We start from the raw sequence: 60,252 nt of genomic DNA on the forward strand, positions 1-60,252 counted from the left end.
GAGAGTTGAGCGCAGCAGACGGAGAACCGCGGATATTTAGGTAGCAAGAACATGCCTGTGAAGCAATGCTTCGCGGCCGTTCCGCAGGCAATCCACGCTACCTAAACAATACCCCAACTATAACCTAAGCTAATGTATAACTAAGCATAAATAAACTGAATTCAAAAAAAAAAACAAACACATACACATACACATACACATACACATACACATACACATACACATACACATACACATACACATACACATACACTTACACATACACATACACATACACATACACATACACATACACATACACATACACATACACATACACATACACATACACATGATATACAGGAGTGAAAGTGAAAGTGAGTGGACGCGTCTCGATCGTCGCTCCTGCTGTCCTTTGTCGTGGGCCGCTGCGCCGGCAGGGAAAGCAAGGCGATGATGTGCAATCCATTGGCGAAGTGGTTGTGCACACGTGGACACCCATGTTCACCCACGCGCTGCGCAAGCGGCGGATGCCAGGGTGCGCTAAGCCAGAGACGACAACATGAGCACACTGAAAGACGCAGGTGGCACGACTGGTGGTGCACCTGCAAGACCGGGATGGTGAACACGAGAACGGACCGAGCCCGGGCACTCACCTGGATGACGGGGTGACGGCGCGGACCAACTGATCGTATATATCCAATCCTAAGCCTCGTTCAAGTAAGTTGAGCACTTTTTTTGGCGGATTTAGCATGGCGACACTGTTTATGCTCAAGCACATGAGCAAGACAAAAGTTCTGGACAGCTGGTTGGTTGTACAGAGCTGCCAACTTGAACCGAAGTACAAGCGCCAACATAAAAAGCAAACACGCGCGAAAGTATGCCACGCAGTTGGAGTCCACAGGAAGCCAAAGAAAGATATTGCATGCTTTTAGGCTTTCCCGTGCTTCTCGCATTGCAGCTGCAGATTTGAGGCATGAAATGGTACAGAAGGTCACGGATCCGACCAAGCCAACCTCTGCCGCATAGCGGTGTACCAAAAAGGGGCGCTGGCGGCCGAGTTGGAGCGGTTAAACTCCCATCGGTCAAAAGCCAGTGGGAAACCATTGGCCACCGTTGGAGCCACAAATCAGCCGCGACTAGCGCCACAATTGGCAGCAACTGCAACTGCAAACAATCAAAACCCCACCCCCCACACTGAGCCCAGTAAAGTGTGGAAGCGACCCACTGGACCCCCCTTACGTAACTGGAGACATGGGCTGACGAGTCGGGCATTCTAGGACCTTAATAAGCAAGCCGACACCTTGTCGAAACGGCTCCTAGGCTAATGTTCGCCTCGCCCCCGTCCCGCTAAAACCTTGGCAGGCCTCGTAGAACGCTTGTCGTATGTCGCCATTCAGTTGGCCGTGCAGGCTCAGTTGATATTCCCTGACCAGCACTGATCTGGCTCTGAACTCCGACTCCCATAAGGACCGGAGTCAACCCTCGCGTGGACCTCACTCCATGGAAAGGCAACCACGGGATCGCGAAGGTGACTGCACAATACATACGACAACAACGGCTTCGAGTTGGGACCCAATTAACAATGATGACCCAAAATAACCCAAACACCACCCCACTGGGTGGACAAGAGGAAGAAGGAGTACGCCAGGCCGACCCGTTCGCTAGACGATCACGCCTGGTGAGCACGCCCCCGGCTACGCCAGCTATGGCGCCTCAGCTCACTGCACCATGCAGGGAAATTGAAGAGATGGAGACCCCGAAAAGGCTTAGGGACCCGGCCAGCCCCACGAACAAGCCACGGAGCACACCGCCCAAGAAGAGCAAGGCAAATACACAGGAGATCGAAGAGATCGGTTCGATACTGGACGAGCTGCTGTACATGTACCATGGCAAGCAGCCAGCGATGAGGCACATAAACTTGGCCACCAAGAGCATGCTAGCGAGGCTAAAAGAGCTGCAAGAAGTAGTCAAAACGCAGCTCACAGAAAATCAGTGCAAGCGATGTACCGAAGAGGCCCATAATCAGCCGAGCCATGCTGAAGCAAGCAGCGGAAGCATTCCAAAATGCGACACGGCAACGCAGACGGAACAAAACGGTGCAGGTACTAAGCCACCGACACTGGCGCAAAAATCGAGGATTGAAGATAAGGCAAAAAATCGGGTTTTGGCCCCAAGCAAAGTCAAGCAGGCAACAACTCGCATGCAGCAACGCCTACAGCCGGCAGAGGGCAAAGCACCAACACAGCCGCGGGATGAAAAAACACCGGATAAAAAGAAATGGACTGAGGTGAAAGGCAAGCACACCAGGCGAAAACAGCCCAACCGTCAGGATGCAATCCTGGTCAAGTGCACAGAGAGTATGCCATACGCGGATGTGCTCAAAATTGTGAAAACAGCTCCCTCACTGCAGGCGCTGAAAAACAATGTGCAGGGCATCCGCAAATCAGCAGCAGGAGAACTAATCATCAGGCTCTAGAAGCCATCGGACCCAGCTACCGACCAGCTGCATGTGGCAATCAGCAGCGTACTGTCCGGAAAAGCTGCAGTTAGAACCATGCAGGAAACGGTGCAAATGGAGGTTCTAGATATCGACGAGTCCACGACAGCAGATGAGGTCCTCACAGCTCTTTTTGCCTCGGTGGAAGGAGACATACCAGTCGAAGCGACGCCCACTATGAGAACGGCCTACGGAGGAACACAAATCGCAACGCTGGCCCTGCAACCGAGTCTAGCCATGAAATTGCTCGAAACCGGCAAGGTCCGCATAGGATGGGTGATATGCCGAATACGTCGAAAGATAGAGCCAAAGAGATGCTACCGATGTATGGGTTTCGGCCACACATCCACCAGGTGCAAGAGCCAGCATCCGGTTGGAAAAGAGATGTGTTTTAAATGCGCAGGTACTGGGCACAAGTCTGGACAGTGCACCCATGAGGCAAAGTGCATCCTCTGCACAAGAATGGGCGCGGGCACTAGGCAAGCCGCGCACTCAACTCTGAGCAGGAACTGCCCAGAGTATAAGAAGGCCTACAAAGCGCTTAAAGATGAGTTAATTCCTCACTTAACCTAAACACTGCAGAGCAGCCCAGGATCTGCTCGCACAAACGGTCCGGGAGAAGAGAATCGATGTAGCCATCATCAGCGAGCCGTATACACCCAAACATATCGAAGTGTGGCACGAAAGCTCGGACGCTGGAGCAGCACTATGGAGCTGCGGACAGGCACCATACCAGCTCACACAACGGATTGCTCGCAAAGGGTTTGCTAGGGCAAAATGTGGCCGCATATACGTTTATAGCTGCTACATACCACCAAGCATCCCCCTGGCAGAGTACGCAGCCGTCGTTGAAGACATCGCACAGGACGCGCACGGCAAATCTCCTGTGATAATCGCCGGAGACTTCAATGCGTGGGCTACAGAATGGGGCAGCAGCAGAACGACACCAAGGGGAACCATTCTGCTGGACACATTTGCCTCGCTGAATGTCTGCCTGCTGAACATCGGCACAAGAAGCACCTACAGCAAAGCGGGTCGTGAGTCGACCATAGACCTGACGTTTGCCAGCCCAGACATTGCCCGAGACGCCCAATGGCATGTATCGGATGTATACACCCACAGCGATCACTTTGCGGTGATAACGGACACCTCTCAATCTGGAAACAGAGGCGTCAGTAGAAGGCTCCAACACACTGGATACAAGATGGACACCATGGACCTGGAAAGAATCCTCCCTATGGTAGAAGGTCTTGGCATAAGAGGCGATGCCAACAGCTCCGCTGACGCGATAGCAGGGACTATCACCAACGCATGTGATGCCATACTGACCAAAGTTCGTAAAGGTGGAAACTCACATAGACCGGTAGCTTGGTGGAACGAGGACATAGCCAAAGCGCGCAAAGAGTGCTTCGCAGCTAGGCGAAAGAGCCAACGGTCGAGATCGTCGCCCAATTTCTAGCACCATCTGCAGAACTTCAGAGCCAAGTGGAAAGTACTCAAGGAAGCTATCAGGCGCAGCAAAACCCGATACTTCCAAGAGCTTTGCGACGCCGCGGACGCGGAGCCTTTTGGAATGGCTTACAAACTAGTCATGGGAAGGCTATGCAGGCAACCAATGCCAACAAACCCGCATCAGCTGAAACAAATGGTCCAAACGCTCTTTCCCCGGCAGCCATCTGGATTTTCACCACAACTCCCAGCAAGTGAAATAATCGACTGCGCAACCACCGACGACAATGAGGTACTGTGCATTGCTGCGAAGCTAAAGGCCGACAAATCCCCTGGACCAGACGGCATACCTAACGGGGTAATCAAAGCTGTCATCGCTGCACACCCCACAAGCTTCGTGGAGCTGTACAACCAATGTATAGCTGAATGCACAGTACCACGTAGATGGAAGCTCCAGGGACTTGTGCTCATCCCGAAGCCCGGCAAGGAGCTGGATGATGCAAGCTTGCTGAAGTTCATGTCTGTCAGGGCTGTCTGAACGTCAATTTGGTTTCAGGAAACACAGGAGCACCACGGATGCCATCAGGGCCGTGACTGAAATAGCAGAAGGCGCAATCCAAGGAACAAGATGGGCAGGTGGCACCAAACAGTACTGCCTAGTCTGTACTTTGGATGTCAAAAACGCGTTCAACTCAGCGAATTGGACGAGAATCCTAGAAGCACTAATAGCCAGACACATCCCGAGCCAGCTAATACAGCTAGTGATTAGCTACTTCCAGGACAGAGTGCTAATTTACGACACTGAAGACGGTCAGCGACAGTACACGGTAACTGGAGGCGTTCCCCAGGGCTCTGTCCTCGGGCCGCTACTGTGGAACGTCATGTACGATGGAGTACTGCGCCTTTGCCTACCAGAGGGCAACACAATCATTGGGTTCGCCGATGACATCGCTGTAGTGACTGTGGCGAAGAAACTCGATGAGGTCACTCTTAGGAGCAGCGCGGCTATCGACAGGATAATTGAGTGGCTATCCCAGAACGGACTCGCGCTAGCGGAGCAGAAGTCGGAGGCAGTTTTAATAAGTAGCAGAAAGATAGTTGAGACGGCCTCGTTGCGCGTTGGCAGTGCTATTATTAAGTCCAAGCCCGCCATAAAATACCTGGGCGTCATGATAGACCACAGACTGTCGTACAAACAGCACTTGGAGTATATTAGCCACAAAGCGGCCAGAGTTACAACAGCCATAAGCCGAATGATGGCGAACACCAAAGGCCCAAGGCAGAGGAGCAGAAGGCTAATCGCTGGTGTAGTGACGTCCACAATCCTCTACGGATCTAAAATATGGGCCCCCGCAATGGAGGTTGCATCTTACAGCCGAGGATGCAAGGCCGCATATCGTCGATGTGCATTGCGTGTAGCCACCTGCTTCCGCACAGTATCGGAAGACGCGGCCTTAGTGCTGGCAGGCATGATCCCACTCGGCCTGATGGCGGCCGAAAGGCAAAGCGGGGCAACCACCAACAGGCAACTGAGGGACAACACCATCGAACAATGGCAAAACAAATGGGATGGGAGCTCAAATGGTAGATGGACCCACAGATTGATCCCAAACCTGAAGCCTTGGCTACAGCGGCGACACGGCGAGGTAGACCACTACCTTGCCCAAATATTGACTGGGCATGGCTGTTTTAAGGCGTACCTGCACAGGTTTAAACATGAGGACGACCCCTTTTGCGAGCACTGCGGGCACGGTGTGGTTGAGGACGCGGAGCACGCATTGTTCTACTGCCCACTCCATAGACGCGAACGAAACAAAGCGACGGCGGGCAGAAACGATTTGTCCCCGGAGAATCTCGTGGCGCGGATGACGGCCACTGAAAATGGATGGACAGCCGTTGCTACCATGGCATCGGCTATAATGAAGGAGCTGCGACGACGGGAGAGGATCCGACGCGGCATCGACTGATGAGCGGCCGATATACAGCTGTACCCCGCCCTGCGAAGTAGTACTTTGCGGTTGTCCCGCAGGAGCGGGACTCTTTCTTTCTACTCTCCATAAACTATCCTGTCTTTCTCTGATTGCCCTATTTTCCTCTCTTGTATACATCAAAAAATGTAAAACATGTTTTTCTTTTCACAATAAAAAAAAAAAAAAAAAAACACATACACATACACATACACATACACATACACATACACATACACATACACATACACATACACATACACATACACATACACATACACATACACATACACATACACATATCCTAGTACTTTAAATGAGCAGCTTGCGGGCGATGCTTGAGGTCACACCTAAAAGTCGTATTACAACTCTAGAGGGCGTTCCCCTCTGTAGATTCTCGCATCTCTGGATTTAACGATGCCAAGTTAAGGTAACTTGCATATTTTAAGCTGTACTGGCTGCTTATCGATCGTAGATTAAGATTGCATAAGACCGTTGTTCAATCGGGGTACGCCAAGGATATAGTAGAGCAGAGTAGAACACATCTGGTCAAGACACGTGTTGGTGGAACGACCGCATTTATAATGTCAGTCAGGCGTGCCTACATGTCATAAGACATCACCAACAGACAACTGCATTATCAGCAAATCAGCGTAGAGCAAAAAGTTACGACTCTGCCATGTACGGGCAAAGCTTATAGGATAATCAAAAACATCTCTCTACATACTTTCAGAAGTGCAATTAGGTAAGACACACACAGACACACATGTGCACACATGCATATCCACAAAAGACACTTTGGCAGCTATTTTTTCTGCTCAGTGTTCGTACAAAAACATGTACGAAAAAAATCGACAAAAAGTGTCTTTGCTTGTGCCTAGGGTCTGCTGCGCAGAAACATCACTTTGTGTGTTTTCTTTCTCCCTTATTCATACCGTCAGACTAAAACCGAAAGTGTTGACTGTTATTTGCGACCTCTGCTTATTTTTGGTGATCAAGTTTTGTTTTTGGCGAAGTTTATACGTAAGCGAACGGTTCTAAATGATGTAATATATTTATATTAACTCCAACGGTGTTGTTTAATGATGCGGTGTTAGACTTAACTGTAGAAATAGTTGTATTCTAAATATTCATATAAATGTAATTGACATTCTTCCCACAATAACAGTAAGATTGAAATAAAGCAAACAAAATTTCCGCAGAAAATTTAATACCCTTGCAGAGCTAACCTTTTCATAAACCTCATAGTGCTTTGCCCGTATCTAAGGAGCACAGGAAAAGTAGTTTATGCCGAGTAAGGTCCGCTATAAATAATATTTTGCTTAAATGGAGGAAGCATAGTAAAACTAATAAATTCCGAGTTTGGTCAAAATTTCTTGAAAAACAAAACAATTTTCCATGCAACAACTTAATCTTCGAGCGGTCGTTCCTATGGCAGCTATATGATATAGTGGTCCGATCCAGCTGGTTTCGACGTATGTACTGCGTGCAACAGAAAGACGCACTTCTGCAAAGTTTCATAAAGATAACTTTAAAACTGAGAGACTAGTTCGCATAGAAACAGACAGATGGACAGACGGACATGGCTATATCGACTCGGCTGTTGATACTGATCATGAATATACATATATACTTTATGGGGTCGGAGATGCGTTACACATTTCACGACAAAAACATAATACCCTCTGCAAGGGTATAAAAAGGATGCATCCAGTGTAAAGTATGTCGACCTGTGGACCCCAAAAATGTTGCACATTAAGGCACTTGAGTACAGAGTGCCTTTCGGCACAAGCAAAATATTATTTAGGTACACTTAAGTACATTGGTCATAAAGAGGACAGGCGGACTGTGTTGATGAACACACTGTGGTTTTTAAAGGTAGTGCATATTTAACACAATATAACAATTAAATTCAAATATCAAAAAAGTAAATAAAACTTAAATTAATCTTAATTTTGTAATAATTAACTAAATGCAATGCCTCAACAATTATAGAATACCGTCAGGTTCTAGCTTCAACAGACGACGACTTTTGGATCCATTATACAGTTAATTACCAAACACTTATTATATACTAATCATCGCAGTTTGGGTTTCGTTTTCCGTACAGGACGCCAAATTAAGACGGATTATTTAGCGAACCCCCATCCGTACTGTTGTTTAGTTAAATATCATCTGGTTGTATTATTGGTTAAGATCCAATATTAAAATACAATTTGAGACAACATATGCATATATACAATAGAGCCAATTAATTCGTCGTTTTGGCAACATTTTATAATTTCGAAGTATTTTCTTTAATGCAAGCGCAATTTTATCAGTATCCACATTTTTCGGTTACTCTTAACTTAAGCGGCTTATGCAGAATTCCTTATTGGTAGACGAAACACAATCACAATACAAACTGGAATAAAAATTGTAGAAAGAAAGGAAAAAAGTTTATATGTATTTGTAAACGTTATATGAGTTAGAAAAATTATTAACTACAGTTAAGATATGCGGCACTTATAGGATACAAATAAAAAATAAATTAATAAGCAAGTGGTGTTCACTTCATGAATAAGTAGACATTCAAACTGTCGGAACAAGAAAGAACAACTATTTTCTTCACGCCGCAAATTAAATACCCTAAATAAATTGACGTTGGTCCGATTTTGATAGGCTTATATGGAAGGAACCAATTAATGCTCAGTTTCCTCAACTTATCTTTATAAGTAAGAAAGTTAATCTTTATTAATTTTCGACCGATCGCCCTATGACAACTATAGGATATAGTGGTTCGATGTTGATCATTTTTAGCTCATATGCAAGGACCATGTGAAACTACCAAATGCCGGGTGATCTGATCCTGCCGTTTGCATAGAAACAGCTAAACGGACAGCCTGACAGACGCACATGGTTATATTGACTCGGCTGTTGATAGTGATCATGAATTTATATACTTAATGGGGTCGGAGATGTCTCCTTCTATACATTACATATTTCACGACAAAAATATAATACCCTCTGTAAGGGAATAAAAAGGATGTATCCTGAGTAAAGTATGTCGACCTGTGGGCTCTAAATTTTCAGTCACACCGTAGCAGCGGCTATTAGAGCTTGTAATAAAAACAGGCAATTGCAACGAAGCAGTCCCGAAGTGACTGACGCAACCGCTACTTTTGTTGAAAAAGTTATTGACTACTTTGATTGCCTGAATAGCAGAGTTTTAAATGACAACAACCCCAAGAAATGTGCACTGCAAAAAGAAAATATAGTTTGGAAAAAATTAAAAGAAATGCAGGTATACTTAGGAAATATAAGGTATCAGGGCAATTTGACATTTTGTATTGATGGCTTACTCCCAATTACTGAGGCTTTTTTCGGACTTGTCGAAGACCTTTTTAAAGCAAATCCTGCGAATTTTTCCCTTTTTAACAATCAACCAAGATCCACTTGAAAATATATTTGCTTCTGTTCGAGCCAAAGGTGGAAACTGCAGAAATTCATAAGTTAATGAATTCAACATCAATTTAGCAAAGTTTATTTCGCTATACATTTTTCATTTTACCAAAAAATCGAATTGCGAGTCCGATGATGATGTTATGCTGCCTGTTGAATTCGATTCAATAATATAAGACCCTTGCGAAAATAATGAGGTAAGGTAATTCAAGAAGAATTTTTAAAGTCATTGCCACAAATTGTGAAAGGTAATGAAACCTATTCTGACGAACATAAGGACAATATGTTGTACAATGCTATACCAATTGAGTTGACATTAAGTAGATATTTTGTAGGCTATATTGTAAAGGGATCAAATTGCGATAAATGCGAAACGTACCTTTTTATAAATAGTGAATTTTTAACATCTCCTTCAGAATATTTTATATCAGAAAAAAATTACTCAAACGACACGTCTTTTGGAAAAATTAAAAGCACCATGTTTTATATTTTCTAATGTGAGCAAAATTCACATAATGGTTTTTGAAAATATATTTACTACTAATAAGAAGAATGCAAATCAGCATTATAAAATGTATTATAGTGCAATTTATAAAGTTTACTAAAGAAAGTGTTTATGCATCATTGTTTGATAGAAATGATGCATGTTACGCCCATAAAACAGTTCTTTTAGACAAACTTAATAAGGTTTTCCTTTTTAAACATTGTAATGGACATTGATAAAGAAGGCAAAACTTAATACACTTTCACATAAGTGAACATGTTCAACAAGTGAGAGGTTCTAGTCGGGAACTTCCGACTAGGAGATACCCTGAACCCTCTTATTCCGACACCAACGCGCTCGTCCGCTTTAGTACTAATAAAGATAAATTAAAAAAAAAAATAGTTACCCCGGTAGGTTTCGTACTCACCACAGGCCGCACTTCTTGCAGCCGCCTTTACCCAAAAGCCACACCAATAATTGAGTCTTAATGAGTAAAAACCGAATTAAAATAACAGCACAGAAAACAATACAATCGCAATTGAAATGCTGTTGATAGTTTTCAAAGCATACGCGCATGAATGTTTGTGTGTACATGTATACAGAAATTCTTGGAATTTGCGCTTGCTGCCGCTGATAGGAGAAGAGTCAAAACACGGTTTCTTTAATCATATTTGTGTTTCTTAACCGATCTTTTGTATCTCGTTTGTATTGTAGTTGTGTATTCTCAAAAAGTGAATTGCATTTAATTGTGGCTTATATTGGCGGACAGCATAAATTGGTGTTTTTACTTGATTTAAAGCTATGAGATAGTAGCGGGGAGGTGGGGGTTAAATATAAAATGTATAAGCAAGAGGTTCTAGTCGGGACCTCCCGACTAGGGGATACCCTGAACCCTCTTCTTCCAACACCAAATGCAGCTCGCGCTTAGCGGTCGTTTGCTTAAGTAGTAACAAAGAAATATTACAAAAAAAAAATTGTTCCCTTAGCAGCAGGGTTCGAACTCGCAACTAACCGCACCACTTGCCGCCGCCTCTACTCAAGAGCCACACCAATAATTGAGTCTCATTGAGAAAAAAACCAATCTTAATAGCAGCACAGAAAACAATACAATCGCAATTGCAATGCTGTTGATAGAATTCAAAGCAGACGCGCATGAATATGTGTATGTGTACATGTATACAGAAATTCTTGAAACTTGCGCTTATTGCCGATGATAAGAGAAAAGTCAAAAGACGTTTACTTTAATCATATTTGTGTTTCTTAACCGATCTTGATGAAATTTTCGACAGTACATCTTATTGTACTATAGAATATTCGTGTATTATCAAAAGCATAATGAGAAGAATCTGATCTATTTTTAGTTGATAAAAACTTAAATGACCTAAATAAAATATTTATATTTTAATTTTTATACCCTGAACCCTTTAAAAAAGGGTAAAAAGGTTATAAGGTATTTGTGCAAATGTATGTAACAGGCAGAAGGATGCTTCTCCGACCCCATAAAGTATATATATTCTGGCCCCGAGTCGATCTAGCCATTTCCGTCTGTCCGTCCGTCCGTCCGTCCGTCCGTCTGTACGTATGTATGAACGCAAGGATCTCAGAACCGACAAATCGTGCCAAACTTTCAGTTTGAAGCAGCATCTCGTTCAGCGCACAACGTCGCTGCGGCTGATGCTATTTCTTAATATATGTACATATGTTCTCTCTGCATAGCTTCTCAAAAACCCCGATATCTTCAAGCATACATATGTTTGTATTGTGTGGATAAAAACAATAGTGTTTATATTGTCTTTGGTGTAGATGTGCGCACAAGTAGATCACGGCGATTGTCACGAGCCAGAGATTTTTTCTTCAATTGTGTGCCTTTAGTGCCTGTAGCAAAAGGCACACACATTCAAATTCTATTATGTATTTTTTGTCCAGTCCGGCATAATGAGAAGAATCTGATCTATTTTTATTTAATAAAAACTTAAATGACCTAAATGAAATATTTATGTTTTATATTCTAATCTTTTAGTTTACTGTGGGACTTATTTTGCTTAAACTCAAAAAAAAAAAAAAAACAAAGTCGTATTCCTGCAAGGGTGAATCATCGACGGCTTGTCGAAGAATTCTAAGAAAAGACAGAAAAATCAACTGTCGTTAACTGTTCACACATTTGTGCTTTTTGCGGCGGCAAGCCCACCGCAGGCAAGCCAAAAAAAAAACTAAGACCGTGCCCGTCGTCCAAATTTACGAACCCATTGCTGAGAATATCTCTGTCTCACGACAAACCCTTGATCGGCTCATTCGCACAAATTTGTGTGTATGTGTGTGTGCCTAGAGCTCGAAATTCAGAAGCGCAAAAACTTCAAAGAAGAAAAGTGTGTAAGTGTGTGTAATTGGCAAGCCCAAAAAGTTATCATGCACGGCGGATATCCTGAACCCTCTTCTTCCTACACCAAATGTAGCCCGCGCTACGCGCTCGTTTGCTTTAGTAGTAATAAAGATAAAGGCCGCTCTATTTGTCGCCGCCTCTACTCACCAGCAACACCAATAATTGAGTATTAATGAGAAGAAAACGAATTAAAATAGCAGCACAGAAAACAATACAATCGCAATAACAATGCTGTTGATAGAATTCAAAGCAGAGGCACATGAATGTGTGTGTGTACACGTATTCAGAAATTCTTGGAATTTGCGCTTGCTGCCGCAAACACGTGGGCAGCCAAAACATATTTTCTTTTGTGTTTCTTAACCTATCTTGATGAAATTTGAAGCTTTAGATCTTATTTATTTATCTTATTTAAAATGACAATTTCATTTAAATTGTGGCTTATATTGGTGGGCAGCAAAAATTTATTTATTTACTTAATTTTTAGCTATGAGATAGTAGCGGGGAGGTGGTGATAGCTATAAAATGAAAGATACTTGATATATGTATGTATGTATACTATTCTAGAAGCTACATGTCAAGTTTGGTGACTCTAGCTCTTATTATTTACCGAAATTGCTCAAAAAATAGGATTTCGCTATCGATTTTTATCGATTGCGCGAGCACTAGGAGGACCTACAGCTAAAACTTCAAAAACGTCTCTAGCTCTTATAGGTTCTGAGATCATTGCGTTCATACATACGGACAGACGGTCGGACTGGTCGGACAGTCAGACGGACATGGCTAGATCGACTCGGCTATTGATGCTGATCAAGAATATATATACTTAATAGGGTCGGAGATGTTTTCTTCTGCATTTGCACAAATGCATTATACCCTTTTTACCCATTTTTAATGGGTTCAGGGTATAAAAAATAGTTCCCTTGGCAGGGTTCGAACTCGCAACTAGCCGCACTACTTGCCGCTGTCTGTACTCAACAGCCACTCCAGCCAAAAAAAATAAAAAATTGTTTCCTTGGTAGGGTTCGAACTCGCAACAGACCACACTACTTGCCGCCGCCTCTACCCAACAGCCACACTAATCATTGAGTTTTAATGAGAAAAAAACGAATTAAAATAGCAGCACAGAAAACAATATGTACAATCGCAATTGCAATGCTGATGATAGAATTCAAAGCATGTATACATGTATATAGAAATTCTTACATTTTGCGCTAGCTGAATCAAATCACGTGGGCAGCAAAAACACATTTTCTTTTGTGTTTTTTAACCGAACTTAATGGAATTTCAACAGAAGAACTTATTTTGCTGTAGAATATTCGTATATTCTCGAAAAGTCAGCTGCGTTTAAAATGTGGCTTAAATTAGTGGGTAGCAATAATTGGTTTATTTACTTAATTTAGAGCTGTAGGCGGGGAGGCGGCTACAGCTATAAAATAAGAGATACTTGATATACATATATATATTTATACTATTTAATAAACTGCCTACGGTCAATATAAACCCGCTCAATTCTTCTATATCGAAAACTTGTAACTTACTTCTGAATTGGGGTCTCGAAAACTTCTGTTCAATGGGTACACTTTGAGCAAACAAGTACACCTGTATCAACTGAAAATGTCATCCGTGGAGTGCTGGATGCATCAAAATCTATTTGTATTAACATGCCTGTTGCACCATTACCTAATTCAACCCTAGTATATACATTGACCGCAATCATATATTTGGTAGTGATTATTAGAAGAAGAGACATATACAATCCCTGTGTTTCGGACGACCTAAAGCTACTAACGGCTTGTAAAATTATCTGTCTACAAGCCGCAGTTAAATGTGTTGCTTTAATAAAATCATCAGCGGTAGAAATAAAATGATCAATCGGAATTGAGTTTAGCTTTATTGTGTTATAACTATCTGTCGCCGCACTTGTATGGCTTAATAAGATGAGTTTAAAACCTTGTCCATTTGACAAGGTGTGGCCTCAACACTAACCCTACCTGCCTTGTTATGGCCAATATTGCTGGCCGATTCCTCGCATACTCAATAAAAATAAATATAAAATAAAAACAAAAAAAAAAGATGAGTGGCATCATCGGAAACATCCGATTGCTGAGAAATACGGGATCGGACAAGAATAATACCATCGGCTGTCATGTTTCCCGATGCCATACTATTTAAAGCAGAAGCAAACTATTGGCACTCCCGTTGTCGCATGATTTTTGTGGGCTCAAAATACTTGAAAACGTCTCCCAGCAATGAAGCATAAATTGCACTGTAGGGATCATTAGAGTTGAGAGTTTGGAGCACAATAAATGTCGTAGATTCCAGAAAACTATGACACAAATACCACCCAATGGAAAAGTATATTTACAAATTTCTTTTAAACGGGAGTCCAACTGGAAAAATATTTTGGAGCCTCCCATGGATATTTCATCTATATTAATAAGCTTGAGGTCTATTAACCCTGAATGCAAAGTATTTACTAAATCCTTGCTTAAAGCCCTCAAATCAGAACCAGATTGATTAACTGGTAAGGAAAAGATGGAATGCGGTGTTGAGCCACTGATGGAAGTTCGTCAGATGAAAACGAGGACAACCACGAAGTTCGTTAACACTAATTTGATGTCCCTCAAGGCAGCGCTTTGAGCCCCTTTCTCTACAATTTGCACACGGCAGACATCCCCACTCCGGATGACCTACACGATTTGCCACCCCTGGCAAACACCTGATGGCCACATTTGCCGAATATTTTACTCCGCCCACTGCGAGTACGAAGCCACTGACGAGGCTCAGGAATACATCCATTTGCTTGAGAGCTGCGCACGCAGGTGGAACATCAAGCTCAATGCCTCGAAGTGCCAGGCGGTTAACTACACTACGCAGCCCCCTTCACCCTTCAAGCGCCAAGTACCCTTGAATTGTACTGGATAAGAGGCTTAGCTTTCTGGTGCACATCGACGGCCTTCTCAAGCAGTGCCGCTTTAAGATGGCCAAGGCCAACTGGCTACTAAGCCCCAACAGTCCACTGCCACTTCGCTGCACACGGGCACTTTACAACGACGTGGTGGCGCCAACTTAGAGATACGGTATCAAGGTTTGGGGCATTGCATCTCCGACAAATAGAAGACGGATTCAGACAGTCAAAAACTGAGCCTTGCACCAAATGGCCGGTGCTGACGTGTACGTCAGAAATTCTACCTTGCACAGAAAACTTAAATGTCGATAGCCAAGTCGGAGCATTCGCCAACCGGTACAACGAACGCTTGCAGGGACACTGCAACCGGGTAGCAAGAGACCTCGCTGGAAGGTGTGTAGTCAGGAGGCTCAAGAGAAGATCGTTCAAGGACCTCCTCCAACCTCGACATACGAGACGCCCCAGAGTCCCCCGAAAATTTATGCTATTTTTGATTAAATACTAAGAATATTTATAAAAAAAAAAAAAACTAATTTGATGCTTTCTTCGAAGCTCGGTGCTAGCTTAAAATTTGATTGCATCAGCAACTTTAGAGGGCCTAATGGTTTCAGCCATGAAATCATGGAATTGGCTATAATCCATCCCTTAAGATGAATCTCAGTTTCATTAAACGGCCTCGGAAGGGACGTAGTAACAGTGGCCACAAGAATTAGTACATTGACTATTGTTCCTTTAATTGCATTTTGTCGACCATATCCTAAAGACTTATTGATCATTATCATCATTGATCATTAAGGGAAGGTGTGGGGAGATAAGCCTTTCGTCTAAAGGTGTTAAGCCTTTCAGATAATCTGGCAATCGAGAAGGTAACTTGCTTTTTTGAAATTTGAGAACGAAATCGAAATCAGTATCATTGCGCCTTCACAGCCGAAAGAGCGAAAAGCTAAAAATAGAATGTACTCTGAGCTTCGGCTGTATGAGAGCCGTGCAAGCAATTATGTTTGTATGTGTGTTAGTATACATACATAGCAGCATATTTTAATGCGTTGTTATTCACAGCTCTGGCTTTAGCTGGCAAAGAAATACATTTTGTTAGTTTTCTAACAACACCTAATCTAACACCTATCCCAAATTCGTACATTCGAATGCATGTTGTGTACTGAGGTTGGCTAGGTAGAAAATCTGTTTTTAAAGTCGATGCAAATATTTATATAATTTCTTTAAAATAAATGATTAATTATTTATTATTATTTTTATATAAAAAAATACAAATAGGGTAAATTAAATACGTCTGCAGCTATAATATTCATTTAATTAATAAGTTAATTTAAAGAAATTATATAAATATTTGTATCGACTTTAAAAATCCCAGTACACAACAGGCATTCATATGTGAAGACAAATTTGGGATAGGTCGTGCATGATCCGCCCTAGAAAACTAACAAATTTATTTCTTTGCCAGCCAAAGCTAGAGCAGTGAATAAAAACACATATGTATACACATGTATTTTGATGTAGCTATGCATGCATAATTCACACATACAAATATATGTAGGTGCTTGCACGCCATTGGCTGACATAAGAACTTCTCTCGAGCATACACTGTCCAAAAACAAAAGTAAAATCAATCATTTTCATAACGTAGTTATTGCAGATGATGCGCTTTATAAAAAATTATTTTATTCCTAAATTTTCCTGTACAATTTATCGTTAGTATCTAGGGTAATGTATCATTTAAATAAAGCATGCATTTCATGGATAAAGCAGAAGTTCTTTGCGTCGATCATAAGTTTAAAACTTTTCGCTCAATGTACTTCGAAAACGAAGCGACGCAAAGCACCATCGACTAGCCTTGCTAAAAGGCAGGCTGGTGACTAACTTCGTTGCTCGTGTCAGCGCATCAGCAAGCCGCGACTTCGGCATTCGTTCGTCTGAACGAACAGCCGTCGGCAGGCATGTCGTGCGAAAACTCAAAAGCCAAGCATGCAATTTTTCGTCGCATGCAAATGTATGGGCGTTACTCATCTAAGTGTTTATATTGTCTTTGGTTATACCCATGCAGAGGGTATTATAATTTTGTCGTGAAATGTGTAACGCATAGAAGGAGACATCTCCGACCCCATAAAGTTTATATATTCTTAATCAGTATCAATAGCCAAGTCTAGCCAAGCGAACTTGTCTCTCAGTTTTAAAGCTATCGTCATGAAACTTTGCAGAATCCTATTTTCTTTTGTACGCAGTACATATGTCGGAACCAGCTGAATCGGACCACTATATCATAAAATAAAGTCGTTGTATGGAAAACTATTTTGTTTTTCTAGATATCTAGATATCCAAGCTCGGCATTTATAGCTTTCATTATGCTCCCTACATTTAAGCAAAATCTTATTTACATTGGACTACTATATCATATAGCTGCCAAAGGAACGATCGGTCGAAAAGTAGGTTCTTGTATGAAAAACTTTTTTGTTTATGAAGATATCTAGACGAAACTCGGCATTTTTTTTTTATTGTGCTCCTCATATATATGCAAAATCCTATTAAGATCGGACCACTATATCATATAGCTGCCACAGGAACGATCAGTCAATCGTTTTATAAGATATCGAATTTTTTAATGAATACACTGTGAAATATTAAGTTATACCTTGCATCTGATATATAACTCGAGGCTATCGCGAAGAAACCTTTACTTTCTTGTTATCATTAGATTATGTATCGTATAAGAGACGCTATAAGAGTGGAACATTTTTAGTACTTACCAAAAAGAACAAAGGTAAACAATGAAAAAGTTGTGTTGCAATACGGGTGTAACATTACACCAATTAGATTAGTTGCTGCAATAGTACCAAGTCGTCCTAATGACATGCACAAACTAACAGCTTTTCCTCTAAAATAAAAGAAAAATGATTTATTTTCCATATCTGATGATAAAAGTATACATGAAATATACATAAATGAATATGCTGGGAGTGACTGATTTGAAGATACCCTGAGTATCATACCCTCATATAGCCACACCAGCCAAAAAAATAAAAAATAGTTCCCTCGGTAGGGTTCGAACTCGTAACTGATCGCGCTGCTTTCTGCTGCCTCTACTCGATAGCCACACCAACAATTAAGTCTTAATGAGAAAAAAACGAATAGCAGCAGAGAAAACAATACAATCGCAACTGCAATGCTGTTGACAGAATTCAAAGCAGACGCGCATGAATGTGTGTGTGTACATGTATACAGAAATACTTAGTATTTGCGCTAGCTTCTGCTAACACGTGCGCACATAACTTTTGTGTTTCTCAACCAATCTTGATGAAATTCAGCATTAGATCTTATTGTATAATACTTTAAAAAAATCGTATATTCTCAAAATGACAATTGCATTTAAATTGTGGCAATTAGTAGGCAATACAAGTTGGTTTGCTAGCATGATTTATAGCTTTGTGGTGGTAGCGGGGAGGTTGCGATTGGTATGAAATGAGAGATACTTGATATATATATATCATATATATATATATATATATATATATATATATATATATATATATAAATATATATATATATAGTATATATATATAAATACATATATATATACTATTCTAGAAGCTACATGTCAAATTTGGTGACTCTAGCTGTAATTATTTACCAAAATCTTAAAAAACAGGATTTCTATATAGATTTTCATCGATTACTGGGAAATGGGGCAAGTTATCGAATATCGAAAACAAACTCGATCTGCGCATGGACTAGGAGGACCTACAGCTAAAATACAGCTCAAGTCTCTAGCTCTTATAGGTTCTGAGATGCTTGCGTTCAGAGATGCTTCCTTCTGCCTGTTACATACATTTGCACAAAAACATTATACCCTTTTTACCCATTTTCAATGGGTTCAGGGTATATAATACTCTGAGTGATAACAAGTATATATTTATAATTTCAAGACTCTAGCTTTTGTTTTTTTTTTTTTTTTGAGACCGCTCCGACGGACTGAAGAAACTCATTGTTGAAGGGACTTTAGTAAATACACGCAGAAGATAATAAAGAACGCGTTTTCATTGCCGAGATAAGAGTAGAAGAAGAAGCACACCGCTGCATAAAGTGAGCCTCAAGCCAGAAAGTTAAAGCTGAAATTTGAGCTGGGTTTGCCTTAACCCAATAACCCCTTAAGGCAATATAAATACTTTATAAATGTAATTTATATAGTCTTTGGTTCAGGGCATATCCAGCCCGTCACTCCCGACTAGAGCACTCTTGATATTTATACCGTTAAACCATTGAAAATTTATAAAAAGGGTACAGCGGTGTGAAGAAAACAGGCAAATAGCGGCTTTCTCACACATTTCATGACAAAATGACCTCTGACATTTCATATCCGAAGATAACCATTTTGTTAATTATTCTTATTTGTATTGATTGATAATTTTATATTTTTCTTGTTTCTTACCTTAAATTTGTTGGTACCAAATCAACGACTGCACCTAACATAATGGATATTGATAATCCGGGCAACAGGATGTAAAGGCAAAATAGAACTAGTACAGCGATGGGGTTGGAAACAAAGTGCAGTAAGATTCCACTGGTAATAGAAAATACGAGAGCGGCCAACAAAACGTTTTTACGACCAAGAGGATTCAATAGAGTGCCTTGTATTGAGAAACCTAATAAAAACGCTGTTCCAACAATCATATTATCAATATATGTTTTAGTTGATATTGAATCGGAGCAGATCTAAAAGTAAAATAAAATATGTAAAATCGTTAAATGGGTAGGGTATAGTTGGTTACTTACCACAGTGCTATTCGTTGAACTATTTTGTTCAACATAGGAACTGTCCAATATTTGACAAACTGTGGAATTTTGATTTTCTTTGTTGGATGATCGGTTAACGATTTCTGGGAACCAAAACTGCATTCCGTTTGAGCTGAAAATAAATGTTTATTGTTGTATGGTATTGCTTATGATTTTGTTGTAACATAATATAAAACCCTTAGGAAGACAAGGTTTTCTTAATTTTTATTTTTTTTAAATTAACCAAAACATTTTTAATTAATATACCTGAATCTATTTAAAGTAGATTCTTCGACTCCATGTAGTACATACATTGTGGAACAAGACCTCGGTCTTAATTAACCAATCCATGTATGTCCGTTTCAAAGCGTCGGTCTCAGAAACTACATAGACTGTAAACTTCAAATTTTATATTAACTCCTATATATATATATATATATATATTCTTCTTAAAACGAACGATTTTATCATATTTTTCCATGTTTTACTTTTATTTGATGCTGATTTTAGCGACCTTTCCATTTTAATATCCTGAATCCATTAAAAATGGGTAAAAGGGGTGTAATGTATTTGTGCATATGTATGTAACAGGCAGAAGGAAGCATCTCCGACCCCATATTCTTGATCAGCATAAATAGCCAAGTCTATCTAGTCATGTCGGTCTGTCTATGCGAACTTTTCTCTCAGTTCTAAAGCTATCGTCATGAAACTTTGCAGAAGTCCCTCTTTCTGCTGCACGCAGTACATCTGTCGGAACCGGCTGGATCGAACTACTATATCTTATAGCTGCCATAAGAACGATCGGCTAGAAGTAGCTTATGGTATGAAAAACCGTATTATACCCTGGACCCATTGAAAATGGCTTAAAAGGGTATAATGTTTGTGTGCAAATGTATGTAACAGGCAGAAGGAAGCATCTCCGACCCCATTTTCTTGATCAACATCAACAGCCGAGTCGGTCTAGCCATGTCTGTCTGTCCGTCCGTCCGTATGTATGAACGCAAGGATCTAGGAACCTATAAGAGCTAGAGACTTGATAGACTTAGCTGTAGGTCCTCCTAGTGCCCGCGCAGATCGAGTTTGTTTCCGATAATCGATAACTTACTCCGTTGCCAAGCAATCGATAAACATCGATATCGAAATCCTTGTTTTTTGAGTAAATTGGGTAAATAATAAGAGCTAGAGTCACCAAACTTGATATGTTGCTTCTAGAATAGTATATATATATCAAGTTCATTTTATACCTATCGCCATCTCCCCGTTACCACATCAAAGCTATAAATCAATTTAATAAACCAACTTGTATTGCCCACCAATTTAAGTCACAATTTCAGTGCATTTGACTTCTTGAGATTACACAAATATTCTATGGCACAATAAGATGTGCTGTCGAAAATTTCATTAAGATCGGTTAGGAAACACAAAAGTAATGTGTTTTGGATGCCCAAGGGTCAGCGACAGCTCGCGCAAATTCCAAGAATTTGAATGTGGCTGTTGAGTAGAGGCAGCGGCAAGTGGTGCGGTGAGTTGCGAGTTCAAACCCTGCCAAGGGAACAATTCTTTTCATACCCTTGCAGAGGGTATTATAATTTTGTCGTGAAATGTGTAACGCATAGAAGGAGACATCTCCGACCCCATAAAGTATATATATTCTTGATCAGTATCAACAGCCGAGTTGATATAGCCATGTCCGTCTGTCCGTCTGTCTGTTTCTATGCAAACTAGTCTCTCAGTTTTAAAGCTATCTTTATGAAACTTTGCAGAAGTCCCCCTTTCTGTTGCACGCAGTTCATATGTCAAAACCAGCTGGATCGGACCACTATATCATATAGCTGCCATAGGAACGATCGGTCGAAAAGTAGGTTCTTGTATGAAAAACATTTTTGTTTATATAGTTATCTTTACTAAACTTGGTATTTATTAGTTTTACTACGTTCCCCATATATGTGCAAAATCCTATTAAGATCGGACAACTATATCATATAGCTGCCATAGGAACGATCGGTAGAAAATTAAGTTTTTGTATGGAAAATTTTTGTTTTTCAAGATATCTTGACCAAACTCGGTACTTATTAGTTTTACTAAGCTCCCCATAAATATGCAAAATTCTATTCAGATCGGGCAACTATATCATATAGCTGCCATAGGAACGATCGGTCGAAAATTAAGTTTTTGTATGGAAAATTTTTATGTTTTTCAAGATATCTTGACCAAACTCGGTATTCATTAGTTTTGCTACGCTCCCCATATATATGCAAAATCCTATTAAGATCGGACAACTATATCATATAGCTGCCATAGGAAAGATCGGTTGAAAATTAAGTTTTTGTATGGAAAATTTTTATGTGTTTCAAGATATCTTGACCAAACTCGGTATTTATTAGTTTTACTACGCATATAGCTGCCATAGGAACGATCGGTCGAAAATTACGTTGTTGTACGGAAACCTGTTTTGTTTTTCATGATATCTTATCCATACTCGGCATTAACTATTTTCCCTGTGCTTCTTAGATACGGGCAAAGCACTATAAGCATTTTGAAAAGGTTGGGTCTGCAAGGGTATTAAATCTTCGGTGTGCCGAAGATAGCACTTCTTTCTCGTTTTATTTTAATTTTCTTTTATTACCACTAAAGAAAACGAGCGCTTAGCGCGAGCTGCATTTGGTGTTGGACGAAGAGGGTTCAGGGTATCCCCTAGTCTGGAGCTCCCGATTAGAACCTCTTACTTGTTAAGAATATACGAATGGTCTATAGCGGAATAAGCTCTACTGAAAATTTCATCATGATCGAATAAGAATCACAATTAAAACGTGTTTTGGATGGCCTCATGCTTGCGGCAGCTAGGGAAAATTGCAAGAATTTCTATATACATGTACACACACATTCATACGCGTCTTTATTGAGTTCTATCAAAATCATGGAAAAAGCGGCTGTATTGTTTTCTATGCTGCTATTTTAATCCGTTTTTTCTCATTAAGACTCAATAATTGGTGTGGCTGTTGGGTATAGGCGGCGGCAATTAGTGAGGTCTGTTGCGAGTTCGAACCACACCGAGGAAACTATTTTTTTTTTTTTTGCTGGTTTGGCTATTCAATAGAGGCGTTTGCAAATCGTGTGGACTGTTACGAGTTCGAGACCTATCGAGAAAACAGTTTTCTTTTTGGTAGGGGTAGGGGAAGGCGTTCAGGGTATTCCCTAGTCGGGAGCTCCCGAAAACTTTGTATACCCTTGCAGAGGGTATTATAGTTTTGTCATACAACAACTTTATTTTCGACTGATCGTTCCTTTGGCAGCTATATGATATAGTGGTCCGATCTTAATAGGATTTTGCATTTATATGAGGAGCCTAATAAAACACATAAATGCCGAGTTTGGTCAAGATTTCGTGAAAAACAAACAAATTTTCCATACAACTTAATTTTCGACTGATCGTTCCTATGGCAGCTATATGATATAGTGGTCCGATCTTAATAGGATTTTGCATATATATGGGGAGCATAGTGTTGGATCAAGTGGGCGTGTGTGGATGGTATGAAGTTTTAATAAAGGTTTTACAAATTGATGATCAACACGACTGACTTCTATGATGATGCTTACAGAACTGATTTCTTAACATAAATTAAGATTAAAGGGACCGAGCAATTACAGAGTTCGAAAGCGAGCGAGACTTCGTACATGTGTATGAGTGCTTATGACATTCAAATAGAAGAGAATTAGCATAATCTTAACATAATCTGCTTTGACATTGCTATTGATACCCTGACTAATGTATATATGAGGTATATGACCGAACACATAGTAAAACAAATAAATGCCGAGTTTGGTCAAAATATCGTGAAAAACAAACAAATTTTCCATATAACAACTTAATTTTCGACCGATCGTTCCTATGGCAGCTATATGATATAGTGGTCCGATCCAGCTGGTTTTGACATATGGACTGCGTGCAGCAGAAAGAGGGACTTCTGCAAAGTTTCAAAAAGATAGCTTGAAAACTGAGAGACTAGTTCGCAAAGAAATAGACTGACGGGCAGACGGACATGGCTATATCGACTCGGCTGTTGATACTGATCATGAATATATATACTTTATGGAGTCGGAGATGTCTCTTTCTATGCGTTACACATTTCACGAAAAAATTATAATACCCTTTACAAGGGTATAAAAAAAAAGTTCCCTTGGCAGGGTTCCAACTCGTAACTGACCGCATTACTTGCTGCCGCCAATACGAAACAGCCACACAAGCCAAAAAAAAAAAGGTTCCCTCGGTAGGGTTCGAACTTGCTACAGACCACACTACTTGCCGCCGCCTCTCCTGAACAGCCACACAGACAATTGAGTCTTAATAAAAAAACACATTAAAATAGCATCACAGAAAACAATACAATCAATACAAAAAACAAGATTTCGATAACAATTTTTATCGATTCGTTTGAAACGGGACAAGTTATCGAATATAGGAAACAAACTTGGACGGACGGACGGACAGACAGACGGACATGGCTAGATCGACTCGGCTGTTGATGCTGATCAAGAATATATATACTTTATGGGGTCGGAGATGCTTCCTTCTGCCTGTTACATACATTTGCACAAATACATTATACCCTTTTTACCCATTTTCAATGGGTTCAGGGTATTTATAGCTATGAGGTACAAGCGGCGAGGTGGTGGTTGCTACAAAATGAAAGATACTTGATCTATATATACTATTCTAGAAACTACATGTCAAGTTTGGTGACTCTAGCTCATATTATTTGCCAAAATTGCTCAAAAAACAGGATTTCGATATCGATTTTTGTCGATTACTTGAAAGCGGGGCAAGTTATCGAATATCGGAAGCAAACTCGATCTGCGCGGGCACTAGGAGGACCCACAGCTAATTTCAAGTCTCCAGCTCTTATAGGTTCTGAGATCCGTTCATATATACGGACAGATGGACGGACAGACAGACGGACATGGCTAGATCAACTTGGCTATGGATGCTCATCAAGAATATATATACTTTATGGGGTCGGAGAATCTTTTTACTGCTTGTTACATAAATTTGCACAAATACATTATAACCTTTTTACCCATTTTTATTGGGTTCAGAGTAAAAAAAAAAAATTTCACCAAAAGACGCGCATTAGCACGTGTCTATATGTGGCAGCCCTAGCCACGATCTATCGGCCAATATATATCGGGCCGATCTCTAAGCTGCCATTCATGTCAGTTTGTCAGTCAGTTTCGCACCAACATGCAGGCGGTGAGGTCGACGCCAGCTTCGCATCACAGCAAGCCGAAACTCTTTCTGCACAAAGCCATACATGAATGCTATCATGTATTCGTCAGGACTGACGCGGTAAAGCAGCCGTTGGAGCCTCCATACTCAGGACCGTATGAATCGAAAGATTAAAACCCGCATTTATGGCAATTGAAGAAGCTGACGAAGCCGTCCCCACGAATGACGCAGCTGGTCCCGTGGATGACGGAGATCCACGATTCAAAGTTCCATCACTTCGCACGTATGATAAGCAGCATAGGACTCGCCCTTACAATCTATAACTTGTCTAGGGGGGAGTAGTGTGGCAGCCCTAGCCACGATCTGTCGGCCAATATATATCGGGCCGATCTCTAAGCGGCCATTCCGAGGAGCAGACAAGAAGTTGCCAATCAGAGCTAAGACCGACGAGAGGACAGAAGACGAACTATTTCACAATTATAATACTTCTTCACAAATAAAGCTAATATTAAGAATATAACTGGCCAAGAGGACACATATAGGGGCGGCACTGAAATACGCCATCTATTTTTGGTGTCCCAACATAATTGGTATACCTTGCTTCTCTCAATGTCATCTCTATTTTCTGGTAAAATAGATGATCCAGCTGGCGATAGCTCAAGCTTAGCAAACATATAATTTTGGAATAATATCACAAATACCTTTTTCTACCAACACAAAATGCAGCTCTGCTACGAGCTCGTTTGCATTAAAAGTAATACAAATAAAAATAAAAAAATTTCCCCATTGGACTCAAAATGGTAACTGACTGCACTACTTTTTATCGCCTCTACTCAACAACCATATCAACCACTCTATTGAAAAAAACCTAATAAGGATAACAGCACATAGCTCACTACAATCGTAATTGCAATGTTGCTTATAAAATTCAATAAAGAAGCGCATTAATGCAAGGAGTAATATAGATCTCCAAATAAGTAACAGCTAAGTGATCTAAATACGCAGTGCGTATTGTCCTTTGCATATGAAAGTGTGCATACACACACACAAGAACGCTCGGCTAGACACTAACACACGCTTGCACAAAAAACTAATGCTAAATAGCACAGCTTATGCACAAGTCTCGCTGGAATTTACGCTCATTAAAACTAAGATAGCTGATCTTTATGAACGAGTCCAACAGCAGTATGCCTGGTGTTTCAGAGCAGATTTAAAAACTGCAACGGCAAATCGATGCTTTGTAGGCTGGGGCGTCTTCATCACAAGCTGCGATGGCAGCTGCTCCTACTGCGACCACACAACGCTCTGATTCACCTGCTAAAGTTCCATCTACAAATAAATATCAAGCCGTTTGCTGAAGAAGTTTGCAGAGTCCCCAGAATCCCAACTGCGTCGTTTGCTTCAAAATTGGGATACGTCCGGGCTAAAACCTTCCGGACTCAAGCAGCAAACATATCATTCACACGCTGTTCTTCGCGAAGATGCCTAAAACATCAGACCGCTAATTACGGTCTGAAAAGTAAATTTGGACAAACTCGCCAAAATGTTTGACACAGTCAAAACAACTGACATGTTTGCTATCGGTCCCGATTCGCAGCCCACTATTGTAAGTGCTATTGCTACCACGGACTTCCTAAAGGACATTGCTGACTCCTTGTGCCCACTCTTGCAAACATTTGAGTACCTGCAAAAAGATGTCAAGCGTCTGCAATCGGCAGACCGTTCTCGCAGCAAATCGCGAGATCAATTAAGCCAGCAGTCACGCAGCCAAGCAACTGACCAATCACGGCAAGCCAGCGACGAGTAAAATAAATTATGCTATTATCATCATTAAAAATGCAAACTACCATGCGCCCCTGCACAGCCGTTATACTAGAGTTATTGTCGTCACACACGTTGCTCGACGACAGCAAAGCCATCGACAGCTAATTAACCCCGCAGCCACCTATCTTATTAAAAATCCCTCTCCTCATAACTGATCACAAATCACACATCCGTTTTGTCATCGACTCCAGAAAAGTGGTATCTGTCATACCCCGCTCGGTGGTTAGACAAAATACTAAACAAAGTGATTTACTCCTGTATGCAGCAAATCATACGATCATCCACATTTATGGTATAAATGTAGCACAGCTAAATTTGGGGCTCCGTCGCTATCTAACGTGGCTATTTATAGATGCAGACGAAGATACTGATATATTTATACTATTCTAGAAGCAGCATATCAAGTTTGGTGACTCTAGCTCTTATTATTTACTAAATTTTCTCAAAAAACAGTATTTCCATATCGATTGTTATCGATTTCTTGGAAACGGGGCAAAATTTCAAGTCTCTAGCTCTTATAGGTTCTGAGATCATTGCGTTCATACATACGGACAGACGGACAAACAGACAGCTGATCAAGAATATATGTATATACTTTATGGGGTCGGAGATGCTTCCTTCTGCCTGTTACATACATTTGCACAAATACATTATACCCTGTTTACCCATATTTAATGGGTTCAGGGTATAAAAATAATTCGTACATTTTAATTTAGTGAAACAGCTGTTCGTTGTAAACAAGGTTGGCAAGCCTCTCTTGCACTTGTCGCAGCTGCTATAAAAATGCATATTCTCCTTTGTCTCACCCACTTGTTCATTCGTTGTTCCCCTAGGTGAAGCAATGCAATTATTCTGAGCCACAGCCAAATAACTTATAAACTAATATAATTTCAAATTATAAACGCATTATAACGTGCTGTAGTGAAAAGCCAAATTTGACTTTAATTCTTGGCTATAATTTCGAAACAGTTTCTAAGAAATATTGGCAACTCAACATTTATAAGCAAACTAAATCAGGAATTGCCATTATTCTAGTGCAACCAAATTATTGTGACTTGTTACAATTAGGCAATTGCAAAACGCCTATGTATGCTGACAATTTACAGCTCCCAAACTCGCATATATGTACATATGTACATAGGCGCCTCTAGTTGACTTTCGCGCTCTCCCTTTTGTGCGGTCATTCGCCGGCTCAAGTATATATGTATGTATATACGCTTCTACATAAGCAAGTGCACAATTTGTCGCGTTCTCTGTGTGCGTTGTATGCGCTTACTGTTCTTCAGCTAAACAGTTTTGGTGTTCTGATTTAGCGTTTGTGAAAATAAATCATGCAAGGCGAGAACACAAGTGATATGCAGGCAAACAGGGTGCTTTTTCTTAAGCGCAAGGCGGCTGCATTGGTAAAGCCATTGAGTAATAAAGAGACAGAGCTGAAGACTCACTCCGAGCTTTTTTTACCGTTTTAAAAATCGCGCGCGGTCGATCGAGTTAGTCCGCAAACGCAAAATCAAACTCAAAAATAAAACTCATTTACCATAGGAAGCAACAACAAATCACTTCAAAACAACAACAGTACGCACGAAACCCCATTTTTTTTTTCGTCGTCCGTCTTGATCATCAAGTGTTTGTGCGCGATAATGAGGACATAGGAAACTCAGTGCAAAGAAATGGGACAAATAATGCCACTGTGTTTGTTGCTGGTTTCTCTGTCGTTCCAACAAGAAACAACAACTACACTATTAGGGTTCTAATGTTGTTGTTGCATAGCCGAGTCTCGGCGCAAGTAGGTAGAAAATTTGAATGCCAGCAGGCCATACTATGACGTCACATTTTAAAGAATTTCATATCTTGTGATGCTTAGAATATATTTCTATCTTTATTACGTACATTAAAGTAATATATTAATAGGGTCTTTTATAAAAATTTATGTATTTAATAATGTGTTACTTTATTGTACGCAAAGATCGCATACACAAAGCCCTAGCCTGTGACGTCACATGCGCAACAGAATGTTGCAATCTTCTTAATTTCATATACTTCCCTTGGCTTGGAAAACACATACTTGCATATTTTTTACCAATATGTGTGAGATGAGACACACATGCCAGCAACTAATTGGCGCGTCAAGGCATTGATACCCTTATACATAGAAATGGTATAGAATGTTTAAAGAAAACAATTATTATTGATTGCACAATGAGTTAAAAGAGTGTAGAAGCTTAGATAATAGGCTGTAGCTTCAAACCAAAAAGGGATAGCAGGGACAGAATTTGTGGTGTTTTATTTTTATTGTCGAGTCGTTTGTTTTGATTATGGTTGTTGTTGGTTCATATGGGAAATGTTCTGAAGTTGTCTTTGATTTTTGGGCAACGGCAGATGTAGCTGTAGACAGCCGGGTGTTGGGTTTGCAATTTTTCATTGAGTAATACTCAATTGTGTTTGCAACCTCGCTATCGCGCACGAAGTGTTTCGAAAAAGAGATTTCGATCCAAACGCCTCCTCTGTCTCTTTATTACTCAATGGACTAAAGCAAAGATCTTTCTTCAAAATCTTTCTAAAGACCAATTGACTTGGGATGAAAGCCTGCCGATTGCACGTGATACGATCTGGAGGGAGCTATGCAGCTAAGCAGCTTTCGGAACATTCGGAATATCTCGTTTCCTATAGTGGGGCTTTTCGAAGAATCCGAAGGTGAAATTAATGCATTTGGCGATGCCAGTGTGGAGGCCTATGGAGCCTGCATCTACGTGATGGCCAGAAGTCCGCTAGCCACAAGTCTTTGCTCCAAGTCTTGAGTTGCGCCGTTAAAAACATTGACTGTCCCAAATCTGGAATTATGTGGAGCGAAGCTGTTGGCTAATCTAATAAATGAGGTCAAGCGGACAGGCATCTTTGTCAGCCAGTTTTATTGCTGGTGCGATTCGTCCGTGGTTTTATCCTGGGTTAGGGATGAGTCCTTCACATTCAATGTTTTCGTGGCAAATCATGTGGCTGCCATACAAGAACATATTGCCAGTATGGAGTGGCGATATGTTCCGACGGACAGAGATCCAGCTGGCATCCTTTCTAGAGTCACAGTTCCCGACGCCCTATCTCAATCGGAGGTTTGGTTTCAAAGCCCATCGTATGTATTAGATGGTCGCCAACATGGCCGGCGTCTTGTCTTCCTGAAATTTCAAGAGTTGAATTGAGGAAAAAAGTACTGATCATCAAGTCTCCACGTCCAGATTTAACTCTTAGATGCAAGCATATGAACTCATTTGGCTCCATGCAGCGTACATTCAGTTTTGTATACAAATTTATGAAGCGTTTAAGGTATCATGGACTTACTGTTGCAGACAGTCATCACGGCACTCGGATTCTACTTCGGCTTGTACAGAGAGCGAACTTGTGAGATGATATCAGGGAGATTCGGTCTCACGGAAGTGTGAAAAAGTCCAGCTCCATCGGATCTCTTGCACCATTTTTGGATGAAGGTGAACTCCTCTGTGTGGCTGCGCAACATACCATTATTTTGCCTCGGCGTCATGCCTTATCTCTCATCGCTCAATTTCATGAAATGCATCTACTTACTGGAGAACAGTGTATAAAGCAGTAGATGTGTGAAATGCTTAAGAGCGAGGCAGAGTTTCTTCGAGACTGTGATAGGAAGTCTTCTATAAGTCGGAAGTCAATTTCTACGTTAGCGTTTTCATCTGCTTCACCAGCAAGGCAATCTCTTAAAACCAGTCAAGGACCAATCGACTGCTACATTTTTGAGTGCCCTAAAACGATTCATCGTCACTCGTGGGAAACCCAGTCAGATTTGGTCCGACAACGCAAACAACTTCGTTGGAGTGAAGAATGAGCTGGTATTTTTAAAACGTCTCCTTCTTACATGAAAGCAGTTCAGCAATTCTGTCTCGCAAATGACATGGAGGAGAAATTATTTCCCCTTATTATTATTATTATGGGAGGCGGCAGTGAAACTGGGCAAGCACCATTTCTATCGGCTCGCGCCTATTATTTATTTATTAACCAACACTGGCAGCTTTCAGGTTATCTTAACTTTCAAAATATTATCTTTAATAAATAACTAAGTAAACAGAAAATATGAAACTTAAAGAAAATGTAAAATTAATGAGTTTTTAAGAAAGAATTCTTTAAGCTTATGTTTAATATGAGCACTATTGGCAGAAAAATCAAACCGCATTTCACTGGGAAGACTGTTATAAAGCTTTAGTGATCTGACCATAGGCTCCGTATTTGCATAAGCAGTTCTATGAATCCCCACAGAAAACGGCAAATGTTATCCCAAAGATCTGCTCGGCACATTAACGTTAACGCAAGCTAGAAGAAAGGGCAGTCAATTATTCCTACAATAAAATTGTTTACAAAAAGCAGCGCTAGTCGACACCTAGCTGTGTATGGCGGTAAGGGGTCAGCAAAGTTAAGGCAATGTAAATTAAATTTTAAAAACTGTTTTTGCAGCCTTTCAATCCTGTTTGTGTCCAAACAATTGCGGATGGGCTCAAGATTTAAGAAGCATACTCTAATACTGACCGCATAAAGGCCGAATATAAAGATAATCTTGTGGACGGGTCTTTTAACTTGCTAGAATTGCGCCTAATAAACCCAAACATCGGCATAATATAGTTTATATGCTCAATGAAAAAGAACTTAGAGTCAAAAATTACTCCTAACGGCATAAAAACATTTGCTAAATGTGATGTGATAGCATTTAGCTAAGTTCAGTGATAACTGGTTATGTTTACACCATTCAGACAAGTTGTGTCAGTCCTTCTGCAAAAACAGTACATCATGCTGAGACGAAATGCATTTGAATATTTTATGGTCATCGGCAAATAATAGATAATCGGACGAACGTAAGCAACTCCCTACATCAATAATAGACAAGTTAAATAGAAGCGGACCAAGACAACTCCCCTGAGGGTCCCCCAAAGATGCGACATAAGGTGCGGAGAAAGTATTGTTAATGCGTACGCTATAATAACGATCAGACAGATTGGATTTTAACCAGCTTAATAAAAAAGAGTGAAAACCCAGCCTTGACAGTTTCTTAACGGGAACGACGTGACTGACCTTATCGAAGGCTTTAGAAAAGTCAGTATACACTGCATCAACATGACGCTCAAAGCTCTGGATGCAAAAATTGTACAAAATCGCTAAATTGGTCACTTTAGATCTGCCCGGCGAGAAGCCATGCTGTCTAGGCAAAGGAGATATGTTTACCGACCATACCCTTAAATAATTTAGAAATATTACTTAGTTTTGCAATGCCCCTGTAAATCTGATTCCTGAGAAAGGTGGAGTGTCTCGTGTTTTGTTGAAATTCAGGCTTCCAACGGGTTGCAGCTGCAATAAAAATGGATATTCTCCGTTATCGCAGCCCTATAACTTATAAAATAATATAATTTCAATTAATAAACGCATTATATCGTGCTCTAGTGAAAAGCCAAATTTGACTTTAATTCTTGGCTATAGTTTCAAAACAGTTGCTGATTCGAACTAAATTACAAAGGTAAAGAAAGTTAAAGTTAATCACTATCTCTGCTGTTGCCGCTGCTGGCGTGGCTAATGTCGTTATTTTTGCTGTCACATCCACTGTAGGTTAGTTAAGATGTCATATTCAATGGAACGCTTCCACGGTTGTGCCGTTTGGTGGAATAGCTTGACATGCCGCACGTGCTTCAATTTCTACACATTGTGGCCGTCTATCGTACTTAGTTTCTTTGCATGTTTCGTATGCTTTTGCTAGTGCTTCTTTTCCATTTTCCTACCTTAAAATAAAAATCAACTTTTAGTTTTCTATGGGGCTTCTGTGAGCTTTGGTGTGTTCTTTCATTACAATATTGTTCTGTTTTTTTTTGTCTGTAAAATCTACTAATTCTTTCCGGGAATATCTAAATGAACTGAATATCTGACTGACAGAAGTGAAGCTTAGGAAACAAGGGTTTTCGTATGGAATTTTGGAATTTTGAACTAAGCCGTACTAAATGTAATTTTGGCTGAATTCGGTATCAATTAAAAATCGAACTTTATAACCGTTTCTCACTATACATTGAAAATATGACAACGGGACACCGTTTAATTTACAAACTTAAATCGTCCTCTTTATATCGAGCTATCAAGTCCTTAACTCCCTCCCCTACAACATTAAAGTAACTTTGTTCTTAAACATCGATAGAATAGGGTGCTACTGCCTCTGTCCCGTCGATCGTAAGCTTGATATCACCAGTGACACAACAGGGGCCCTGTATATCTCGTGGCCGGTCGTCGTTTTCGTATCAGGTCATTGCGCTATGGACTATTTATGTAGCTTATATTTGTATACCCTTAACCCATTAAAAACAGGTTGTTGTTGTTATTTTATTTCTTGTGTTTCAATTTGTTTGTATATTTTTTATGAGTTTCGAATAGCAGGCAGACCCACATTGGTCTCTGATTAATATTAATTTTAAGAGTTTACAAAGAGTTTACAAAGGCAAGCGAACCCGAATTGGTACGTGCCGATTGCAGCGAAGCGACAATTGCGACAGTTAATATGGTATGTTTGAATAATGCAAGTGGCCGATGTGTACCAAATGCACGAAGCGAACGAACTTACCTAACTCTATGCGCTAGGCCATTAAATGATCGTTAAAGCGAAGGGCGCCAGATCAATGTAAATAATGTTGAGAGCGAAATTTAAGCAATGCAAGTATTATAAGTAAGATGCTGTTCTTATCAGTTATGAGGTCGCTCCAGGTCGCTTTTGGCTGCGAAGCCAGTCATGGGTAAAGAGGGTATAATGTAGTTGTGCAAATGTATGTCACAGGCAAAAGAAAGCATCTACGACGCCATAAAGTATAAATATTCTTGATCGTGCAACGTGTGCCTATATTGGCACGTGTTTGCGGCAGCTAGCCCAAATTGCAAGAATTTCTGTATGTATGTACACACACACATTCATGAACATCTTTATTGAACTCTATCAACAGCATTGCGATTGCGATTGGGATTGTATTGTATTCTGTGATGTGTTTATGTGTTGCAATGTTAATTCGCTTTTTTCTCGTTGAAAAGGAATTAGTGGTATGGCTGTCGAGTAGAGATGGCGGCTAGTATTGCTGTCGGTACGGGTTCAATTCCCAATGGGGTAAATATTTTTTTTATTTTTTTGCTTAAGCAAATAAGCTTGTAGCGCGAGTCTCATTTGGTGTAGGTAGAAGAGGGTTCAGGATATCCCCTATTCGGGAACTCCCGACTAGAGCCTCTTACTTGTTTAATCTAATTTATTGCTCAGTTTCAATATGTGTTGGTTGGCGTTCCGGCTTCTAAATCTAATAACGCGGTGGCTCTAAAAGGTTCTGCCTGATTGGTGCGGAGTGTTGTGGTTCAGCAATTTGTTGCTGTATTGGTACACCGGAGCGGGTCATGTGCCCTCCGGATGATAAACCACGTTCAATCGGATGTGTCGCGGATTACACAATCTAGCGTCAAGGTTTCCTGCTTGTCAACCGTGTTATTTTACACTATAATAAAAGAGGGTGTTGTTTAAATTCGAAACAAAGGAATTTAGTGTTTTGGGCTCTCTACTAATCCAAAATAGTAAAGTGCAAGACTTAAGCCCCTTTGTTGATTTTGGCTATCTTTTAGTCAAAGCTCTTATAGTTTTCGGAGATCCTTCCTGAGCACTAATCTGATTTAGTATAAGGGGCAGCTGTTAGTAAAAAAAATTGTCTGCCTGATATAATTCGTGAATTCCTAATGGGCTCTTGCGAGAAGAGAGATTCTTCTAGGTTTCTTAAGTTAGCATAATGCAACGAAAGACATTTGGACATTGCCACTTATGTTATGCGATTCTAGTATTTTTCAAATCTCCTCTGTCATAATTTATTTGTTTACGATTACTATTACATTCCGAAGATCTGGGCTAGCAACAGTTGAGCTGAACGCTCTGTCCTCATGGTGCTGCGTGTTGGTCGGCAGTTCTGAGTGCCTCACCCAAAGGTAAGGGGGCTGATACATTTGGAAAAATCTTCTTGCTGGTTATAACACTTTATCATGGAATGCACAAGAATATTTTCACGATCTATTTTTAGTTTTATTAAATAACTTGTTATAAAAATATGTGGCCACCAGTAGTTTCTTTATATATTGCAAGTTGATAAGATGTTTTGTAATATATTAAAAATTTTAATAATACTATGTAAGGTGTGTGCGAACAATGTAAAAATTCCTAATATATAATATAAAATGTAGTAAATAATTAAAAACAATGTAAAAGTTATCCAAATTTTTGAGCAATGTTAAAATATAAAAAGTGTTGAAGGGATTATCTAATTTTTAAGTATGGAAAACATTTTTCGTTTTTATTATTATTACCTGAACCCATTAAAAATGGTTAAAATGGTATTATGTATTTGTGCAAATGTATGTAACAGCCAGAAGAAAGCATCTCCAACCCTTGATCAGCATCAAAAGCCGAGTCGGTCTAGCGATTTCCGACTGACTGTCTGATGAGAAAGCCTTCGGATATCTGAGTAGTTTGGATGACAAGTTTATTCTGAACAGCCTACAAAGCGAAACGTGGTATACATCAAAGCTTAAGACTATTGTACAAAATGTATGGTGTTGCTCTAAATATTTATATAAAGTTGCAACGTTGTTGCTGAGTGGTTTCCTGTCGATGAAACTTGATTCCGGGTTGAAGAGCACAGAATGTCCTGACTGGCACAATTGTTGTTTTTAGGGTGCCAAACAAGGGGGTTTGGTGGAGGCTGCAGTGACATACTCTGGTATGGTAAATCGCGCGCAGTACGAGTTTTCCTCGGATAATCAGTATCTTGTTCCGTTTGCAAGTAATCGATATCAAATATCTTTCATTTTATAGCTATCGCCACATCCCGCTACTAGCAATACAAGTTGGTTTATTATCTTTAATTAATGGCTTTGTGGTGGTAAAGGGGAGGTGGCGATAGCTATAAAATGAAAAATACTTGTTATATATACTATTCTAGAAGCTAGATGTCAAGTATGGCGACTCTAGCTCTTATTATTTACCAAAATTGCTCAAAAAACAGGATTTCGATATCGATTTTGATCGATTACTTGGAAACGCGGCAAGTTATCGAAAATCGGAAACAAACTCGTGTGGACTAGGAGGACCTACAGCTAAAATTTCAAGCCTCTAGCTCTTATAGGTTCTGAGATCCTTGCGTTAATACATACGGACAGACGGGCGGACAGACAGACGGACATGGCAAGAATATATATATTTTATGGGGTCGGAGTTGCTTCCTTCTGCCTGTTACATACATTTGCACAAAAACATTATACCCTTTTTACCCATTTTCAAGAAGAAGCAAGTGCTGAAGCCGATGCTAAGACAAAACAGTTTGAGTGTCGTACGAGTGACACATACATACGTATATATGCAAGTGAAATATGTGAATGTGTGTATGGCTTGCCCGAACATGATATGCCTCTGCGTGAGATTAATTGGTGACGCCGCTGCCGCTACCCTGTAGAGCCAGAGGCAATGTTTTGTGCCAGGCATGAAAATAAGTTTGAGGCCGATCGGATGATAAACAAAAAAGTTACATACAAACGTTTTTCGCGATTTTTCCACACTTGCACGTGCACCTACATCACATAAGGTAACTACAGTGAAAATTTCAGCTTCCTAGCTCTAACGTTTGGGCTGTGCGTTGATCACCAATCAGTCAGTCAGTCAGTCAGGACAAACAGATTTATGTATAGAGATGTCTGTCCGCCATTAGACAAGATCACTGCAGCGAGCAAGGGTCTTAGCCTAGCTTCAGCACATTTATGACATCGAGGTGTTGCACCTTGCACGAACCTTGCCTTAACAAAAAACGAATGATAAACAAAAGAAACAACAAATTACATTTGAAAGAGTTTGAAACGTTAAAATTTTCCTTTTTCTTTCTCAAATCACACTCGATTGCTAAGGAATTTGATATTCAATATAAACAACACAAACTTATATTATACCATTTACAGACACCACTAAACTTCATTCTCACTACACGGAGGATCAACACCAAACAAACAAAAGAAACTTAAGGAAAAATTGGCTAACACACACATAATTAAATTAAGATACACTATATAACACTAACACTATACACATAATATAAGCAACATATATATATACATTTACAACACACAATTACCTATTTACAACATAATACCGTTCATGTCTAACTTAGGTAGGATTAGGAGAATAGTTCCTACAAGAGGTGCCAAACGTACTAGTAGCATTTCAGATATAAGAGAAGAAAAAGCATTTGAAACCATGTCTGTTGATCAGGAAATACCCCCGGCACAACCCGCCAACTTGCATATGCAAGAAAGTAGTGAAGTACTTCATCAGTCGGGGACTAGGTTAAACTGGGATGAAATTAAAATTAAGCTTATAGCCCACTTTGCGGACAAGAGAACCGAACATATTCTTATGGCAGATTTAGGCATCCTTTCATTTCAAAGTTACCCAGTAGGAAACCTGTACGAAAAGATAGCAGATACAGAAAGGGCTCCTCTCAATATCGTAGAAGAAAAAGAAGTGAATCAAAAATCGAAACCAAAAGAGATATTTTTACCAATGTTTGACGACATTTTTAAACGGAGTACGCGGAATTTAGGATGAACAGTAAGAGGTAGAGACCCAACCGATATAGTAACAGCTTACGCGGTTGCAGAAAAAGGAATTTACTACAAAAAGACGTATGAATGAACCACCGGAAAGATCAGACAGATTTGGTAACAGGGAGCAAGCAAACTGAGGGTCGGTACCAAATGGGCGCCGAAACCAATCAAACAGACAAAGAATTCGTTCAAAGTAAAGAAATTCCAGTAATAGCAACAGAACATCATATCGACGAGACCAGAGTAACAATAGACGAGACCAGAGTAGCAATAGACAACAAAAAGGGTACAACAACGACAGATACAAACAAAATGATAAATCTAGCGGACAGACAAGGGCAACAAACTTTTCTTACCAATCGTATAGGTCAACGAACTCTAGGAGCAAACAAACCCAGGGCAACAATCAGTAAGAAACACACAATATAAATGACAACGAAAATTTTCAGTCTGTAGCCTCAGCGACCAACCAGGGTACATAAGCAAAAACACGCATAGTTCACTCTTACCGCACATTCTAATAGATTCCCCACGCAACTAGGCGATGGACTGACCAAAGACAATATGAACACTAAGATGAGTAACGCCCATACATTTGCATGCGACGAAAAATTGCATGCCTGGCGTTTCATCTGACGTTTGAGTTTTCGCACGACATGCCTGCCGACGGCTGTTCGTTCAGACGAACGAATGCCGAAGCCGCGGCTTGCTGATGCCCTGACACGAGCAACGAAGTTAGTCGCCAGTCTGCCTTTTTTACAAGGCGCAACTTGTACAATAACTATGTTAAGAAATTATCACACATATATTTATTTCACTTTTATTTTTGGACAGTGTATGCTCAGAGAAGTTCTTGTCTCAGCCAATGGCGTGCAAGCACCAATGTTTGTATGTGTGAATTATGGATGCATAGCTACATCAAAATACATGTGTATATGTATTTGTGTTGTTATTCACTGCCTTCGCTTTGGCTGGTGAAGAAATAAATTTTGTTAGTTTTTTAGCGCTGATCATGTACTTATCCCAAATTAGTATTCACATATGAATGCATGTTGTGTATAATTTTTATTTTTTAGAAATAAAAAAAATTAAAAACGAGCGCAAATTTTGTGTTTCCGAAGATTCATTTTATCCATTTTTTTTTGTTTATATTATTTTGTACTCCGCCGGTCGAACTAGCTACCGAAGTTTTTAATTTACCCTATTTGTATTTTTTGGCACTCTTTTATTTTTTAACTAGCGGGTATAACCCGGCCTTGCCCGTGGCACGTATGTTATAAAATCAAAAAAGCTTTGAAAATGATTTTGAAACTGATCGGACGGGAATCAAACAACTTTAATGCAAATCGGAAAACTCTTAAAATTCACCAAAAAAATCCTAAAAATGCATTTTCCACCGAAGGAATTAAGATTTTGCGAGAAATGTGAAACACGTCTCTAATGATTTTTCTTATAGATCTTTGGAAATAAATTTGAACACAAAACGTCATCCACCAAATCTTCGACCCCCATTTGCACCAAGGAGGGATGGATTTTTCAAGAAGTGTGAAACAACCCTCAAATGAATTTGAATATATATCTTTGAAAATGAGTTTGGGGCCGATCGGATGGTAAACAAAAAACTTTCATACAACCGTTTTCCGCCAATATACCACTGTTGCGGGTGGAATTTTCCAAATCGTCAAAATACGTATTCATTAAGTTCTTATTGAGAGCTTTGAAAATAAGTTTGAAGCAAATCGGACACAACTTAAAACGCCGCCCAAAAAATCTTTAAATCGCATTGCAGTAGCACGTCAGTGCTGATTGGCTTGGATATTCATAATGTCTTTATTGAATTCAGTAATGTTCTTATACTGATATCAGTTAACAGCTACAAAGAGAGCGAGAGTGTGTAGCTTGCATATGCCTGTTCTAGTGAGCATATACATATATGTAGCTCATGAAATGCGCTATGGAGCGTGGGATATGCAGCGTAAACGGTCAGCTAGTGAGGCTAGTGAACCGCGCTGCGTAATATGAGACAGAGCCAATACATAAAGTGGCTCTGGGCTTGTTTACTGTATAATTGTTATTGTATGCAACAAAGTGCCACATACTTTATTTATTTAAATACAGGGTGTTCTGTTAAGGCATATATACACTACACCTCCCTTTTTAGAGAAATGACGTAATATTCTATGGAGTAATTTAAAGAGTAGTGTATATATTTTGTATATATTATTAATATTATTTTTTTTTTTTTTTGCTTAAAATGAAGTGTATATAAAAAATGTTGTATATGTTTTTTTTTTTCTTATATATATATTAGTTGTATAGGAAAAATTTTAATAAATAAATTTTTTTTTTTTTAATAATACTATTAATATTTTATTTTTTTTGCTTTTAGCAAAAGAAATTCATTATTTTCTATTTTCTTTCTTGTTTTAATGTATTACATTTTATTTATTGGTTGATTCATGAACATTTTTAGTTATTATATTTTTTTAACCTATCCTTGTGTTCTCTCTGTTTTTTCTGTTTGCTATCTTTAATTAAAATATTATCATTAACTTCTATTGTTTCTACTGTGTATGGTCCTCAATATACTGAATCTAACTTATGACCTGCTTCATTTCTTAGCAATAATTTATCTCCTATTTTTAAGTCAAAATCTGCAGTCTTCTTATCATAGTTAAGTTTTCTATAAGCCTTACCTTTTTCTAACAAATGTCTAGCTCATTTATATGCTATTTCTAATCTAAATTTTATTTCTTTAGAATAATCGTCTATATTATAGATCGGTTCAGTTGGTTTGAAGTCTAACTGGCAATTGAATCGTTTTATAAAGTCAATGCCTATAATTCCATCACATGTTAATGAGAAAGTTGAATCTACTTCATGAAAATCGTGTGGAATTATATAGTAGTATAGTAGTATATTTGTAGCTCTATTGATGCTAGACCTTGGGACTTTTTGACTCCCTGGCCTATGCCTTGGATACTTATTATTGTATTATTTTGGATGTCTTGATAAACATCGGAATGGGCTTCGAGAAGTGAAATATCTGCACCTGTGTCACCAAGGAATGTTAATTTTCTTTTGGTTAGTGCATTCTTAAATAACACATAAATATTAAGACTCGGATATTATTGTTGTGTCCTCTGTTTGAGTTACCGCGGCACATAGAGTTTCCTCTATATCGGCCTCGTCCTATATCATTGTTATTGTGGTTACGATAACCATGATTGTGGTTATTACCTCTTCCGCGGTAATTTCCACGATTACCCCTTTTATGTTGTTGCTGGTAGAACAGGACAGTGTTCGAATGTCCTGTTGCTGTGAAACTATTGACAAATTTTGACATAGCATCGTTCATGTTACTGAATGTGCCAGCCTGCATGATAACTTTTACCTTATCAATGGTACAGTTGTTAGTCATTGCCTTGACAGCCAGCGTTGTGCTGTACTTAGTGGCTAGATCTAATGATAGCCATAGTTGATATACATAGGTTCCTTCCAGAGACTTTGTCAACTTTTCTACTTCTTGAACGCTGTTCTATTTCTTTGTTGTAGATTAAGTAATTTTTGCTAAAATTACTCCTTTTTTTTTTTTTTTTTGTTTGTTTATTGTATTGAATCAAAAATAGCATACATTTTTATTACAACACAGTTGGCTTAGGTGATATTACGCCAAGCCTGGTTGGGTCCTCAGGCTTTATCGTGGACAAACGTCAAAGGCGGCTTTTTGAGTAAGGCTGCATCGTCACGTAGGTAGTCGGGGGACTCTGGGGCGTCTCCTAAAATTTACTTCTACTGATTCTTCTTTGACTTTGGCTGGTTGATTTGGCAATTATTTGAACAATTGTTTGTTCATCGCTTATTAGATTTCTAGCATTGCACGTCAGCTTAGTCTTTATTAAATTGATTGCTAATGTTTCATGCGCACCTTTTAGGGAATCAATTAGATTCAATGCGTCTTTGAAACTTTGTAGATTATCAGCCTTTCCATGTTTGTGCCATGTTTTCAATTTTTATTTCTTCTACTTGTTCGGTTTCAGTTGATTGTGTCAAGAGTGACCAATCAAACGTTACCGGCGAGTTTAATGCCGATGGTAAATGAAGCTGGAGATTGTACTTTTCGTTTAAGTTTGCCAGGTTATCCCTTAGACGTTGTAAAATGTCTGAAGTTTGGACTCTGTGAGTTTATGCTGCCACTCCTTAATTAAACTCCTTATTTCATTGTATTCATATACAAGAATCTCAGTGTGATTAATTATGGTTGGTTGCAAAACTGGTGCGCCTTTTATTTAGGCACTTATATTATTTATCGAAATTATATCTATGCAGCTTTATTTTTTCGACTATTTGGTGCCATTCCATGTGGCACTTCCCCTACTTAATTATTTGCATTTAAGCAGCGGCTTAGACCTTGTCTAAGTCGTTAGCCCTACTCATGTAGCGTTTCCTCAGTGATTTTTTATGCAGAAGGAGGTTCACCGATGCTATTACAATGAGTAATGCGTAGTAGAGTAGTGCGTGGTATCTACAACTTGTACCACGTTTACTACATTGGCAGTGTTATCATCTGCCTTGGATTCTTTTCCACCCATTATTAATGACTCTTGACTTTTTTGTTTTTGTTTAATTAATTAGATACTACCTGTGCAGATCGAAATTTTATTCGAAAAAAGAACAAAAATTTTGCGAAAAGTTACATTATTACATTTTTATACCCTGAACCCATTAAAAATAGGTAAACAGGGTATATTGTATTTGTGCAAATGTATGTAACAGGCAGATGGAAGCATCTCCGACCCCATAAAGTATATATATTCTTGATCAGCATTAATAGCCGAGTCGATCTAGCAATGTCCGTCTGTCTGTCTGTCCGTATGTATGAACGCAGGGATATCAGAACCTATAAGAGCTGGAGATTTGAAATTTTAGCTGTAGGTCCTCCCAATGCCCGCGCAGATCGAGTTTGTTTCCGATATTCGATAACTTGCTCCGTTTCCAAGTAATCGATAAAAATCGATATCGAAAGCTTGTTTTTTGAGCAATTTCGGTAAATAATATGAGCTAGAGTCACCAAACTTGACATGTAGCTTCTAGAATAGTATATATATATATCAAGTATCTTTCATTTTATACCTATCGCCACCTATCTACCACCGAAAAGCTATAAATCAAGTTAATTATCCAACTTGTATTGCCCATCAATTTAAGCCACAATTTATATGCAATTGAATTTTTGAGAATGCACAAATAATTTTTAATCTATTCTACAATAAGATGTACTGTCGAAAATTTCATAAAGATCGATTAAGAAACACAAAAGTTATGTCGCACGTGTTAGCAAGCATAGCTGCTGCGCAAATTCCAAGAATTTCTATATACATGTACACACACAACATTCATGCGCGTCTTCTTTCAATTCTATCAACAGCATTGCAGTTGCGATTGTATTGTTTTCTGTGCTGCTATTTTACTTGGTATTTTTTTTCGTCAAGGCTCAATTATTGGTGTGGCTATTGAGTAAAGGCGGTGGAAAGTAGCGCGGTCAGTGGCGAGTTCGAACCCTGCCGAGCAAACTATTTTTTTTTTCCTGGTGTGGCTGTTGCGTAGAGGCGGCAGCAAGTAATGAGGTCAGTTGCGAGTTCAAACCCTGCCAAGGGAACTTTTTTTTTAAATTTATCTTTATTACTACTAAAGCAAACGACCGCGTAGCGCGATCTACATTTGGTGTTGGAATAAGAGGGCTCAGGGTATCCTCTAGTCGGGAGCTCCCGACTAGAACCTCTTACTTGTTTTTTTTTAATTTGGTTTTTTTTTTTTAATTTGGATTTTTTCTTTTTGTTGTTTTGGATATTATCTATTTTGGCAGAAGGCCATTGTACATTTTTTTTTTGTAAATTCCTACTTCGATCAACGCAGTGATCTCCTCTTTAATTTTCGTGCAACTGTTTAGGTTGTACTCTGCCTTGACGCACACAACATAGTGGGCGTCAATACAATTTTATAAACATTTAATTTAATTTAATTCGCCGTCTTATGTGGCTGCCTCGTTGCGGCCAGCGTTGGCGGTGCAGGTCATCGCACAGGCCGGAGTGCTCCTCGGGAATGGCTGCTTAGAAATCGGCCCGATATATATTGGCCGATAGATCGTGGCTAGGACTGCAACAGTTCTGCCCCCTAGACAAGTCATAGATTGTAAGGGCGAGTCCTATGCTGTTTGTCATACGTGCGAAGTGATGGAACTTTGAATCGTGGATCTCCGTCATCCACGGGACCAGCTGCGTCATTCGTGGGGACGGCTTCGTCAGCTTCTTCAATTGCCATAAATGCAGGTTTTAATCTTTCGATTGACAATGCTGTTTCTTTGCCATTGATTGTCCAGGTCATAGAAATATTCGTTGGGGAGGCGAAGTGTGCAGCCGTACAACATTTCGGCAGTTGACGCTTGGAGATCTTCCTTGAAGCACATTCGGAGGCGAAGCATTACAGTTGGAAGTAGTTTGCTCCATGGGGTCTACAGGTTGCACATTAAAGCGGCTTTAATAGACCTATGCCAACGCTCGATCATGCCGTTTGACTGTGGGTGGTATGGTGTCGTGTGGATGTGTTCACTTCCCAATAAATTGGCCAATGATTTGAAGAGCGCGGACTCGAATTGGGCCCCTTGGTCGGTGGTGATTATCAAGGGATACCCAAACCGTGATATCCAGCCTGACCAAATGGCATCGCAGACCGTCTGTGCTGTCATATCCTGCAGAGGTACTGCCTCCGGCCAGCGAGAGAACCGGTCGGTCATCGTCAGGCAATACCTGTATCCACCTGCCAAAGGCATCACGACAATGTCGAGGTGTATTTGATCAAATCTTCTTTTTGGTAGGTAACATCGAGTTGTGTTTATGACATGGCAAGCCATTTCGTGACCACTCCAAGATGTCCTTACGCATCGACGGCCATACATACTTAGTACAAATTTGTTTGATTGTAGACCTGCCACTAGGATGAGAGAGTCGGTGAACATTTGAAAATATGTTGTATCTCAATTTCTGTGGAATATATGGTCTAGGAATTGTTGTTGATACGTCGCAGTAAAGAAAAGTTTGCTCGTTGACTTGCATTGACTGTATTTGTATTTGTCTCTCCATTTAAAATGCTTATCAGTTCGCTGTCCGTTGCTTGGGCCGCTTCAATGCTTTTTGTATCGATAGTCGTCGGTATCGTTATGGCATTGATCCTGGAGAGCGCGTCTGCTACTACGTTGTCGCTGCCGTTTACATGTAAGATCTTTGTGGAGTACTGGGAGATGAATCCTAATTGGCGTTCTGGCGCTCTGATGCTTTTCAGGTTTTTGGGCGAATGCGTATATCAGCGGCTTGTGATCAGTTTTAATTACAAAAACCCGTTCTTCTAGCATGTGCTTGAAATACTTGATAGCTTCAAAGATTGCTAGTAGCTCCGTTTCATATGTGCTGTACCTGCCTTCCGTTTAACTAAGCTTTTTCGAAAAGAAACCTAGGGGCTCTAGTGTACCTCTGTTGTATTGCTCCAGTACCGCACTGATGGCTGTGTCGGAGGCATCATAAGTCAGGCTCAGATCTGCGTGTGGAGAAGGATGAGAGAGAGTGGCTGCATTTGCAATGCTGGCTTTGCAACTTGCAAATGCCCTGATTGTCTTCGCCGTCCACTCTACAGGTCGTTTGTCATTCTTTTTCATGTTGCGAGTAAAATCATTGAGTGGTGACTGAGTTTCTGATGCATAGCGGCGATAGTAGTTCACTATACCCAGGAAGCGGCCCACTTCTCATATTGTTTGTGGGCGACCATACTCTGCGATCGCCTTGACGCGTTCCTCTGGAGGTTTAAAACCGTTGCCATTAACTGTGTAGCTTAAAAACAATACCTCCGTTTTTAAAATTTCATTTTTGGTCGTTAATCCTGCGGCCGTTTGCTTGCAGGATACGTAGGACATTGTTCACGTGTTGCTTATGTTTCTCCACTGAGTTTTGACATTATCAGGATGTCATCTATGTAGCAGAACACATAGTTGACACCTCGGAAAAGTTGGTCCATGAAACGTTGGAAAGTTTGCGTTGCATTTTTGAGTCCAAATGGCATGTATACAAATTCAATCAAACCAAGGAGTGCATACTGCAGTTTTCTCAATGTCTTCTGATGCCATCGATATCTGATAGTACGCGCGCTCTAAGTCTAAAGTTGTGAAAATGTGTTTACCATGTAACCGGTCTGCGAAGTCGTATATGTGCGGTATCGGATAACGATCAGGAGTTGTTATCGCATTTAGCTTCCTGTAATCGCCACAAGCCCGCCAACCACCACTGGTCTTTGCTACCATGTGCAGCGGACTTGCCCATGGACTTTTAGAATAGCGAAAGATTCCTTCGTCTATCAGTTGATGGATTTGTGCTTTCGCTGATGCCAGTTTCTCACCCATCAGTCGCCGTGGACGATCTGCTACTGGTGCCCCAGCTGTGATGATGTAGTGGCGAACTGCATGTGATGGGCGATTTTCGCGAGAGTTGTTGGCCGTGCTGACCGCCTCCGTATGTTTTGCGTGAGGGCTGTATAGTTTTCGTGCATTATTTGCAGCTTCGAATTGCTGCGAGTTGATTGAATTGCCGAAAGTTGGGTGCTCCTGCGTGGAGATAAGACGTTGTTGCTTGATGTCTATGAGCGAAATGGAACTGTAACAGAAAGTCAGCGCCAATTATTGCAGTTTGCACATCACTAATGATGAATGACCACTTAAAGCTCGAACTCTAGATGTAGGTTGCCATATGTTTGTATTATGGTTCGGTTTGCCGCATATAATTGCAGCTTTCCTTTTTGTAGTTTGCTGTCTGTTATTGTGCAAGGCACAACTGACAGCTGACTGACTGATTAGTATGCAGATCCTGTACGTGTAGACGGTGGTCTTGCCCCCAGCCATTTGCGGGTGCTAAACGACGCATGTGTGTAAGGATTTCCGATGGCTTCTTGCCGGTCATCTCGCGACCTTGCAGAAGTCTCTTTAATTTTGAGTCCTCCGATTCTGCAAAAGTTTCGAGAAGCCGTTGCTTCAACGCGCCGTATCTGTTATTCAGAGGTGGATTTGTGATGAGATCCTCGATGGTAAGAGCGACATCCTCCTCCAAGTATACCGACACCAAGTCGAAGTTGCGATCATCAGCTACAACATTGTGCAAGAGAAACATGCGCTCCAATTGTGCAAACCAAAGTTGAGGATTGCAATTTTTTGATTTTCGGAGCGTGCTAAGCATTTCCTGCTAGTGGCCGTGCAACCGACGATTGAAGTTGCTGCACTTGCACCTTCAATTCTTAAAGTTCTTCATTAAGCCCGCTATCTTGGGTCGCCATGTTTGTTGCGTCGAAAAATTCGTCAGTGTCGCGAATTGTGCGCTTTATGGACGTGGACCTCACGTGTCCTATTTAACGTTCGGGGTCACCACTTTGGCCTCTTGGCCAGGTTTATTCTTAATATTAGCTTTATTTGTGAGGAAGTATTATAATTGTAAAATCGTTCGTCTTCTGCCCTCTTGTCGGTCTTAGCTCTGATTGGCAACTTCTTGTCTGCTCCTCGTGAATGGTAGCTTAGAGATCGGCCCGATATATATTGGCCGATAGATCGTGGCTAGGGCTGCCACACATAATATTCATAGAAATTGGCTAAAAATTACTGCCGATAGGAGGCGTTATACTGTATATGTTGCTCATGAAATGCGCTCAGACGGTGCGTGGGATATGCAGCACAACAAAGTGCCGCACACTTTATATTTAAATACAGGGTGGTCTGTTAAGGCATATACACACTACAGTACATTATATTTTTAGCTTTTCGCTCTGTCGGCTGTGAGAGCGCAATGATACTGATTTCGTTTTCGTTCTCAAATTTCAAAAAAGCAAGCATAGGAGCATTTTGTTGTATGGCGTTACTCATCTTATTGTTTATTTTGTCTTTGGACTGACTATCTCCAACGGTAGTCAATAGTAGTCACCAACTATACAGATTCAGAAACCATCATTCACTTTGACAAACCACTAGACGTTAAAGAACATATAGAAACCAATTTTATCGAAGTTAACTTAGCATTCCAAATGACTGCGGACACCTTATTAAATTCCAACAATTTCAATGAGAAAATAAGAACACAGAAGAAAGAAAGCAATTAAAGACTCTTTGCTTAGAATTCCCAGAAATTTTTAATGACGAAAGAAATCAACTAACTTTTACGAACAGAGTAAAACACGAAATTCCAACGACAATCGAAATCCCCGTCTACACAAAACCATACAGATATGGACTTAACGAACGTAAGGAAGTTTGAAGACAAATAGACAAACTACTGGGCCAAAAGATAATTAGACACAGTCACTCCCCATAGAGTGCACCTGTATGGCTTGTACCCAAGAAAGCAGACGCATCAGGGGAAAAGAAAGAAAGAAAATAAGAAGAAGAAAAAAGGAATATAAATTTAACGAAAAGGCAATCAAAGATAGGTACCCAATGCCCATAATTAACGAAGTTTTAGATAGAATAGGTAAAGCTAAATAGTTTTCAATATTAGACTTAGCCAACGAGTATCACCAAATAGAAATGAACTATAAAGACTTACAAAAGACAGCCTTTTCGGAGGAAGGTGGAAACTTGGAGTTCATTAGAATGACATTTGGGCTTACTAATGCACCAGCAACCTTTTAGAGAGTAATGGACAGTTTGTTTGGAGACCTTCTAGGAATACACTTTGTAATATTATTTATATGGATGATATAATAGTATTTTCGAGCTCACTACAAGACCATATACAACACCTACGAAACGTTTTCCCAAGAATAAAGAAAGAAAATTTAAAACTACAAATGGACAAATCCGATTTTCTAAAAAAAAAGATATAGAGTATTTTGGACATGTTGTAACATCAGACGGTGATAAACCAAACCCGTCAAAGATAGAAGCTATAAAAAAATTACCAATATCCCATAAAAAAATTAAATCTTTTTTGGGTTTGATGGGTTATTACAGGAAATTTATAAAAGATTTCGCAAAAATATCAAAACCTCTGACTAAACAACTAAAAGAGAAAGCTAAAGTAGTCTTAAATGTAACGACCCAATACTAATTTACCCCGACTTTTCGAAACCATTCATATTAACAACAGATGCGAGCAACGTAGCTGTGTTATCACAAGGACCTTTAGGGTCTGATAAGCCAATTTCGTTTGCAAGCCGAACACTAACCGATACAGAAGAAAATTATTCCACTGTCGAAAAGGAAACGCTTGCCATAATCTTGGCAAAAAAGTACTAAAGTAAACTACGACCCTATATCTATATCTATCAAAAATTTAAGATAGTAACAGATCACAAGCCATTAACCTGGTTAATGAGCTTTAAAGAACCCAACTCCAAATTAGTCAGTTGGAAACTTAAACTAATATATAAAAAGGGTTCACAAAACATCGCAGACGCACTTAGTAGGATGACACTGGAAGTAAACATGAACGACCACGAATCAAACGAAGGGACTTGTGGAGAGACAGTACACTCAGCACAGGACAATATAGAACAGTTTGTACCAATATCAGAATAAGCTCTGAATGATTTCAATATACAAGTTATATTAAAAAAAGATGTAAACACAAAAATCGAGATTCCCTTCAAAAACAAAATTAGATTATCATAACAGAACCTATTTTGGATGAAGAAATGATAACAAAAATCCTAAAAGCCATTTTAAAACCAAACAAGACCTGCGCAATGGACGCAACAGTCGAAATATTCAGAACAGTATAGATAGTTTATTCTAAATTCTTCGCCCATAGCCAACTCTACTAGTTAGTTAGATGTACGGAATTTCTGAAAGAAATACCTACACCTGACGAACAACAAAGAGAAATTAGAGAATACCTCATAAAAAATAACCATAGATAGCTCATTTAAAAAGAGTAATAAACTTCACTCACATGAAACAAAAAATCGTCCAAACTATTAAAAACTGTGACTTATATCAGCCTATGAAGTACGATAGGCAACCACAAGAAGTCTCATTTCAGGAAACAGAAACTCCCCAACAACCATTAGACATAATACACATGGACATATACACAATAGCAATGTATTGACAATAATAGATAAGCTATCAAGTTTCGCACTAGGGTACACGATACAGTCTAGAAACAGTATAAATATCGTTAAATCAAAGGGCAAAGGCTTCATTCATCTCTAACGGAAATATACAGAATAATATTGGACAAGAAAAACCCGGAACATATTAAAGCACTAACTGCAACAGGCTACACGCCATACGAACTAATTTCAGGAAGAACACATATGTTCCAAAAGACAGCAAAATTTACAAACGAACATGACTACTTACAGGAGTAAAATTTATACCAAAGAAAATTATACCCCGAAGTAGCAAAACAAATGACCGACAAAGTACAGAAAAGTACATGTAAGTTAAACGCAAACAAACACCGAAATTAGAAAAAGACGAAATCATTTTTCGAAAAGAGAATAGACGAAACAAACTAACACTCCGATTTTCAATTCAGAAAGTCTTGAAGGACAAGGGCCCCACATTCATATCAACTAGGAGCAACAAATCCATAAGTCAAAAATAAAACGGGTTACTAGAAAAGCTAACACAAAATAAAAAAAATAAATAATAAAAAAAAATTAAAAAAAAAACAAACTAATTAAGACAAAATATAACCATGATACTTAAAGATTCTATTATACGACCGGACAATACATTAACCTACAACACTTGGAACAAGGTACTCCTATTGTTAAATTAGAGCTAGGACAAGCTATGGTAATTTACAAAATATTCTCACATGGAGTGCGCATACAGGAATATGTAGACAATATTGACCAATTCGATAAGGCTCTAAAGGGCTTAAAGAGCGTTTAATTTTCTGGTGAAGCTGTAGAAATTCTTGAAGCAAAACTAAGGCGACTTAAGGAAAAAGAAAATGTTTTTGTGCTTAGGAAAAGACATATCAATAAAGAACAAAACGTAATAAACACTTCTATAAAAAATTACAAAAATGAGGTCTATAAAGAGCTAAATCAGGAACATAACGAAATATATGTCTTACAGTATATTAACAGAATAGGATATAACATAGATATGTTGTACAATCATTTGAACAATATTTTAGAAAGTATCCTACTAACAAAATTTAACATAATTCCAAAATTCATACTATCAATGAAGCAATAGAACAAATTACAGACATTTTGTCTAAAAAAACTTAACAATAATATCACAAGAGCATTATACAGACTATTAGAAATGGATACGTTTATATTTAAAACCAGAACCAGAAGAATATAAAATTGCACACATTATCCCATTACTACTTAATACAGCATAATTTGCTTAGCTGCCTCGATACTTAGCTGCATCGGTAAGATAGCTGCCTGAAATTTTCTTTTCGCTGCAATTAGACCTAATTTTGTATGAAATTAATTACGTTAAGTGCATCTAACTTAACAGCCTTTTGCATTTAAGCGCCTCCTGTCGGCAGTTATTTTTTTGCCAATTTCTACGAATATCATGTAAGTTAACTGCGCCATCTATGATCAGAGGTGCTGATTTTTGATTTGTTTTCTTATGTACAATAAACTGTATTGAAATTGAATGAAATGTAATTTAAATAGATAAAGTTAATAAAAACTATCAAATAAATTTATTAATCTTAGTACTGTTAAATAGAAATCAGTGCAACTTAAAAAAGTCGAGGTTACTATGAAATCGATTCACTTGTAGGAAAAAAAAATAAATTAAGATAACTGCCTTTTAAGGATAGCTGCCTCTAATGTCTGTGCAAAGTACTCGAGGCAGCTAAGCAAATTATACTGTATTACAAAATACCTGAATATGTAGTATATAATAAGAATAACATTGAAACCTTTAAACAAAAATGTAACAAAATTCATAACCAATATTTTTGTAAGACACAAGTTGCCAGAGTTCCAACGTGGGACATAAGCTGCCTAAAAGGATTATATTTTTTTTTTTTTTTTTTTTCCTTTCCTTATTATTTTGGTTTATTTTGCGCTGGAATCGATCAGTGCCTTCTGATCTCTACCAAGCGGAGTTAAGGGTATAGAGTATAGTTATTATTTAATAACTTAAATGATAATTACAGACTTAAAAATATATAACAGTAATGGGAAAGGGATGTTTAAGTGATGCGCCTCGTTGGTAGGTCGTCGGGGTGTAGCCTTCGGAGGCGCCTCTCACTGATGGGCTCAGCCAGGGCCCTTGCGACCGCGTTCGGATGCTGCACCAATTTGTCGGAGTATCGGCTGCTGAAGAAGTTGAGCTGATCTCCGACCTTTGTTAGGCGGAGATCGCGTCCGATGGCGTCTGTTGTTACGTACCATGACAGGCCAGCAACCTTGCGTGCTGCCTTGGCTTGGACCACTCTTATGCGACGGAGCTGGTGTGCTGATGCCGTGCCCCAAACTTGGATCGCATATGTCCAGATAGGCGTTACCATAAAAGGATTATTAAACGAGAAAAAAGCAACATGTGACGTAATGGAGGTTGGCGAGCAAAAGCAAATTTTAGAACCAGAAAAAGGGTTCATCCTTGTACTAATTGATACAAGTATTACAGCATTGTTATAAAAGACCAAATATTTGAAAACATGGAAACTAAACTAGAAGACAATATCAAAACGACGATACCACTTTACAAGGAAGTAAAGGTAAACAACGCCATAGAAGAACTAAACTTAAAAAGACTACATTTGGAAACCATGAAGACCCATAACCGTATACTTACCATTAAAAAGATCACAACAAATCACCTTATTACAATTTACGCATGTCTTATAATAGTAACTGGAATAATATTACTCCTACTATACTTAAAAAACACAAACGCATTTCTTTCAGGCCATACTTCCGCTATGGCCCTCTATTCAATCCTGGGGGGGAGGAGTTACCTTATCAGTCACACCACTCACGAAACCACCAAGAAGTAGTAAATAAGTACATTGCAGCTACACCGTATACAAAACAGCCAAATAAGTACATAGACACATATGTATGTATGTACGTATGTATCTACATACCAACAAGACGATGACCACATAGAGCAGAGTACATTGTGCTACATTGTACAGAATGTCAGCGTTTTAACAGGATGCAGAAATTTCAAACTGCACAGACGTGCATGGTTTATTTCAACCCAAAGTCGGTATTGAATACAGACATAAGGACATCTGGAAGAGGAAACCTAACTACTTCAGGACAACACGTTACCATCGGTCACGACCAAGGAGGTAACTCGTGCATTGAGTTATCAACGGAGGCCTTAAAGCTTTTAACAAACTTGCCAAATCTACTATGGCAGTGGGACTTCTGAGTCGTGTCTAATGATTCTCACACGAAATTTGATGAACTTAGTGCTAATGTGTTAAACCTTGAGAAACTTTATGACGGTCTGAAAGCAACAATAGAACGGAATTGCATTGTGAAATCTAATCCTAATCTTGCTTCTAAGAACATAATAAATACAAAGACTCAACAGCGCGTCATAGAAAGCGATCAACAATCTGTTTCAACAGCTACAGGGGGCATTGATCTAGGTCACTTACCCGTCTATGTAGCCGAAACGCATGTAGAGTTTGAGAGCGAAGGTTTTGTAACAATTCGGAACAAGCAAAAGAGGAAACGGGCAAACAATAACAATAAACTTGTGGTTGGCGAAGCGCCTGATTGCTCACAGTTTGAAGTAAAGCACAGCTGAAAATATTTACATGTTGGTAAATTCTCAACCAAAACGCAACCAGAGCCGGTGTTGAGATATGTTGCTAACAATCTTAATGTTAATATTGACGCGCTCAACGTCCTTCAAGCTGGTTAAACTAAATGCGGATTTATCATCAATGCGATTTGTCAACTTTAAGCTGGGGGTTCCTGAACCGTCATTTGCAAAAATCTATAACTCTTCGTTTTGGCATTTATCAGTAAAAGTGTCACAGGCCTAAATCTGCGAACGATGACACTGCAATAAATCTGGAAGCAGCCATTCGCCCACGCACAACTTCGCCGATCGAGCAAGTTGTTAATATTGCTGTTGTTGTAGCGGATAATCTCGAACTGCTTTTTTGTGAGAAATACCATGCATGCTTTACCCTGCTTCGCCAGTACAACAACTTTTTCGTCTAATTTCGCTGCACTTGGCTCTCTTCGATATTTGCTGTGCCGAATGAATTGCTAACATGTTGCGTGCTGCAGCTACTCTTCGCATACTCTCTTTATCAGAGCGCTGCCCTTATCTTCGAGGTGCGCTCTCTTCGCCGGACTGCGTTTTGACAATCGGCAAGAGGATTTACGATAATCGTATAGGGCCATCCCTTCACTTGCGTTGGCCACTCTTCTCGCTTGGATTATTTGGAGTTCTGGAGCGCTATGCTTGGCTACGATTTGCCATTCTTTATCGGCGCCAGTGCGTCAACTAGCTAGTCGCTCTTCTGATACACTTCACGTCTTGGGAAATAATTCCTTAATACCATCACACCATTCAATTCCGCCTGCCTTAATTAAAATTTATTATCAGCACATATCTGGAATGCGAATAAAATCTCAAGTGCTTCACATGGCAACATTCCAATGTGATTTTGATGTCATAGTACTAGTTGAGACATGGCTCAACTCGTACTTCTATGACGCTGAACTTTTTGATACCAGAACCTTTCGTGTCTTTTGTAAAGAGAGAGACTCGCGAGGCGGTGGTGTTATAAAAGCTGTGCGACACACATTGCGAATTGAAATGCTACAGCTAAATTACGATGACTCTACACTGGACCAGTTGGCCGTGCTCGGCGGTGGTCGGCGGCACTGACACTATTTGTAAAGCGCACGTGGACAACATTCACAGCATTCACCAAAGTCTGGCCACCGATGGTCGCTATGTGTTATGGAAGATTTCAACCTTGGCAAACTGGCATGATCGTCAATTCCTAATTCCACATCCTATCTGCCATCCAACGTTCATCATCCACTCGAAATTGTTGTCATTCATGAATTATATAGTATGGGCTTATCCCAAATTAATAAAATTTTCAAACAATTGCATAAAATATAAGATCTAATTTTTCTGTTCGTTTGTCAATTCGAAAAGAACATCCGTAATACCGTAATACACTTGGGACGCTGTACGCTAATTCGGATTTAGGTATAGCAGATCTCTTTGCCAGATATTTTAGCTCGAACTTTCAAAAATGTTTTAAATGCGACTAGGGCTCTTTCCTTCTCTCCATTCCATTTTAAATCTAACATTTTAAATTTAGGAAATATTATATTTTTAAAGGAAGATTTCTATGCAGCCGCTAGAAGCCTTAATAACTCTTCTCAATCGGACTGTGATGGTATATCAGCACTTTTTCTAAATTCGTGTATATTATCTATGAGCCTTTACAATTACTTTTCGCCAAATCCCTCTCTGCAGGAGTATTTTTAAAAATGTGTAAAAATTGCTATAAACACGCCAATTTTTAAAGATGGTAAGAAATGCGATATTCGAAATTATAGGGGCATTGCAAAACTAAGTAATATTTCTAAATTATTTGAGGGTATGGTCGGTAAACATATCTCCTTTGCCTAGACAGCATGGCTTCTCGCCGGGCAGATCTAAAGTGACCAATTTAGCGATTTTTATTAAGCTGGTTAAAATCCTATCTGTCTGATCGTTATTATAGCGTACGCATCAACAATACTTTCTCCGCATCTTATGTCACATCTTTGGGGGACCCTCAGGGGAGTTGTCTTGGTCCGCTTCTATTTAACTTGTCTATTATTGATGTAGGGAGTTGCTTACGTTCGTCCGATTATCTATTATTTGCCGATGACCATAAAATATTCAAATGCATTTCGTCTCAGCATGATGTACTGGTTTTGCAGTAGGACTTACACAACTTGTCTGGATGGTGTAGACATAACTAGTTACCACTGAACTTAGCTAAATGCTATCACATCACATTTAGCAAATGTTTTTATGCCATTCTTTCATCCTATTCCATTAACTCGATTTACTCGTAAATCAGAAGCTTTGGACTCATGAGTAGTTTTTGACTCTAAGCTCTTATTCATTGAGCATATAAACTTTATTATGCCTAAGGCGTTTGCGATGTCTGGGTTTGTTAGGCGCAATTCTAGCGAGTTTAAAGACCCCTTCACAAGATTTTCTTTATATTATAAATAAATAAATTCATTTGAGGGGTGTTTCACACTTTTCGAAAAAGTCATTTCTCTTTGGTGGAAATGGAGGTTAAAATTTTGGTGGGTGACGTTTCGCGCTCATATTCATAACCAAGGATCTATATGACAATTCGTTTGAAACGTGTTTCACATTTTTTGCAATATCCAGTGGCATTCTCAGATTTTGTTGGTGAGGTTTTAAGTTATGTCCGATTTGCTTCAAACTTATTTTCAAAGCTCTATATAAGAAATTAATGAATACGTGTTTCAGTGATATGGAAAATTTAACCCACAACAGTGGTGGGGACATTTCGCGCTCAAATTCATTTCCAGAGATCTACATATATGAAAAATCATTTGAGACATGTTTCAAATTTTTCGCAAAATCAAAGCAACCTTGGTAAAAAGTGCGATTCTACGATTTTTTTGGTGAGGATTTAAGTTTTGTCCGATTTGCTTCAAGAAGAACTTAATGAATACATAAGAACTTAACGAATACGTGTTTCAGCGATTTGCGAAATTCCACCCACAACAGTGGTAAGTTAACGAAAAATGGGGGTATAAAAGTTTTTTGCTTACCATCCTATCGGCTTCAAAATCATTTTCAAAGATATTTGTGAGAATTTATTTGAAACGTTCTTGGGAGGAAAATTCGTGTCAAAGGTAACGAAAGTTTCTTCTTCAGCTAAAACATTTTTAAAAAGAAGTGGAGATCAAGATGGGTAGATTTGAATTTTCTACGGGCGTGTTCTTTGTGGACAGGTAATATATTAAAATTAAAAAATTAAAAATATAAAAATTTTAGCACAAAATGTGACACCAAAACGTATTGCCTTTGACATTGAATACATTTAAACTCTCTTTTATTTATACATAAGAGTGCGGTCATCGCTGCCTTTCCATTTTCAGTGAATGTTTCTTTTTTTATTATAAGTTTTCTTCTTTCAATTGATTTGTTTTAGCGTGTTAAATACTTTCAACGTCGAATCTAATAAAAGTATAGTTATTTCTCACTTATTATCTTACCTGAAAAACAAACAAAGGATAGCTAAGTTGCATAACACAAAGTTGAATCCATGTGGCTTTTGAAACAAAGGACGGGTAGCACGAGCGATGTTTGTCAAAATATTCCAACCTTTGTGATTCGACAATACGTTTTCTTCATACTCTATCTCCGGTTTTAGTGTAACTTCATTACAATTAAGAACGCGAGTAATTGGTAGTCCTCGATTAAATTTACTGATCCAATCTACTGCGATTAGTGCCTGGTGTTCTTTATTTTGAGACAGCAGAAACTTTGGACTTTCGGGATAATATATAAGTAGAAGTCCTCCAATAACACCGGGTAATAGACTGAACAGCATTATTAAACGCCATGGTCGAAAAATAAAGTCGCCAAGTATATTAATAGACCAGTCCGACGATAATATGGCCCAAGCGGTCGCTGTCAACGAAATAATAACATTTTCTTAATATTTACAAAATATTGTTGTTAACATGTACATATGTATGTAAACACTAAACTGTTAGACGATTCGTTATCTATGTCGAACAGCTGACTATTTTTTGTCGGGAGGCGCTGAAAGATTACGCTGAAATTGACATAACGATGTCAGTAATAGTAAGTCAGAGGATTTGTATTGTTCTTAGCAGGCGGATCCGGAAAAAGAAACTGCGTATCTGTACTGAGCCGAATTTATGCCTAAGGAAACTGATAATTGAGATCGGTTGTTGGAATGGGACAGCAGTATTAACAACTTAATTGCACAGATCTTGAGTAAAAACCTGCCTACCATGCTAGGTCAAAGCATGTGGACAATTGGCATAATATTGTCCGAGAAGTATTCAAAAGATATGACATCTGATGAGCCTACCAAGAACTTTTGTTTTGTTAAATTCATAATTTTACCCTACATTCTTTTCTAATTATTTATATTTTATATATCCTTGTAATTTTCTCATGAAATGTGTAGCACATAGAAGAAGACCTCTCCGAACCCATAAAAGGTATATATTCTATATCACCAACAACTGCTGAATTGATATAGCCATGTCTGTCTGTTTATCCGTGCCTCCATCTATCCGTCTGTCTATTTTTGTGCGAACTAGTATTTCAGTCTTCAAGATATCGTCTTAAAACCTTGCATAGGTTCGGTTTGCTGTTGAAGGCAGTCGGATCGGACCACTATATCATATAGCTGCCATAGGCCGAAGAGTTGGTTCTTGTATGGAAAAATTTATTGTTTATCTAGATTTCTTAGCCTAACTCTTACCTACTTCTCATATACATGCAAAGCCTTATCAACATCGGAATACTATATTAAATAGATCTCATAGGAACGATCGGTCGAAAATTAAGTTCTTGTGTATAAAACATTTATGTTTGATAAGATATCTTAATCAAACCCGTAAATATAAGCCAAATCTTATCAATATCGCACTACTTATATAGCAATATAGGAAGAATTTGTCTGTCATCAAGCTCAGCATTTAGGAGGATCACTATTCTCATATGTCTGCAATACCGTAAGGTAAATATCAACAAGGATATTTAATTTTCCTCATTCTTAAATAAGTAAAGTTAAGGTAAAATAAGTGCCTGCAGATAGATTTAACCGCCCCATGCATTATTCATGGATCGATAGCTATAAAATGAAAGATACTCGATCTGAATATACTATTATAGAAACTACATTCCAAATTTAGTGACTAGCTCATAAAACCAAAGAGATTTGTTTAAAAAACAGGATTTAGATATCTATATTTACTTATTGCTTGCAAACCAGGAAAGTTATCGATGGTCAGAAACTAACTCTTACTGCCTGCACTAGAAGGACCCACACTCAAAATTTAAGTCTCTATCTCTTACAGATTCTGAGATCGTTGCGCTTATACATACTTCGGGCGGACGAACAGACGGGCTGGGAATGCACAAATACATTATACCCTTTTTACCCATTTTGAATGAGTTCGGGGTATAAAAAAGGAGCGATGGAGGCGAGGCCAAGCGATGGCCCTCGGCCTGTAACCATTGAAGGATACAGGAGTCGGACCTCTAAGCATTTACGCCGGGTACGCTAGATAAGAAACTCATTAAAAAACCCCTGATCCACACATACCTCATCTACTAAAATGTGCATTGCAGTGTAAATTTAATATAAGTATAGAATTGTAAGCCACTCTTGCCACCACTGAAAAAAATCTATCCCTGAAATTGACTTATTAACACCATTGATAAACAAATTGTTTGCTAATATAGCCAAACTGCCCGATTAAAAATATGCGAGGAAGTTAAAAATAAGTATAATAAGTAAGAGGTTCTAGTCGGGAGCTCCCCACCCGGAACCCTTTTATTCCAACCCCAAATGCAGCTCGAGCTACGCGCTCGTTTGCTTAAATAATAAAGATAAATTAAAAAAAAACGGTTCCTTTGCACGGTTCGAACTCGAAACTAACCGCACTACTTGCCGCTGCCTCTTATCAACAGTCACACCAGCCAAACAAAAAAACAGTTTCCTCGGTAGGGTTCGAACCCGCTATAAACTGCACAACAGCCACACCAACAATTAAGTTTCAGTGAGAAAAAAACCAATTTAAATAGCAGCCCAGAAAGCAATACTATCGCAATTGCAATGCTCTTGATAGAATTCAAAGCAGACGTGCATGAATGTGTGTGTGTACATGTATACAGAAATTTTTAGAATTTGCGCTAGCTGCTGCTAACACGTGCGCACATAACTAGTGTGTTTCTTAACCGATCTTAATAAAATATTCGACAGTACATCTTATTGTGCCATAGACTATTTGTGTATTCTCAAAAAGTCAATTGCATATAATTTGTGGCTTAAACTGGTAAGCAATACAAGTTGGATTATTAACTTGATTTATAGCTTTGTGGTAGTAGCGGGGAGGTGGCGATAGGTATATTTATATTATATATTATTATATTATTTAAACAAAAAAGCCCTTGAATTTCTGGCAGACTTCGCAGTGTTTCACATACATGGCGGCGTCGCGGAACATACCCGGCCAGTAGTACCTCTGGGCTAACCTTGACACTGACTTTCTCACGCCTTAGTGTACGGCGGCCGTGGGAGCATCATGATATTCCCGTAGCACCCACATATAGATAATTTTGAAAAGTCATATAAGTTTTTAAATAAAAGCGCACCCGTTTGAAGACCAACCATAATTCAAATGTACTGAAATACTAGATTATGAATACAATTAAATTAGGTTAATGACAATCAAAACCGATTAACAATTTTACACAGAATCCAAACTTCAGAGACGTTACAAGGTCTAAGAGATAATCTGGTAAATTTAAATAAATAAATAAAAGTACAATCTTCAGCTTTATTTAACATCTGCACTGAAAACGCCGGTAACTTTTAATACGTCACTCCTGCTACAGCCTATGGAGG

General features: G+C 39.3%; 1 protein-coding gene and 1 long non-coding RNA gene across 2 annotated transcripts; one reads left to right on the forward strand and one right to left on the reverse strand.

The window, feature by feature from the left end:
- Positions 1-8,154: 8,154 nt before the first annotated feature.
- Positions 8,155-57,287, reverse strand: LOC135430029 (uncharacterized). Its single transcript, XM_064684587.1, has 5 exons — positions 56,855-57,287; positions 19,894-20,026; positions 19,550-19,833; positions 17,871-17,998; positions 8,155-8,299 (listed from the first exon to the last, which is right to left on the reverse strand). The coding sequence occupies exons 1-5, from the start codon at positions 57,190-57,192 to the stop codon at positions 8,253-8,255; spliced, it is 930 nt and encodes a 309-aa protein (XP_064540657.1). The 5' UTR covers positions 57,193-57,287; the 3' UTR covers positions 8,155-8,252.
- LOC135430031 (uncharacterized) lies at positions 31,027-31,989 on the forward strand. The gene is made up of 2 exons (XR_010436516.1): positions 31,027-31,356; positions 31,415-31,989. It is a non-coding gene; the product is annotated as an uncharacterized LOC135430031 (long non-coding RNA).
- Positions 57,288-60,252: the final 2,965 nt, after the last annotated feature.

Source organism: Drosophila montana, unplaced genomic scaffold (assembly GCF_035044405.1).
Source record: "Drosophila montana isolate Dmon_TW-CO22-7 unplaced genomic scaffold, ASM3504440v1 contig_2794_1, whole genome shotgun sequence".
Taxonomy (NCBI): domain Eukaryota; kingdom Metazoa; phylum Arthropoda; class Insecta; order Diptera; family Drosophilidae; genus Drosophila; species Drosophila montana.

Excerpts from the sequence above, each read along its gene's own strand:
- LOC135430029 (XM_064684587.1), bottom strand. The coding sequence starts at position 57,192 with ATGCTGTTCAGTCTATTACCCGGTGTTATTGGAGGACTTCTACTTATA. Across the intron at positions 20,027-56,854 it reads ATCCTTTGTTTGTTTTTCAG|CTCAAACGGAATGCAGTTTT; the intron begins GTAAGATAATAA and ends ATTTATTTTCAG. Across the intron at positions 17,999-19,549 it reads TTGGTACCAACAAATTTAAG|AGGAAAAGCTGTTAGTTTGT; the intron begins GTAAGAAACAAG and ends CTTTTATTTTAG.